This window comes from Schistocerca serialis, chromosome 6 (genome assembly GCF_023864345.2).
Source record: "Schistocerca serialis cubense isolate TAMUIC-IGC-003099 chromosome 6, iqSchSeri2.2, whole genome shotgun sequence".
In the NCBI taxonomy this organism is placed as follows: Eukaryota; Metazoa; Arthropoda; class Insecta; order Orthoptera; family Acrididae; genus Schistocerca; species Schistocerca serialis.
The window spans coordinates 65,744,680-65,816,768 of NC_064643.1; positions in this window are offsets into that span (position 1 = coordinate 65,744,680).

Sequence of the window (72,089 nt, forward strand, 5' to 3'; positions counted from 1 at the left end):
TTTAGTTCTGGGGAACAGCATATTATTTCTAGTTATTCATGTAGATCAATCAAACAGAGAATGATCAGTTAAAAAATTGAATTTCTGGAATGCAAACTGAGGCTTCATTTTCTTGGATGGTATCCTCCTTATGTATCTAACCATCACGTTTCATATTTATTTCCCACAATAGCTTCATGTGCTGTAAGGTTTGCATGCTGACAAAAATTGCTCAACACATAAAAGTTATCCTAACATAAATAATACACCAATGTGTTCTATGCATTTAAAAATATTAACTGTGAAGCCAAGCTGATACGCTCATAATGTTACCTTGTACTCCTTATAAATACATACCTGTATATGTATAATTTAAACTTTTCCTTTCCTTCATCATTGTAAATGAAACACAGCATTCTCTATAATCTGTGTCTATCATAACTCTTCTTTTTTAATCATCCATTATTTAGCATGCTTCCTCTCTGACATGTATGCTTTTTAAAATGCAACAAAAACAACTTTAGTAACCAGTACTTGCTACATCTAAGCACATGCCAGTAGTCAAGGTGCAATCATTGCAGATGGAGAACATCTGAGTGTACCGCATGACTCCAGTCATCTATGTATTTCATGTTGCTTTTATTTCTGTAAACTTGTGTATAGTGGAAAAGTAAGGTTTCCGAAATCTCCTTTTGCCTTCCCTGGTTCACCTGCTTTTTGTATCTTTCATTTCGTCTGTTCTAAGAAAAGCTTGTGTGATTGATGTGATAGTGGTAAGTGAGCACATTAGACGCAGTCTGGGTAAAAAATATGAACGTACGTTTGTGAAGCCAGGGAAAATTAACAAGAGAGATCTGTAGCTAATTCAGTTAACGAAGACCTCCAAAAATACGTGGATAAATAAGCTTAAAAATTTTCACTCAAAGTCCTATGCTCAGCAAGTTTTTCTCACCAGAAATGACTATGTAGTTAAGCATTTCATTTGGAATTTTATTACCAAATGTGGCACACAGCTTCATTGTTGTTTTCTGTGTAGCTAACACATTCATTTGCCTGCCATATATGTGATACAGATAGGACAATTTGTTAAGTGTTGTACATATGAAGAACAACAACACCGTTCAATTGCGTGACTCGCTTATAGAAGTGGAAAAAAGTAATTTAACTGATAGGAATAACTGGTTACCACGAAGTAACAGTTATTGTAATACCCACTCCTCTGATACTAGCAGTTATTTTTATAACTGCCAATGGTGCATCACGCCATTTGTTTACTGAATATCAAATGGTGCTTTCACGTCATCTGAGATCTGGCCACAAATGGGAGGGGCAGACCATCTAAACAGTGTCCTACAGCTCACAGGAATAACTCTGCGACTATGCACCATCTGTTTATAGAAGTGTGTACTACGTTTTAGTGTGCCCTGAATACTAGTGGCATAAATCAGCTGGCGTCAAGATGGCGGCTGACAGGGCAGCCGTAATGGCATTTGACTCATGTAGTCACTGTGCTGTGTGTCAGAGTTACTCTATTTGTACCACGAGTCCAAACTAAGCTAACTAATGCGTTCCTCTATCGATACTTCTATCAGACGTTGATATTTTTACTGGATATTATCATATTTGCTAACAGTTCTTGTTCTCAATAAGTTAATGGGCTACCACTACAAGAAAGCAAGAGATTGGTAAGTATGTTCCAGATTCCAGTTAAAGGTCATAGAAGTTGGTGATATTTCCAGAGAGCTTGGTTATTGTAATGAACAACTATTATCATACTGATGTACGGCAAGGATGGTTGGCCAGATATAACACAGCTGTCCAGTAAGCCCCTGTCGATAGCACTCAATACTTCATGGGTATAAAGAGATAATTTTGTTTCACAAGAATGATCTTTTCCGAATCAGTGATGACTGCGCGTGAATAAATCGTTCCCTTCGAGGTAATTCATAATGGTCGTACACTGAATATGTTCCAAAACAATACTGCAAATCGACGTTAGTGATATGGGCCCGTAATTCAGCGGATTATTCCTATTTCCCTTCTCGGATATTGGTGTGACTTGAGCAATTTTCCATTCCTTAGGTACAGATCTGTGTGTGAGCGAGTGGCTGTATATAATTGCTAAATATGGAGCTATTTTATTAGCATGCTCTGAAGGGAACATGACTGGTACACAATCTGGACTGGAGGCCTGGCCTTTATTAAGTGATTTAAGCTGCTTTGCTACACCGAGATTATCTGCTTCTATGTTTCTCATCTTGGTAGTTGTTCCTAATTGGCATTCAGGAATATTTACTTCGTCTTGTTTGGTGAAGGAGTTTCGGAAAACCGTGTTTAATAACTCTGCATTGTTGGCACTATCTACATCTACATCTACACTCCTGGAAATGGAAAAAAGAACATATTGACACCGGTGTGTCAGACCCACCATACTTGCTCCGGACACTGCGAGAGGGCTGTACAAGCAATGATCACACGCACGGCACAGCGGACACACCAGGAACCGCGGTGTTGGCCGTCGAATGGCGCTAGCTGCGCAGCATTTGTGCACCGCCGCCGTCAGTGTCAGCCAGTTTGCCGTGGCATACGGAGCTCCATCGCAGTCTTTAACACTGGTAGCATGCCGCGACAGCGTGGACGTGAACCGTATGTGCAGTTGACGGACTTTGAGCGAAGGCGTATAGTGGGCATGCGGGAGGCTGGGTGGACGTACCGCCGAATTGCTCAACACGTGGGGCGTGAGGTCTCCACAGTACATCGATGTTGTCGCCAGTGGTCGGCGGAAGGTGCACGTGCCCGTCGACCTGGGACCGGACCGCAGCGACGCACGGATGCACGCCAAGACCGTAGGATCCTACGCAGAGCCGTAGGGGACCGCACCGCCACCTTCCAGCGAATTAGGGACACTGTTGCTCCTGGGGTATCGGCGAGGACCATTCGCAACCGTCTCCATGAAGCTGGGCTACGGTCCCGCACACCGTTAGGCCGTCTTCCGCTCACGCCCCAACATCGTGCAGCCCGCCTCCAGTGGTGTCGCGACAGGCGTGAATGGAGGGACGAATGGAGACGTGTCGTCTTCAGCGATGAGAGTCGCTTCTGCCTTGGTGCCAATGATGGTCGTATGCGTGTTTGGCGCCGTGCAGGTGAGCGCCACAATCAGGACTGCATACGACCGAGGCACACAGGGCCAACACCCGGCATCATGGTCTGGGGAGCGATCTCCTACACTGGCCGTACACCACTGGTGATCGTCGAGGGGACACTGAATAGGGCACGGTACATCCAAACCGTCATCGAACCCATCGTTCTACCATTCCTAGACCGGCAAGGGAACTTGCTGTTCCAACAGGACAATGCACGTCCGCATGTATCCCGTGCCACCCAACGTGCTCTAGAAGGTGTAAGTCAACTACCCTGGCCAGCAAGATCTCCGGATCTGTCCCCTATTGAGCATGTTTGGGACTGGATGAAGCGTCGTCTCACGCGGTCTGCACGTCCAGCACGAACGCTGGTCCAACTGAGGCGCCAGGTGGAAATGGCATGGCAAGCCGTTCCACAGGACTACATCCAGCATCTCTACGATCGTCTCCATGGGAGAATAGCAGCCTGCATTGCTGCGAAAGGTGGATATACACTGTACTGGTGCCGATATTGTGAATGCTCTGTTGCCTGTGTCTATGTGCCTGTGGTTCTGTCAGTGTGATCATGTGATGTATCTGACCCCAGGAATGTGTCAATAAAGTTTCCCCTTCCTGGGACAATGAATTCACGGTGTTCTTATTTCAATTTCCAGGAGTGTATATGGATACTCTGCAAATGACATTTATGTGCCTGGTGGAGGGTTTATCGCACCAAATTCACAATTCTCTATTGTTCGAATCTCCCATCGAAGTTTGCCCTAAACTTCGAGCTTCTGTAAAAGATCGCCTATCTTTGGGATTTTGCATCAGTTTAAATTTGGCATGTTTCTTTCGTTGTTTCTGCAATAGTGTTCTAACCCGTTTTGTGTACACAGGAGTATCAGCTCCGTCGTTTGTTAATTTGTTTGGTATAAATCTCTCAATTGCCACCGATACTATTTCTTTGAATTTAAGCCACATCTAGTCTACACTTACACTTTTGATTTGGAATAGGTGGAGATTGTCTCTCTGAAAGGGGTCAAGTGAATTATTATCTGCCTTTTTACATAGGTATATTATTCGCTTATTTTTGGAGAATGAGGGTATTACAATATTCAACCTCGCTACGGAAACTCTGTGTTCACTAATCCATGTATCGGGTTTGATGCTCGTTATTAACTCAGAATTATATGTTTTTAAGAGGTCAAGTGTCTTTTGACAACCGTTTACTATATAGTGGACACCTGACGTATTCGCGGAAACCGAAACTCGACCAACCTTTGGTGCAAGTCGAGGAATCTGCTGAATACACGGTAGCAGAACCGTCTGAGCCTCTGACTCAGGCCCTTCCCTCGGCTCTCTACCACAGGTCCGCAATCGCTCCTGTCGACTATGTTGCAAATGGTCAGCGCCGCTTTCAACTTGCAAGCAAGACTAGCGGCCTTTACCACTTCTGTTAGCCGCTCGAAACCAGAGAGAATCTCTTCTGACCCAAAGTGACACACATCATTGGTACCGACGTGAGCAACCACCTGCAGTTGGCTGCGCCCTCTGCTCTTCATGGCATCCGGGAGGACCATTTGCACACCTGGAATGACTCCACCCGGTATGCACACGGAGTGCACATTGAATTTTTCCCCCCTATTCCTACGGGGCCACATAACGCTCATAACTTTGGAGATCTAAACTACCAATTATCCCACCCACTATGATTGCCCGGATCTTGCTGACTGAGTGGTTTCAAATTATTAAACAAATTAGCAATAATTAATGACATTCGTAATAAGCGCAAACAGAACAGGTTTGTTTAGAAATTATGTTTTAATTAGCAGATAATTTCATAGTCCATAAGAAGCTGATGCCTTTCGACCACAGACGCCACGATGACCATGACTCGCTGTTGAAAGCTGCTGCTCGCTGCCGTTTCTTACTTAATATGGGGGCGTTATGAAACGCTGTGCCTCATGGTCATTCTTATTTTCTTATTTTATTTTTATTTTTTGCCATATAATTGCTCTTACAGAGCATAGTGATTCAGTTCACTGCGCAACTGGCGAAGATAACAACACAAATCATTTAGCGATACCTTCAATGTAAATGTTGACGTTCCTAGAGAATTCATATAAAAAGTTATGCTGAACGGCTTCAGCGTTCAATAGGGAATTGGCATCAGAATGAAAAACAATCAGAGTCACTCCAGTGTATTTTCCTTACCCAGATTTGCATAATCACGATAGATCTAACAATAAATATGTGAAAGACGTGAATTGGTAGAATGTAAGTCATATCTTGGTAGTGTATGAAAACCGCTACTCATGTGGACAAATGCACAGGTTGCGCACTCAGTAACAGAAGGTGACTGACTGGCCGACAATCGTATCACAGCTATAGTTCACCTGCTTTCATTCGAATTTCCACTTCTTCTGATGCAAGGCGACTGCACAACTTGTTATGAAAATTTTACACTTGGTGTTTTGCCTGTCAACAACAGTGATTTGCCTTTGTATTGTCAAAAAACCTGTGTTTACTTCAACAACACAGCCACGCTTAACCGTTCTGTTGTATACAACCATTCACCTTAATATTTCCGATGTGAAAATTGTAACGGGAATAGCTGTACTTAAAACTATCTTCACTTCTACGTCGTCGTTTGTAGAATGATTAGTAAGAATTTTAGAGTACGGTACGTTTCCAGTGTGAAAGATAAAACGGAATTATTGCTACATTTTACTCAGAACTTGCATTATACATATAATTTATTTACGACCTGTTTCTGGTCATATAGTCTTTTCAGTGATAATCATTTCAAAAACGAAGTCTCATAGCTTTACCTCAAACTATTCCTAAGCCGTGACGTATCTTTCTAGGTGGTGATGTAGACATATAGCATTCTCAAACCGAAAACATCAAATAAGTGATATGAAACATGTGGTTATCACACTAAAAAGTTGATTTTTCCAATGAACAGCTTCAATTATCCAGAAGGTATCTTCATTAAATGTAAAGATGGAATACAAAGCCATTTACATATACGATTCTATTAAATATTACCTGCTGTTTAACGCGTCGCCTAGAAGACAACTAATAATTTCTCAGAGGGTGGTAACAATTTCTGATCGACCCTATTTACGGCAAAATTAAATTCAGTTTTCGACACACATACTATAGTTAGATGTGAATTAAGGACGAAGCTCACATTTTGCTAACGAGTGAGGTTAGTTATTCCCATGAACAACTGAGACAAACAGTGTAGAATAAGCCTTAAATACTTCCTGCGTGGAAGTATGCGGGTTTCGCATGTTACGTACTAGAATCTCCACTCCGGTTTAACACTCTGAATTGATTACAGGCGCTATTCTTGGGCATGCAGTACGTTTGACGGCTCGACTTTAATCCTCCAAAAAGAATAACATCGATTTTGCAAATGACACGACACACGCAACAATGAGTGTCAGTTGACGATTGCTAAGGTCATTTCCGCGGAAACGCGTCCCCTCATTCACTTCAAGATGTCGGAGCGCGTCGGAAGTGTTCCTGTCGCTGTGCCCGAGGCGAAGAGGCCACGGCACGTAGTACGTAAAGGTAAGTGATATGTTGCACACGGTTTCAGGTAAGATACGTAGCAGTGGAAAGTGCACAAATTAGGAGCTACAGAATTCGGATGCAGTGTGCACCGCTCGACTTTCATAAAACGACTTTAACACGGACTCAGCGACTTTGTAAGTTACATCCAACGATATTACTGATTAGGAGAGACAAAGATACTGAAATACAGTGTAGTCGTTATTTCTTTGCTTGAAATGAGGGTCGATTTGCGTAGTTTTGTGTGCTATGCTTTTCGTAAATAGACGGAATGTAAAATTCGTTATGTATAGCTACTAAAGTTCCCTTTTCGTTGATACACATTTCGAAGTGCAAGGATTTAATCACTGTAGCTTCCATTTTGTATCTATTTTGCGTTTCAGTAATAATTTGTTGAACTGGCGTGAACTTACAGCGTGTGCAACTCATCCGTAGTACGTTCCTGTTGGTAATTCGTTGCCGTTCGTCGTAGCCAGTTCAGTGACAGTACACGATAGCAATTGAAAATCAATCACTTCAGTTTTTTCCGATTTTAAGTCCATTTCCGAAACTGTGGCTAACAATTGCTCCGAGTGGAAGAAAATATCCATCAACTTCGATTATTAAGTACAGGAAGCTACGAAGAAGCAGTGTTTTTCCTTTATCCACATCCGATTAATTATTCGCCGTGTTCACTTCCTACCAAGCCCGTAGACATGGTAAGTGCACCTTTACCTTTTGTTGTGCATCTAACATGTCAAACTAGCGTTGCATATGTAGCTGACTTGTAATCGTTGTTCATGTTTGTATCAGGACACACTGGTAGTAATGCCATTTGCCTAACATCAGTAATGTTACAATTTTCGCAACAAGTATGAGTAAGGAGTAAATGAAACACGAAAACTGTCTATCAAACTGAGGTTAAGAAATAGTCAAGAAGATGGTACATCCAAAAATGGGCCATCCGATCAAGTCTGTGCTCATATGTACCCAACCCATTATGTTCAGACTTAACATTAACTTTGAACCATAGTCAGGAATGCGATCTCACCATCCCCTCTACCGAATAACGATTAAACAAAAATGCGTTACGCCAATGGATACACACCACACCATCATCTTCCTTTGTGTTCGTTAAGTCTGGAACGGCCAAGAGCCTAATTCTTCAATCATTTCAGTCTTTTCTGAATACCTCCATTAACTCTTTTCCCATTCGAATTGTATTTCACGGTTATCTGTGGAATATCGAATTCTCATGAGGTTTTGAGCCGATTTTTCTCGATTCATTTGATTTTCATGTTCAAAATATTTAATTTCTGTTCTTTCCATTTCCAATCACGTCTCTGTTCTTTATTTTTGTGGTCTCCAAAGTTTCATTTACATAGTGTAACAAAGTAATCACAATCAACCACCATCATAAATTTCCTTCGGGCCTTTGTCCCATTCCAGCTCCGTGCCAGGTATGTTACATAATATTTGGCGATGTTAGTGTCGGAGGGTGGCCAGATGCCATTCCTCTTACACCTCATACCCCCCAGGATAGAATTAGTGTACCCCACCTGTATGTGTATAGTGTAAACCAGGAAATAGTGCGAATGTTTTCAAATGTCTACGAGTAGTGTATCTGAGGCGTAACGTGGGACGAGCCCATTATCCACATAGTGGGACGTGGAAAACCGCCTAAAAACCATATCCAGTCTGGCCCGCACACCTACCATCTTCGGTAATCTGCCGGGGGGGATTCGATCCAGGGCCGGCCCGCCTACCCGAGTCCAGGAAGCAGCGCATTAACGCCCTCGCCTAACCTGGCAGGTCTAACGAAGTAACCACCATCAGTTCATAAAATTTAGTACTCGTTTCTTTTTGCACCTTAGGAGTCAATTTGCTGTTGCTGGTTCGAAAGACAGTTCGAGAATACATTTTATTTTCAAAATCGTTTTCAGCGTCGTTATGTAAGTTACAGATTTGAAACAATTCTTCTAAAAATGAATTATCTACAAAAGATTTTTTTCTTGCTGGATGTTTTGTTCGGAATGCCATTATTTTCGTTATATAATCTGAAGTCAGGTGGCGGAACATAGTCCTATTCACCTTTTAGAAATAACAGAAAATAATGTTTAACCTCTTTTGTTTTCGGATTTTTGTTTTTCCTGTCAGTATCTGTTCTACATGAACTGGGCGTTGTCTACTTTGCGTGAATTAACTTTCTTAACAGTTACAGCGCTTATGATGTAGACTATGAAAATAAGTCAAAATTCTTTATAAAACAGTTTTTTTTATGTCCAAGGAACAAATCATCACAAAAGATGCATTTCATTCTGTGTTTATAACAGATGTATATTACTTCTGATGTTAATGGGAATTTTTGTCTTTTTTGTTTCATATACGTGAAAATTAATGAGTAATTATCTGCAATACCGCGTATTTAGATATAATAGGCATGATAGTATATGTACAGTTGAAACTCATTACCATCTTAACCCTATCCTATTTTACCTCAGACAGAGCTAATATTTTCATCTAAAATTCGCAAGGCGACTATCTGCGTATGTACGTCTTCTCCTGCTTTCTGTTCTTGCCTAGAAGAGTTCCCATCATTGATATCTCCCTTACATCTATGCAAATATGTTGCAGATTTGTTGCAGATTGGGCTAGGAAGCATTCTTCCTCACTGTAACTTCGTCGTCATTAGCGAATTCCCTGCAATCAGTAAAAATTTGGAATTTTTTCCGTGCATTTCGGGTGTCTAATGTTACTTGTAGTTCCACGATTTCGTGACAATTATTTTGCATTATACAATTCATAGCCTAATGTCGTAGGATAACCGCAACCGCTGTATCATGATGGAAAACACCGTCTGCGTCGCTAAATTTATATATTTATTTAGCGGTTTCAATCATAAATATATGTAGCGCTGAAACACTAATCATTCTAGCAGACACCTTTGTCCCATGCCCCTAAACTTGTGTGTCCACCTTCAAGAAATGTTGATGTTGCTAAGGAAAGCTCAACGATTTAACAAAGTAGTAACATGGAATGATTCGAGTTACCTCGGAAACTAGTTTGGGGGTAGTAAGCGAATACGTAAGGTAGATCCACAAATCACCAACTGCGTTTACAGTGACGTCAACGTGTTTATCGTATTACCGGCTAACAGTTTCGTATCACACAGTATCAATTTTAGTATCTTTCATCGCGTGTGTAATAATGACAGCTAAGGTTTCAGTCAACCTGTGGAGCGATAACTTGCACTCAGCAACATGAACTAAGGTAACTCACAAAATTACAAAGAAATCTTCGTACAGGTGATGCTGTCTAACGAGACATTGTGAATATATTTTACTTTCTTGTCAGGAGTGCTTTGAATTATCTCTGTACAAGGTAAAGCAGTCAAGACATGAGGCACAAAATACAGGGCGAATCCGAACTCTTGAAGTACTTGTGGGCCGTTTATGAGTATTTCAGTATAAGGGTTTCGTGGTCACCAGCCCCTCGTTATAGAATAATAATGTAATGATGATTTATTCAACTTTTTACCACATATACGTATATTTCTTTGAAAGGATCTTCACAACAGTAAAACACCCTGTGATACGCATACAACAAAAGATTCGAAACAAAACAGCGTAGCGCAAAAACCCTCGGACAGTGCTAGAGTAGAGCGATGTGTTTCTCTGTGGCTGCGGGAACAGTCAGCACGGAGTCGTGGCAGTCTGACACCGCACTCAGTCAGCCCAGACACGAGAGGAAAGTCGGCCTGTTCTTCGTCAGTAAACGTATCCGCACTGCTGTCTGTCACTGTGACACGGTCGCGAATCTAAACCCAGGCAGAAACTTAATGAACCCTACTGAGTACAACATTGAGGACGAAGAGTCTAGCGGGCTTGTTATTATCAACAGAAAGTACGATGGATAAATGGTACAAACTTGTTTGCCAACAAGACACACAGCACATACTGTGGACACTTGCAATGTTGCGCATATAATTTCCGTACAATACAGATACTAACAGAAATGGGAATAGGAAACCAAACGAAATGCAATTGCTCGGTAAAAAGCAACCAGAGCCCGTGAGTCACTCATACCAAAATGATGAAAAAATGTCCCTATCAAACCTCCGACGTTTTATCGCTGCAGTTCTACTTCACCTACCACGAAGAATCATGAATTTAGGTAGCAGTCGAGTGTGAAGTATATCAGTGTAATACACCTCTCGTAACTGCTATCCAATAGTTGTGAAAAGAGCCATCATGAAGCCATATTGCTTGCGTTCTTATAAAGACGCCTAGCCTTTCCTAACATCGCTTTAATACAACATGACTTTCATTTGAAAACAGAAATATTATTTTACGGGATTTATTCGCAGTTGCGAACACGAACGTAAATCAGTTGATTACATGTGACGATCGCTAAGAATGTTGCAGCAGAAACAGCTCTCATCCATTGGTTCACACGGGCTCAGCGAACCAGCAGTGTCCTGCTGCTGTTCCAGACGTGAAGTAGCAGGAGTAATATCTGCACTCGCGTCGGGATGGAAAGGTAAAGAACACGACCCATGCAGTATTACATCAAGTGCGTACCTGCAGTAATTAGATGTGTTAGAGGTAACGGAACTACAAAGGTTCGCGTCGTTTCGCACACAATAAAACTCAATTCGGGTTGCTATAGACTTAACGACATTCGCCGTTGTAGGCTGCAATATTATTTATTACAAAACCGATACAATGTTGCTAAAGTGCGCTTGCTACACTAAGCCTCTCTTCTTGTGTTCAAAATCAATGTTGTGTGTCTGGATTGAAAGTGTGTATGGGAGGTAGTGCGAGTTCGTCTTCTCCCTGACCGTCATTCAACAATTTCGTATTTACTATTGAGTTAACCGAACTAAAAAGACAGTAACTCTAAAGGTCTTCCGAGCCAACATTAATGATTTATTTTGCCTCGACGATACCGCTCTCAAGTTCCGCCGCCTTACCGTGATCTGTGCTTTTCTTGCCAGCAAATGATGGGTTTGGGTGTATTATCGTGACACGAATAATGATTCATATTTATGTGCGCAATGACATTCAACTTAAGTGTGTCATTTTCTCACTATAAATTTCAACATAATACGATTCTTTACGTCGACTTGATATTGACAACAGCCATAGTTTGATACAAAGTTTCCACATATTTTTGTAAAAGGTGATTACATTTCCATCAGCATGCAACTTCTATATTCAGCTAGACAGTGAACAACGAATTGTTGGAATCAGATAGTAATTCTCTGTATGATGTATGATAAATATTAAATAGTTTTACGGAATGCTAAGCTAAGTAGTGAAAATGTTTGTTTATTGTAGTTGATGTGGTCTTCCGTCCAAAGACTGTTTTGATGCAGCTCTCCATGCTACCCTATCCTGTGCAAGTCTCTTCATCTCCAAGTAACTACTGCAACCTACATTCTTCTGAATGTGCTTATTGTACTCATGTTTTGGTCTTCCTCTACGATTTTTACTCCTCATGCTTCTCTCCAGTACGAAATTGGTGCTCCCTTGGTGCCTCAGAATTTGTCCTACCAAACACTCCCTTCTTCTGGTCAGGTTGTGCGATAAATTTCTCTTCTCCCAAACTATATTCAGTACCTCCTCAATAGTTAGGTGTTTCACCGTTCTAATCTTCAGCATTCTTCTGTAGCATCACATTTCAAAAGCTTCTATTCTCTTCCTGTCTAAACGGTTTATCGTGCATGTTTTACTTCCATCCATGGCAACACTCCATGCAAATACTTTGATAACAGACTTCCTGTCACTTAAACTTATACTCGTTGTTAACGAATTTCTCATCTTCAGAAACACATTCCTTGTCATTGCCATCTACATTTTATATCCTCTCTACTTCGAATATAATTTTTTATTTTACTCCCCAAATAGCACAACTCATCTACTTTAAGTGTCTCATTTCATAATCTAATTCCGTCACCATCACCTGATGTAATTTGACTACATTCCATTATCTTCGTTTTGCTTTTATTGATGTTCATCATAGATCTTCCTATCAACACACTGTCCATTCCAATCTGGTTTATTGAAAAGAAAATTTCTTTTCAGGTAGCATGGGAGAGAAACTCACAAACTTTGTCACGCACCTTACTACATGGTGCTGATAAATAAATCTCAATTGGAAACGTTGACTTCGTTTGAATTTTGAAATACTTTTGTAGCTTTAAGCGCAAGAAAGTTCAACGAAGGTGACAAGAAATGTCGATTATTGCAAATAACGGCGTATGACACGTTATTTCGTATTATTTCTGTTCTAGCCATTTAACTTGTAACACAGCGAAAGACCAGCACGGCGACTGAGCTTTTCCCTGTGTATCGGCCTCTTCATCTGCAGATCACATTGAGTAAAAAAATTCTCTGTCTTTAATTGCATTGTATGATAATGTTACAAAACAATATGGTTAGAAAAGCAGAAGAATTTAATTCATACGATCAATTATTTTTTGTTGTTGTCATTCTTGTCCGTACAGTAGTTCGAGTAAAGAGAAGCCTCATGCTAGACTTTTGGCTTTGCAAACCGCACTTAAATACGCGACTGCAATTTACGCGTGACTCTTCGCATAGTCTTGTCGTCCTGCTGCGCTTCTTTATATACCTTGGGCACATATACCTAATTTGCAGCTCTGCTGGCACAGAAGTAAAAATTTACAGCGTCACTTCAGACAATGATTTCCGTGTTATTATTTAGTAAACCGATAGGAGGTAGGTACATAACTAGATATATGACTAATAATCATTCATTCGAAATGCTTTATACGTAATTTACAGAGTAATGTTAAAAGTTTTTCTTAGCACATCGGTGCAAGCACGCTTTATCTTGTTCTTATTAATGATGGAACGAGATGAAATACTTTTTTATAATAATTATTGAACTGAACGTTGACAAAAATTTTGATGTTAGTTTTACAATACGTTGACTACTATTGAGAAAATATCGTCACTTTTGATATAGCATAATACTGCACACTCATTGCATTCTGTGTCTCTGTTCCAGGTCATAAGTACTGCTGCCGAATGTAGGTCCATTCCACCACCATGCCCTACGTGGATACTATCGTTATGATATACGAACTGTAGCAAAGATAATTACTTAGTACATTTACGCAAGCTGGCGTTCTTACTTTTTTTACATTAACAACATTACATGTCGTTTTGTCTTAATATCACTTAATTGGAGTAATTATTGAATTGAATATCGATGAAAATATATGCTGAGGGTCTTGCAAACATTTACTTCTATTCAAAAAGTTCCGTGTCTTGCAATTTAGCGTAATACCCATTACTAATTGCATTCTGTATCTCTGTTACAGGTGATGAGCGCTGATGCAGAGTGTAGGGCCGTTCCACCTCTACGGCCTGTACGGGAGCAAGACGTGGAGGTCTTGTTCAAATACCTTGAGTACCTTTTTGTGTTCTGTGGATACGAATAGTAAGGATTCAAGTAGTGTAATGGTTTTGAGGTGGTGGCTTCGTTACAGAGCTTACGTTTGATATCAGCAATTTGTTACCATATCCCAGCTGCGTCTACTATAAACATGAAATAAATGTAGCGTTGCAACGTCATTGTTACTTTGTTGTAGTCTGCTTTCTACGTAACGTGATCTGGGGATTCTGTGACGTTCTAGGGTATGCTCTTATTACACGTCATGTTCTCTTCATTAACCTGATAGCTGAGTACCTAGGACAAAGTCCACGAATTGCGTCTGTCAGTGAGTGCACACCTTCCTGATGGAACTTTCAACTAGATCCATGTGGTAGTAACAGAGTGAGAGAAAACGCTGAGGAGATCTTTATAACTCTCCGTTTTAGAACCACAGTAGTGTCTGTCATATTTTCACTAAATACTGTACTGCTAATGGGCAGTACACAGTCCTCTGAGATGGTCACTGGATTACTCCATAATTATTTAGATCATGTCAAATAAATTACTGTTTACAGATGGTACTAACTTCATTATCATTTTTCCACCAACTGTGTGAACAACGCTGGATAGCAGTAAGTACAAGAAGATGTATTCACCTTTTCCGGCATGCAAGGGCAATATTAATAAGAATTATGGATGTCTATGTACATACTGCAATGGTGACACATTATTAGTCTGTAGTCGTCGATGACTGTGAGCTTTTGCAGGTAGATGTTGTTTAGACTTATTTTACAGGCCACTGCTACCACCACGACGTGCAGTCTGAGCCGTCCCCGAGACCCGCGCTCACGTATGTAGTTTCAAACGTGGCAGCAGGTAAAGTGCAAGAGAGGCAAGGTGGAGGCGAAGCAGCCCGACAGCAGCCGCCGCAGCAGCACCGGGATGTGGTTGAGGCAGAGGGAGGTGAAGAGCAGGGGGAGGCGAGGGAGGCTGAGACCAGCCGCGGCCTGCTGCGGCGGCTGCTGGCCTGCTGCCTCTGCATTAGGCTGCCACGAGGCCGTAGGTCCAGGAGGACCAGCAGGTGAGTCCGGCCTGACGTGCCGTGTGTATAGAATTCTTCAGTGTGGAACTTGCTGTGTAGCGCAGCTGAATTCGTGAATATGCTGTGATTACTGCCCCACACAGTGACCTCTATGATTGGAGGTAGTGGTAAAGGGGTGTTTGGGCTTGTCCAAATTTATGTACTTAATCTGTGTGCAACGACTTTAGTACTACCTCTCATTCTTCAGAATTCTGATTGTAGAGAAATAGCTCAATCAAGTTCAAGTTACTCAAGTATCAATGAGTTAGGGTTATTTAAGTATGATAATCATGTATACGTTTTAATCAAATTAAAGTAAACATAACTATATAACAGTTTCGCATGGCAGCAACATGCGTAATTTCTGGTATGAATAATTTTTCTAAAATGATGTTAAATATATGAATAAATAAAACAAAAAATACTTCATTAATTTCAGAGTTCATCCTGAAGGAGCGCCGACACCTGGCAGTCAGGCTAAGGAACAGAGCCCTGCCAACAAAATCCTGGTATGTATTGAAAGAAACATGTACAAAACTTACTAAATCTTTGTAAAGACATGCAAAATGCTACTACTTGTCCAATAGCCGTTTTATTAGTTTGATTAGTAGTTAACTGAGTTATGATACTTGGTATCCTTTCACCTGAAGGAAAATTGTGATATTCAGTTTATTGTACATATCACAACACAAGCCTAGCGAAGCTTAATTTAAATAAGACTAGCAGTAAATAGTAACTCAGTCTGTGTATGCAGTATAATCCATGAGACCCAATGTAACCTTGGATCTACCCATAAAAGAAATGATACTACGCAATTAAGGGAATGGTACAAAGTGAAAATTTAATATTATTATCCTTTTATACATTTCATTCTTTTCTGCAGAGAGCAATGTGGATAGTTCGATGTAGGATCCACAGCCCAGATCTTGCCAGTCAAATGGCAGCTGACTTGATAGTAATCAGATGATTGCCCATCTGGAAATATTTAGGGACGTTTTCGAGATTGGAATATGTCTGGAATTAAGGTCAGCTTGTGTAAATACTTGTTTGCAACTGGGGAATAGGAGTAAATTTTAATTTATTTCTACCGAATATGACATTTTCTTAGACAAAATATTGATAGCCTTGTTTTTGTAACTCAGTACATTTCACCATTTCACCATCTCACCATTTACAGTTTACCTGCAACACTCGTCAGGAATATCATCGAATCTGTCCTTTTACACATGCTTAAGAATATGACCTGATAATTCCTGCTGGGGCATCTTCGTCTCTAATCAGAAATAAAATGGTTTCAGTTTCCCGGTTCTGTCCTCTGTTTTTGGAGATTTGTCTTGGTGGTAAACTACTGCAATCACCACTACGTTTTTCGAAACCAAGAAACCAGTTGTCTACATTAAACCCTATGGGTAACACACAGGTCAAATTGTAACTTCGTTAGCTGTTGGCTGGTAACATCCAAATTGATGTGTTCTCATAAATATGTCAACCAGAAATGCTACATGTTTAGAACACAAGAAGTTGCGTTATACGTTGGGATTTCCTGCAGATAACGACGGCCTGGGATGTTACATACTAGGATACAATCTGAAACACTCCTGTCTTTATACCTCTATGTCGCACGTTGATACATACAGAACAGTCGTCAAACGATAATGAACGAGTCGTAACGAACATAAAATTTCGCAATTGTCATGCACTTCTCTCTTTACCTGACGTCTTGATACACACATTGTAGATACATTAATGAAAGTGTGTGTGAGTACTGGCCATTTCGATTTGTTACAGATACAAGAAGATGCGTTAAAATAAACATACATTGTTTCTCATTGAAATCTTCATATGTTAGCATTTGGAAGCGCAGATCCTAGTGTATGAATTGTTGAAACACATACACAGTCCATAATTTTGTTGCCAAGCAGTATACAAACTGTACTTATTGGTAGTGTTTTAACTGGAAGATGATAACAGTCTACAGTGTGAATCGATGGTGATACTATAAGTCTCAGGATTGATAGAAAAAGGTGAATGTGTCAACGTAACGAAAGCGGCCATGGTCAGGAAACGGCTTAATAGAAAGTTATAAGCGCAAATTGTTCTGGTGTGTCTGGCAGTCGCCCTCCTACTGCAGGCCCATCGTTGGGGAAGAGCTAGAATTGATCGAAAAAAGCAAAATTGGTTCATTAAATATGGACTCTAACGTGCATACCTGTAGAGCTATGAGCAGTTGTTAACTTTTGCTACTGTGAAATACATTTCTTCTAGTGAACAACAACTGATAGCTCATTAGGTATGCGTTTTAGAGCCGTTGTTTGCTGGATATTTTTGTTGTTTTGGTTCACACTACCTAATCAAAAAAGACAACAAGCAAAGAATTTGCAGTAGAAGTGATATACTGTCAGAGGTATCAAAACTATTTTCGCTTGCAGATTTAGACTCTGTCGCTTCTGGACGAGGGTTTCTTGCGTTGGATTGATATATTTATCGCTCTCCATCACCCTTGAGAGTCTGTAAGATCATCACGGATCAACCCCGTGTAGCTCGCACTCTCTGTCCGTTCTTCGTTCACGCCACCATTTACAACAAAGATCTAACACTCAACACTCTATATAGAGAGAAGTTTCTATTTAAACGAACCTAGCATTTCGTTAACCCTATACTGACTGCAGTGTCTTCATCTGTTGCAGGACGGAATTGTAGACGAGATGAATAACAGAAGATCGGAAAATCGGTTTTCGTTTGGAATATAAATATTGACTATTCTTTGTTTTAATAGGTATATGTTTCATTGACGCGGAAAGTAATCCTGAATTAATCTAACCGTGTTTTCCTGTTGCAGGTGACGTACTCGAAGGAGAAGCATGAGATGGTGTCGGCGTGGGTGCTGAAGCACTTCGGGAGCGCCCAGGACCGCTGCAGGTGGACGGAGGGGCTGCACGGAAGAGCCGTCAACACACCAGTGGCAGAGGTAACCTACTGCAGGAGCTTTAGCTATGCAACCAGCGGTGAGTAGAACAATGATATAAATGAAAATTCATATATACTAGGCGCAGTAATGTTGTTACATATCAAAGACTAAATTGTTGTGTCTCAATCTGATGTGCAATTGAAATTTTGATGTGTGTGTTTACACCCTTAATTTACAAAATCAGAATATTTGATCAACAACTAAACGATTCTAAATAAGTGTGTCTACAAATTCTGTTCCATCTGTTGTGTAGATATGCTTACTCATTTTAGTTTTTAAATGTCAGCCATGTCCCTGTAATACGAAACAACCAAAACAGAAACAGCACTTATTAACCCTCCCCCACTAACGCCCCAAAATACATATAACTGTCCTAACAGGCCTCACATTTAAACAATGTAACAAGGGTTCTGAAGACTGGATATTGTTATCAGTGAAACTGTTGTGGAGCCAAAGCGTTTCAAAAATGAAGACTGTGGAAAGTCATAAATTACCATTAAATGTAATCGGAAAAGTATTTTTCATACAAGAGAATAGAGTATTTTGAGTTACAGATGTGCGCCTGTAATAGCAGAACCGCAACAGTTGTTCATGATTCAGGTCCTTGGATCAAAAATACAAATTTAATGCAAGTTATTGTCCGTGACTGCCAAACCCCTTCCTTTGAATATTATTCCAAACTTTCTTTAACAGATTTGTTCTGTGAGAAAAGCCCATTTAAGTAAATTTTTATTTATTACTAGCAAAAGCGGATTTTTAAGTGCCTCGTTAAATGCTGTGGATTTTAGTCAATTTGTCACGAAAAGTTTGCAGGTGTTTAGGGGACAGTGTCAAATGACCCCTACTGTGGTTTCAGGAGAGAAAGCTGTGTCAGGTGTCATACGTTTGGTGGGTCGGCTCTGCCTGTCGTCGTAAACGTTGACAAATTCAAATTTTTTCAACGGAATGCAGTAGCAAAATGACGCCTTCTGAGTGTTACATACGAGTTGTCTGTGTATTCCATTAAACACGGATTCCTTCAGAAGTACAGTGAGATAGGAAAATGTAGTATAGTTATCTGGCTTGAAGGACAAAACATTAGTCACCAGAATGGTAGGGAAAACCTTTGAGTTAAAGCCTGAATTATCCGTTGCTTGCCAGCCTGACTTTGAATTCCATAGATGTAATTGTAGTGTTGCGCTTAATAAATAATGCGTAGTACAAAATAACGTAAACAAATAACATATTAGTATGCAAGATATTTCCTCTCATAAAGCGTACCACTTCAAAGATAATGTTTTAATATCATACGTAGTAGGAAGCAAGAAAAATCTTGGAATGTAATCATCGCAGTTGAGTTATAGGTACTGGAACACAAGAAAGAGAAGTATGTGAAATGGTGAATACATTCTGATGTAAAATGTAAAAACAAATCCGTAGAACTATTACTTCTTTGTGAATCTGCATCAGCAGAGGATGAATATATTAAGGATCTAGATCCTTTGAGGCTTTTCAGTATTATTCTATCGTGAATTTTCTTTTGTTTGATATTTTCTTGAATCTCTGCCAGATTTAAAAATGCTGAGGGTCTCTTTAACACAGGATTGGTGACGACTCAAGTGTCAAACTAACTGATACCCTAAAGCAAATTAAAATAGCATTTTGACGTTGTTTGCATCATAAGAAGAATAGAGGCAGACACTAAATAATTTTTTTTTATCACTGATCTAAGAAATCATAGCATACTGTAAAAACAGAATCTGAATAACAATGTCGGAAAGAAATAGTGGTCTGGCACTAATCATACGTGAGTGTAATGAGAAATCAGCATTAGCAGGGTTACAGACATGCTCCTATAGACTAACGTGCTGTGAGCTATATGGCGAGGCATGGAGGTTGACCAGACACGAATGTAGTGCAAATATTGGACTCACGACTGCTTGTCTGGTTCACCAGTAAGGCTAAGTGTCGCTTTTATGCCGTTTTTCACGCTCGTTTTGGCGAATGCTGGGCTGATCTCCAATCTACAGCTCATAAAAGACACCATTCACAAACAGCTGCAAAACAAAGGTACACAGATCAGCGTTTGCAACATTCGAAGACAGGCGACAAACACAGATTTCAACCGTTACGTTTAACTCATGGCTGCAGCCACAGGAAGGGTATCCAGCCAGAAAGTAAAAAAATAAAAACAAAAAAATGACAGGTCACGAGAACCATGATATTCGACCACGCTATAAACGATAGGAGAGAGAAGTTATACGTAGCAAGTGACATTCGTAGCAAGGATCGGAAAATTTATTTTGTATACATGTAAAATTAGACTTTACTCACGTTCGTTTAGGACTTAAGCCCGTTAGCGTTAGTTTGTTTCTCTTACCGTTTTTAACGGTAACCGCTGCAATCGTATCGTATGTGATGTAACTGTTCAGTAGGCGAAAGTGTTTCAGTAAGAAAACCGAAAGTTGTCAAAGACACAGAGTTCCCTTCATCCTTGAAGCGTAAATACCTCAAGTTAGTGGAGTGGCACAGCTTTCTCGCTGGGAAAATTGTGTTATTCAATGGCTCTGAGGTAAGATGAAGCACTTTTACAGAAAATATTAGGTTATCGATTATCAACTGATCGTCGTGTCATTCACCTTCAAACGCGGGCGTTGCAATTGACCAGAAAAGTAAAGTTAATGTATTTCAAGGCAAGCCCGAAATCACTATTCAATATTAAACAGAGAATAACAGAGCTTATAACTAGAATCTATGTAAACGACAGAAATTATCTGGAAAAATTATAAAATGAATTTTAGGTATATGTTATTGTTGTTGTTGTGGTCTTCAGTCCTGAGACTGGTTTGATGCAGCTCTCCATGCTACTCTATCCTGTGCAAGCTTCTTCATCTCCCAGTACCTACTGCAACCTACATCCTTCTGAATCTGATTAGTGGATTCATCTCTCGGTCTCCCTCTACGATTTTTACCCTCCACGCTGCCCTCCGATACTAAATTGGTGATCCCTTGATGCCTCAGAACATGTCCTACCAACCGATCCCTTCTTCTAGTAAAGTTGTGCCACAAACACCTCTTCTCCCCAATCCTATTCAATACCTCCGCATTAGTTACGTGATCTACCCACCTTATCTTCAGCATACTTCTGTAGCACCACATTTTGAAAGCTTATATTTTCTTCTTGTCCAAACTAGTTATCGTCCATGTTTCACTTCCATACATGGCTACACTCCATACAAATACTTTCAGATACGACTTCCTGACACTTAAATCTATACTCGATGTTAACAAACTTCTCTTCTTCAGAAACGATTTCCTTGCCATTGCCATTCTACATTTTATATCCTCTCTACTTCGTCCATCATCAGTTATTTTACTCCCTAAACAGCAAACCTCCTTTACTACTTTAAGTGTCTCGTTTCCTAATATAATTCCCTCAGCATCACCCGATTTAATTTGACTACATTCCACTATCCTCGTTTTGCTGTTGATCATGTTCATCTTATATCCTCCTTTCAAGACACTGTCCATTCCATTCAACTGCTCTTCCAAGTCCTTTGCTGTCTGACAGAATTACAATGTCATCGGCGAACCTCAAAGTTTTTACTTCTTCCCCATGAATTTTAATACCTACTCCGAATTTTTCTTTTGTTTCCTTTACTGCTTGCTCAATATACAGATTGAATAACATCGGGGAGAGGCTACAACACTGTCTCACTCCTTTCCCAACCACTGCTTCCCTTTCATGCCCCTCGACTCTTATAACTGCCATCTGATTTCTGTACAAATTGTAAATAGCCTTTCGCTCCCTGTATTTTATACCTGCCACCTTCAGATCTTGAAAGAGAGTATTCCAGTTAACATTGTAAAAAGCTTTCTCTAAGTCTACAAATGCTAGAAACGTAGGTTTGCCTTTTCTTAATCTTTGTTCTAAGATAAGTCGTAAGGTTAGTATTTCCTCACGTGTTCCAACATTTCTACGGAATCCAAACTGATCTTCCCCTAGGTCCGCTTCTACCAGTTTTTCCATTCGTCTGTAAAGAATTCGCGTTAGTATTTTGCAGCTGTGACTTATTAAACTGATAGTTCGGTAATTTTCACATCTGTCAACACCTTCTTTCTTTGGATTGGAATATTTATATTCTTCTTGAAGTCTGAGGGTATTTCGCCTGTCTCATACATCTTGCTCACCAGATGATAGAGTTCTGTCATGACTAGCTCTCCCAAGGCCATCAGTAGTTCTAATGGAATGTTGTCTACTCCCGGGACCTTGTTTTGACTCAGGTCTTTCAGTGCTCTGTCAAACTCTTCACGCAGTATCTTATCTCCCATTTCGTCTTCAACTACATCCTCTTCCATTTCCGTAATATTGTCCTCAAGCACATCGCCCTTGTATAAACCCTCTATATACTCCTTCCACCTTTCTGCCTTCCCTTCTTTGCTTAGAACTGGGTTGCCATCTGAGCTCTTGATATTCATACAAGTGGTTTTCTTCTCTCCAAAGGTCTCTTTCATTTTCCTGTACGCAGTATCTATCTACCCCTAGTGAGACAAGCCTCTACATCCTTACATTTGTCCTCTAGCCATCCCTGCTTAGCCATTTTGCACTTCCTGTCGATCTCATTTTTGAGACGTTTGTATTCCTTTTTGCCTGCTTCATTTACTGCATTTTTGTATTGTCTCCTTTCATCAATTAAATTCAATATTTCTTCTGCTACCCAGGGATTTGTATTAGCCCTCGCCTTTTTACCTACTTGATCGTCTGCTGCCTTCACTACTTCATCTCTCAGAGCTACCCATTCTTCTTCTACTGTATTTCTTTCCCCCATTCCTGTCATTTGTTCCCTTATGCTCTCCCTGAAACTCTCTACAACCCCAGGTTGTTTCAGTTTATCCAGGTCCGATCTCCTTAGATTCCCACCTTTTTGCAGTTTCTTCAGTTTCAATCTGCAGTTCATAACCAATAGATTGTGGTCAGAATCCACATCTGCCCCTGGAAATGTCTTACAATTTAAAACCTGGTTCCTAAATCTCTGTCTTACCATTATATAATCTATCTGATAACTTTTAGTATCTCCAGGATTCTTCCAGGTATACAACCTTCTTTTATGATTCTTGAACCAAGTGTTACCTATGATTAAGTTATGCTCTGTGCAAAATTCTACAAGGCGGCTTCCTCTTTCATTTCTTCCCCCAACCCATATTCACCTACTATGTTTCCTTCTCTCCCTTTTCCTACTGACGAATTACAGTCATCCATGACTATTAAATTTTCGTCTCCCTTCACTACCAGAATAATTTCTTTTATCTCGTCATACATTTCAACTATTTCTTCATCATCTGCTGAGCTAGTTGGCATATAAACTTGTACTACTGTAGTAGGCATGGGCTTTTTGTCTATCTTGGCCACAATAAAGCGTTCACTATGCTGTTTGTAGTAGCTAACCCGTACTATTATTTTTTTATTCAGTATTAAACCGACTCCTGCATTACCCCTATCTGATTATGTATTTATAACCCTGTAATCACCTGACCAAAAGTCTTGTTCCTCCTGCCACCGAACTTCACTAATTCCCACTATATCTAACTTTAACTTATCCATTTCCCTTTTTAAATTTTCTAACCTACCTGCCCGATTAAGGGATCTGACATTCCACGCTCCGATCTGTAGAACGCGAGTTTTCTTTCTCCTGATAACGACGTCTTCTTGAGTTGTCCCCGCCCGGAGATCCGAATGGGGGACTATTTTACCTCCGGAATATTTTCCCCAAGAGGACGCCATCATCATTTAATCATACAGTAAAGCTGCATGTCCTCGGGAAAAATTACGGCTGTAGTTTCCCCTTGCTGTCAGCCGTTCGCAGTACCAGCACAGCAAGGCCGTTTTCGTTAATGTTACAAGGCCAGATCAGTCAATCATCCAGACTGTTGCCCCTGCAACTACTGAAAAGGCTGCTGCCCCTATTCAGGGACCACATGTTTGTCTGGCCTCTCAACAGATACCCCTCCGTTGTGGTTGCACCCACGGTACGGCCATCTGTATCGCTGAGGCACGCAAGCCTCCCCAACAACGGCAAGGTCCATGGTTCATTGTGGGGTTTAGGTATATACTGTGATAAACAGGTTAAAAAAACATCCATTTTGCAATCATTGTCATCAGTTACTCAAAATTTTACGATTCATCTTAGAGCCTTTGCGGTCTGATAACGGATTATCCTCTGTCCATTCCTTTAAATGAACTTAATGGAGAGTTTGCAGCGAAGATTCGAGAACCTCTTGCATGAAGCCCCAAATGTTTTCGTTACACCATCGAAATTTGATAAACCAACGTCTCATCACATCAAAAGTTATCTGACAAAAGAAATATTGTGTCAAGCTTTTCCTTGCACGTTATCATTACTGTAATGATTTGGCATTATCAGAAGGAGTTACCAATTAGTTTCAATTGATATCTTACACATGTGTGGAATGGTAGACAAAGACTAAAAATCATGAATTTTTAAAGTAAAAGATCATATGGAAACATAAAGAGAGGCTACATAAAGCAAAGATTTAGAAGCATAATGAACATGAACGTATTTCAATTAGATATGTTGAAAATACTCCTACAGCACTTTTGTGTAACATATTTCATAAAATGGCGTTCCAGGATGCAACTTTATTATATATGGATGGATAAGGAAAGAGAATGTCTCTGATAGACGATGTAACGGAAATTTTAATTTCTCCAAATTTATTGATAGTGGTGGGATATTTTGTAGAAATATTAAGTTTATACCAGATTAAAGTTAATACAGTTTATGTGGCCACAAATTTTTTTTTTCACCATGCACCATGTTACATTTGGGTTGTGTTTTTACTCCTAAGTGAAAATGGGCAAAAACCGAAAAAACATGTTTTGCAATATCTGGGCCAATTTACATACCCACCAAATATCATCAAGAGCATTTATTTACATCTGGGATATTTACCTTGTTAGGCAGCGAGTAAATATTTTCGCAATCTCCAAACATGTCATATATTGTCAACTGGACAAAAATACACGTGTCGTCACCTCACACCACCTGAGGCTTGTAAAATACAGAGTCATCAATGTTGGTTTTCTGTCCACTCTGTGACGCCTGAGAGCAATTAGATGTGAGAAGCAATTAAGTTGAGGATTCTTTTGGTCTCTGCACGTACAGAAACGCTGATTTATGTTATATTTTGGTAAATATGCTGCTGGGTGTTTCATATTTTTGCACCCCTTTAAAATACTACAAAACGCAGCAAGTTACGATCTTTATGTAATTTATGGACAAATTTTATTGTTCGTGAGCATGAGTGCGCGCGCGCGTGCGTGCGTGCGTGCGTGCGTGCGTGTGTGTGTGTGTGTGTGTGTGTGTGTGTGTGTGTGTGTGTGTGTGTGTGTGTGTGTGTGTGTGCACGAGCTTTTGTTTCGAAAACGAAATGAACCTTCTCCAGAAAATTAGGTGCCTACTTTGTAAAAGAGATACCACATACAAGGAGTACGTTTTAAATATACTTCCCTTATTCATTGAAACTACGAGTACTTTCAGACTGGTTGCCTCATTTTCGCACTACACGATAAGAGAGTAGTATAAGTCAGCATGTGACGTATTTGTAAGGGGCGTCAAGACTCGCTGCTGTGTGATATTAATTTCTGTTTTCTTCCCCTTCTCTACAGATCTATTGCGACTTACTCTGCTACTACAACAAAAAAATGTATAATGATATAACAAATGGATGACGTTACTGAGACAGAATACCTGTGAGAATTATTTTTTATAAAAGTAACTCCATTGATCACGACGGATCAGTAATCAATAAATGTGGTGTACACGAAACTCGCAGACTTACCCCTCCACATCAGGACTTCCAATACTATGGAAGGCTTTTGGACAATTCCTCGACTTAGCGAGATCCTAGGAGTTTAACGAAAATCTTTAAGCTCTCAGCCAGTTAACCACAGGAAAAGAGTGTAAGCACATTCGTGACTGTGTCCTGCCCTCAACAAACAGCAGTCTTTAGCAAAATGACACTCCTGTCCAGGAATCCTGAGAATGTCTTCTAAAAGATCTGCTGTTACAGGAAAGCCATCAGCCATTAATTTAGTACGGTATCCCCGATTACAACCCCTTTAGAAGGATTATATGAAGAACAGCCCATCATCCCCAGTCTGCACGAATTCACCCTCCCCAGACGCCATAAACTTGATCCTGCCTTCATAGTATGCATCCAGACACACATTGTAGAGTCCTCCTCTCTTGGCGACAGTTAATTATTCAGCTGAGTAAAGAAAACATTGGGCTGAAAAAGTCACAACACGTTAGTGGGAAGACTAACATAAAAGCAAGTAATGATTTAACAATGAACAGAGTGATAAAATATTATGATGGCACACTTTAATGAAAAGCTCAGTTAAATTCTCAGGAATGTTCAATGTACAACATGATGATAATGTGAAATTAAGATAAAGAAAGATGCCTCTGGTAGCATAATCAGGGAAATAAAATACTTATAACTTTCAACGCCCTTAAATATCACTAAAGAACAACTGTAAATATGTCTATATAAGGTAGCTAAATCAGAATAAATTGTAGATATTACTAATAAGAAACATATTACCATCTAATAATACAAACAATCAATCCCACAATTTGCCCCAAGACTAGGGATCCAGGGTCTGCCTGTCACCAAAAAAAAAAAAAAAAAATGAAAAAGAAGAAAGAAATTAGTTCAGCTGCAAGGTCAGGTAGCACCTCGAAAGCATACATTTCTAGAATTACAGATGTAAAAAGTCAACGGGTTTTAAAGCTGAAGAGGACCATTCGTACCAAAGGTGTACAGAGCAAACAAACTCCAAGCTTCATGGCTTAATACTTTGAATCTATTACCAGGAAGGAACAAATCCGACCCACATATCTCTAACAATCGGACATCATCGAAAGTCGTCAAAAAGATACCACTGAACCCGGTGGCAACTGTAGGCAAAAACCCATCACTGTTAGGAGTGCAAGCATATCATTGGATCCTTTAGGCCTGCAGCTACATTTTTAGAGAAGTCAGAGGGACTTGGATGCTCCGCAGACAAGAATCAATTGTTTCAGAGTTCCTGAAGCTGGCGAATGAAGATATTCTGAAGATAGCAGCTGAACTGTTTGAGGAGATACAGAGATCTGGTCGGGTATCCTCTGTTTGGCTGCGGCCCTAGTCCGCCAACTCCATAAAACGGTGGCTAGAAAGGTGATCAGCCGTTGAAGGCATATTACATTAGTATCTGGTCTATGGGAGATGCTCTCGTAAACACTACAGAACTGAATTGAAGACTATCATAATAAACAGACTAATGAGTAACCGGCTAACATCAGGAAAGGACGTTCTTGCCTAGAGGAGATCTTCGACTTCACAAACATTATCAGGCATAAAATGTCTGTTAGGTACTACTGTGGGGTCGTATGCATTGATAAAAAAACGTGCACGGCTCAGTTGACAGTGAGTCACTGTTTAATGTTATGGAAGGATTTGGAGTGGATGATTCAACAGGTTCTGATCGATACAGGGGCAAAAGTGAATTTCGTTGACAATAACTCGGATAGCTTCCAAAACTGAAACTAGTATCAAACAACTCGATGAAGTGTCTCCACTCCTTTTTATCTGTATGTTGGAAACGGTCATTCGAGAATGGAGCTAAAAGGATGGGAATGAATAATTATTCGGACTAGGGCCCAAATTCAGCCATTTTTTTCAACAACATTAACGCACCAATCACGAAGATTCATCAACTAACAGAGATAGCTGAGAAAGTAAGATTACAGGTTTCCTTTGAGAAGACAAAATACATTACAAATATCAGTGATAGAGGATTTTAAATAAAGGGGAGATTAATGTCGTATAGAAATTTAAATAACTGGTCGGAATAACTGAGCAGAAAATCTTGGAGCAAGAAGCGATTAATCTTAAGATCTGCAAATCTCATCTACCTTACGAAATGACGGAAAGGATCTATAAGAGATGTCAGATAATATTGGAGACAAGTTAAAACTGTATGGTACGGTTGTGTAACCAGAAGAGATATATGCCTTGAAGAAAATGAATTATTTTTAAAAATATTAACTTATTTATTCACTCATTTATTTAACCTGTCATACGCATGGGGACATTAGGCTCTCTCTCAAATCTAACCAGGTGATTCACTAACTTTACACGACACATATCTGAATAATCACGTAATACTGCATTTGGAATCTGAAAACTATAATAGTGCACGTAAAAAAGACACATTTACAAAGTTAATATTCGCACATGATAAATAGCATAAAAGAAATTATGGGATGTGGGTTTTTAATTGTCAGTGCTAGCAGCAGTAGGCATGAGAGAAAGGAACGCAGAAGGGAGGGAAAGGAGAGAGTAATAACACATATTTAAAGAATATGAAGGAAGCGGTTGGCGTGACTCATAGAGAAATGCAATGAAATATGGTCATGACTGGCAGAAGACAGGAGCATTGGCTATGCTTTTTGAAAGACGGGATATTGGCATTATACTTTACTACTGGGGATGTAAAAAGGGAGTGCGCAATCTTCCCCTTGAAATCAGGAAGACTTTGAATTTTTCTCATTATGCAGCGAAGCGCCTTCCAGAAGCGGACAGTGGCAAAAGCAAAGGATATTGCGAGATGGCAGAGCTAGGATACTAGATAAATGGACCTGGTGTTTCGATTGCGACGTCGTGTTTATTCTCTAATGGAAGGCAGTGGGCAGCCTGCACACTGCGGAACCTGTAAAGTAGACACTTCGTGCGGTAGACCTGTAACTTGTTTGGCCACAACGATCCTAACTGAGCTAATGAAGAGCCGACAGGCTGTACTGATGGATGTTGCAGATGTAACGCACATAGGCATTCATGAATATGTCTGATAATCATGTGTTTCTACCACTCGTGGGTCGTTGAACTTCATCTCAATACTAGAGGTTCGGCAGAACGAGTGCTTGCTTAAGTTTACGTTCACATCCTGTGGAAAACGTTTCGAAACTATTTGTAATCAGGGACTCAATTGAAGGTGTTCTGCTACATTGTAATAGTATTTTTTACCCAGTTGAGATGATCTTCCAACGTCACACCAAGTTCTTCACTTGTTTCTGATGTGATGTCGGAATATTTTCAAGCTGGACAGGAGCCAAGTGTTTGCGAAGTTTTGACGAGTGTACTGAGGTTGGCGCAAAGAGAGGAGCTGAAAAATTTGGGTCCTTAGATTGAGACTCCAGTCAGATGAGGATATTCTAGTCGCAACTCTCGTTATGAGTGACTTGCCTTTGGGACACTCGTCCTGAGCGTGACTTTGCACTGGTATTGGTTTTAATTGCATCAGCAGTCTGGACCTTAGTTATCTCAGACAACTCGCTGTGCCGAGGACAATCTTATAATCTTATTCGTATTAGCTCTGCCGCCTTGACTTTCGATTTCCCTGTGTGTACTGCCGTGTGCGTGAATGAAATTGGTCAGTGGTATGACTGGGGAATGCGAGTGTCACATGCTGGCACCTACCGATATTTCAGGGCTCCATGAGAGATTAATTGCAATCCATCCAACACATATCCAGCCCACGACTTTGCTTATTTCGGGCCAGTGATAACGAATTACAGGTGCCGCACGTCAGAGCTCTGCTGACGCTTGCAGCACGACTGTAACCTCATACAGTGCTACGCATAGAGAAAGGGGTGTAGTATTGCCGTACCCGCTGGTTTTGGCAAACAGAATCCCAGTCTTCTCAGTTGCTCTCAGCTGCACCAACGTAGTACAATTTCTGTGCAGAATAAATCCATCGATGTTTATTCAGCATTAGATAAATTTAGATTGCGTTATGCTTGTTTTCAGCTGGAGTAAACAGGCTGAATAGACAAACCTTATTTTTGGCCATTCAGTCTTTACCCAGTGTACTGATAATTATTTGTTACATCTATTTGTGTAGCCAGGAAGTTATGATTTATTGACACTTCCCTTTACTGCTCACGCTGAGAACGAGGCCTGTTTGATTTCCAAACATTTAGAGTCCAAAGTACATCTGGGTATTCGAAAACATTTGCTACAAAAATTGCTTCCCTGAAAATAAAATCACAGTCATGTGTACAAGGCCGAACACTTGATTTGTCCTGGTTGAGTAATACACGGCTAAAAGGTCCTGAAGAATGTAAACCTGATTGGAGTGGCTGCATGGGAATGCATTAACAAGTGAAAACTTCCTAGTAGAATGAAGACTGACTTCAATAGGCTTGATCAGCCTTTGTACGCTAAATGTCGTGTAATAGTAGCAAAGGCACCTGATGATAGAGTCACTGGTGTTATGCTTCATCCATTGCTGGTCCCTTTTGTGGCAGCTTGAAGAAGAGCCGTATAAATTGGTGACGGATTTGAGGAAGCCAAGTTGATGAATGGAAGAAGAACTATAGAGGACGTTTGGAACTCTCTCATTACCGCTAAATCTGCATGTGTTTACCTGCAAGACTCTCTGGAACTTCACAACAAAATGAGACCAGAAAACGACTTGTTCGTTAACTGTGAGTCTTTCAGCATCCGACGTACTTGAATATTTTGATTAGGAGTCTGGAGTGACATAACCATTGAACCGGTTTCAATGAGATCCTCGAATAGCATTTGTGGATTGGCCGGAGGCAGAGGAATAACAGCGGAAACTATTGCAACTTGAATTAAGTCCATGCCAGCTTGTTCTCTGGTGTGAGAAACAATGGTAGAATGTGCAGGTTTGTGCAGCATCTCTTCAGAGCTCAACGTGGAGCTACAGGAGACAAGGCAGAAAAGAAACTGTAATGACTTGCAAACTTTTATTTCTTGGACTGAGGAACACAATCCGTTTTCTAAAACACCCAAACTCACTCCGTTATCGACAGAGGTTGTAGCAGTTGAGAACGTGAACTCTGATAAAGCGCTTCATGTTGAAACACTAGCATTGAAAGAGATTGAGAACCAAACATTCAATGAGATACACTGGAAAAGAAAGTTAGCTGTTAAATCACTGTCCTCTATAGCCAAGTTTACAATAATTAACAACAACACAATGTGTAAACCATAACACTCTCTTATGTCAGATGGTGTGCACAGTAAGGAATGATGAGAGACTTGAAGAAATATTTAGATCCGTATTATGTGCTTATCCTCCATCCTTCTACGACTGATCTGGCTAATGAGGAAGGGAAGCAAGTCTTCAATAATGGCTGGCTTGATTCCAGATCCAAATGAATCATCAATCACACCGCATTCAGAGTAAGTGTGCACCAAAATTAGTTCGGGTCACCTCCTTCATTGTGATGTCTGGCGACACTCAGCTACCTACAGACAGTTTTCAAGCAGTACGCAGATTACATAATTATTCATTATGTGCCAGCAACTGTTTTATTTTATGGATACAAGCAAGGAAACACAGTGGATGACGTGATCGGCGTAAGTGTCTTCATCTATTAAGATTGATGTGAAAGTAGAAGATCCATCCATGTCAATGCCATTCAAAGAAAAAGACACTGCATCAACTATATACAAGAAGGTGAAAATTGCATTGTACAGAAAAGTGAAAGTCAACAACACTCTTCGTAAGAAACTTCTGATCTAGATTGTTTTCACCACCAGTGTTACTTGCAGGCTATTGTTGAAGTTAGCTGCCCTTTCTCCTCCCACCCTCCCCCTCCTCCTTCAGCAGCTTTCAGGCAGCATTGCAGGCTGCTATTCTCCCATGGAGACGATCGTAGAGATGCTGGATGTAGTCCTGTGGAACGGCTTGCCATGCCATTTCCACCTGGCGCCTCAGTTGGACCAGCGTTCATGCTGGACGTGCAGTCCGCGTGAGACGACGCTTCAGCCAGTCCCAAACATGCTCAATGGGGGACAGATCCGGAGATCTTGCTGGCCAGGGTAGTTGACTTACACCTTCTAGCGCACGTTGGGTGGCACGGGATACATGCGGACGTGCATTGTCCTGTTGGAACAGCAAGTTCCCTTGCCGGTCTAGGAATGGTAGTACGTCCTGCAGCTGGATATACACTGTACTACTGCCGACATTGTGCATGCTCTGTTGCCTGTGTCTATGTGTCTGTGGTTCTGTCAGTGTGATCATGTGATGTATCTGACCCCAGGAATGTGTCAATAAAGTTTCCCCTTCCTGGGACAATGAATTCACGATGTTCTTATTTCAATTTCCAAGAGTGTTTAACCAAAGATGCCTGTTTTCTAAAGAAAGCCTCCAAACGCCTCAGTTTTAAAAACGTTATGATTAAAAGTGTTATAATTATATAACATAATTATTATACACATCATATATTCATAATTTAAAATCATTTATTCTGAACAGATACTCATACTTAATGTGGCTTTGTCCAGAGAGTGTTTAGAATGGGTTTCTCCGTACCACAGGTTATATGGCCTAGGCCTGTGGAAGCCTCTTTTCCCTTAAAAAGAAGCGCCCCTTGAGATGGTGGTAAGGTTGTCGTTCCTACAAGGGCTTATCACTAACATACCACCGGCCACTAAAATCACAATTTGCTTTGGGAAAGCACAAGACTATTTGAAAAATAGTCATATATATATACAAAAACATGTAGAAATTGCGAAACATTTTTAATTTTGGTACCTTATGTAACTCTGGAACCGTCCAGTTTAGCAAGATTGTGCACATGGCTATTATTGCTCACAATTTAATGCAGATTAAATTGCGAAATATTTATGAAAGACTGATAAAACCAAATAATTTACCAACTTCTCCGCCCATTCCCCCAAACACGTCGCTTAAAATGATGTAACATTTTACCAAACAATATGTAGACTCTATGAAACACTCTGTAGCTGGAAGGAGACTCTCACTTCGGATGTTGAGGTTTTGGGGCTAATTGCACCGTACTATTTCCTCGCTTAGCCCTGGGTCATTATTGGGCCTACTACGAACATCTACATGCAGTAAATACTCCGCAAGCCACGATATCGTGAGTAGCGAAGGGTACCTTGTATACCTCTATTTGCCGTATCCTTTCCCTTTCAACTTGCAAATAGGACGACACGTAAAAGGCGATCTATTATATGTGTGCATAAGAGCCCTGCTTGATCTTGTGTTTATAAGCCTTACGTGTAATGTACGTTGGCGGCAGTAGAATCGATCTGCAGTCAGTTTGAAAATCCGGTTCGCTAAATTTTCTCAGTCGCGTTCCAATTTGAGTTCGAGAACTACTTCAGTTAATGAAACCCACCAGCAATAAACGAAGCGGCTCGTCTCTAAAATGCTTCGATGTCTTTCTCTAATCCGACCTGTTGCGAATTCCAAACACTTGAGCAATACTGAAGTATGGATGGCACTTGTGTTCTGTACGCAGTACCATTTACAAATGAACCACTCTTTCCTAAAATCCTCCCAATAAACCTATTTCGATCGTTAGCCTTCCCTTTTATTGTCCTTCCGTTCTCGTTCCATTTCGTATTTACAATGTTACTTTTATATATTTATTCGGCGCGACTATGTGAGGCAATCCACTACTAATACTGTATTCTAACACTACAGGATTGTTTTCCTAGTCACCTGGATTTCCTTACAATTTCCTATACTTAGAGCAAGCTGCCGTTCATGGAACCTGTTGTAACTGCGACTGGGACGGTCGCGGAGTTGAAATGACGGAAAGCGCGGCGGGACCTGCGGAGAGGCCCGTGAACAACAACACAACGGGAGAAGACGGTCACGACCAACGAACGGCAGAACGAACAACAAGATCGAACAACGGAGTCACAGGGAACCTATCAAACACCTCGACTTGTACACAGAATAATTAAGTAATCTGTCTAACGTGAGGCGATGTGTCCAAAGACGTACGCCAGATTAGACTGACTGGCTGCGCTCTTTTTTCTTTTTCTTTATTGATTTTCAATTCCCCTGAAGGGGGCGGGCTGGCAGCAGCTTAGTACGCCGCTCTATAGCCTACAGATATTTTTAAAAACGGAAGAAGAGAGAAACCAGAAAAACAGGCGATAAAACGGTGACTTAAAGTGTAAAATGGCGGAAAGGTTAAAACCGAAAGCAAAAGGGGTTGGCAATGTTAATAAAATACACAGGAATCAGACAAGTAACATAGGAGACACACAATTAAAAAAACATGGCGACAGTCTGGTTTCTGTTTGCAAGAGATAAAAAAATCACACCCAGCGACAGTATGATGGCCGTTCGCAACACTTCCCAAAAGACACAATGCGGAACACTCACTGTAAAAACACTCACTGTAAAACACTGCACGAAAATGGCGGCACAGTGATGACACTCCCGAGCCAAAGGCAGAGGGTGGGGGGGGGGGGGGGAACCTGGAGGAGGGGCAAAAACAAGGAGGGAGGAGAGGAAAAAACGGAAAGGGGGGGAACCAAGGGGGGTGATGTCTCATAAGGGGGGAGAGGGGCACTGCGGACGCGAGAGGGAATGAGAAGAGGCAGAGGAGCGAAATGCAAAAGGACTCAGGGGAGGGAGGGGAGGTGGGGCAAAAAGAGTTTGGAAGGGGGGGGGGGAAGAGGGAGCCGGGAAAAGAACACAGGAAACGAGGGGAACTGAGGATCAGAGTTGATAGGAGGGATAAATGAAGGGAGAGAGGGCATCATTCGGGAGGGGGAGTTGATGGAAGCCACCCTGGGAAAGGAGATGAAGGGTGTAAAGATAGAGGGTAGGGGGGACGCAACAGTGAAGATGTGACAGGGCCTGGGGATGGGAGAGGAGAGGGGCAACCAGGGGTTGAGGGGGATCAAGGCCGCAGGAGGTGCAGGGGATGCGGATATGTTCGTGGAGTAGGAGCAGATGGGGGAAAGGAATGAGGTCATAGAGGATCCGTGTGGGGGGCGGGAGGCGTATACTGAAGGCGAGGCGGAGTGCATGATGCTCAAGGATCTGGAGGGACTTATAGAACTTCGTGGGGGCCAGATATCCAGGTGGGACTGGCATAACAAAGGCTGGGACGGGTTAAGGATTTGTAGGTGTGGAGGATGGTAGAGGGGTGCAACCCCCATGTCCAGCCAGTGAAGGATTGATTTTCAGGAGCCACTGGTTACACCATGCAGCAAAAAGGTCAAGGTGATTCTGGAGAAGTCGTTGGGATCGTTGGAGGGTAGGAGCGAGGGCGAGGAATGCGGTGTCATCAGCATATTGCAAGAGGTGTACTTGTGGGGGGGGGGGGGGGGTAGAGGTAGAGGAGAGGGGAGAGAACAGAGCCCTGGGGCACACCTGCAGAGGGGTAGAAATTGTGGTAATTAGCATTATGGATGGTAACATAGGAGGGGCGGTGGGAGAGGAAGGAGGCCATCAGATGGATGTAGTTGATAGGAAGGGCGTAGGTTTGGAGTTTAAACAGTAGACTGGGATGCCAGACACGGTCGTATGCGTTTTCGAGGTCGAGGGGGACAAGAATGGCAGAGTGACAGGAGTTAAGCTGGAGGGAGAGGAGACGAGTGAGGCGGAGGAGTTGGTTATCGGCAGAGAAGGAAGGTTGAAAGCCACATTGGGTGATGGGGAGGAGGGGTTTATGGCGGAGGTGGTGATGGATGCGCCGGGATAGGATGGATTGAGAGCTTGCTGAACACCGATGTGAGACAGATAGAAGGATAGGAAGTGGCATCAGGTGGAGGCTTGTTGGGTTTGGAGAACATCAGGATACAGGAGGTTTTCCACAGGTAAGGATAGAAGCCAGTGGCAAGGATGACATTGTAGAGGGTGGCAATGACTGAGAGGAAGGAGGGAGGGCAGTGTTTGAGGTGGTGGTAGGTAATGCAGTCGTGGCCAGGATCAGTGTTGCGTTTAGTGCGGAGTGTGAGGCTGATGTTCTGTGTAGTGATGGGGGTGTTGAGTTCAGATGGTTCTGCGTGGCCCAAGTACTGGAAGCTAGGAGCCAGGGAAGGAACATAGGTATTCGTACGGTCCATGACGTCAGGCAAGAGGGAACAATCAAAGTGGAGAACATCTGGGATGGAAAAAACATTTGAGAGGTGAGAGGCAAAGTGGTTGGCCTTACCTAGGTTGTCAGGAAAGGGACGGTCATCAAGGAGGAGAGGGTACTGGGGGTGGGGTGGTTCCCAGCAACGCAGAGCAAAGTAGACCAATACTTTGAAGAGTTTATGGGGATCGTGGTGTTGAGTTGTGTACATGTCTGGCGCCAGGCACGGCGTTTCTTCACAGAAAGCAGGTTGCGGATGTGTCGTCGTATTAGCCGGTGGCGGGTAAGTGTATCCCGGTGACGAGTGCGGAGAAAAGAGCTGTAGAGGCGGCGGGACTCTCGAAGGAGATGGACAGCTTGTGGAGGCAGGATGGGGCGGTGAGGGTGGATGGCTTTGGTGGGGATATGAGTGGCGACGGCGTCAGACAAGTTCTGGTGCAGGAAGGCAGCAGTGCGAGAGACGTCATCAGGAGATTGGGGGGTAAGGTCATGGCCGTCAACCGGGGTGTGAATGGAATTCCTGTAGGCATCCCAGTTGGCACTGGAGTAATCATGGACGAGTTTAGGAGGGACGTCACTGGCTGCGCGAGAGGCAGGCGCTTAAGTACTATAACGAGGGGCGCCGCTATTGGCCGCTGGAGCCACGTGTTCCACTGTGGCGCCCTCACACTAAAAGCGGGCAAGGATGCGCGCGCCGGAACAGCTTGCGGCGCTGTGGTGCACAGACCTTTAGGGGTCTACGACGTCCATGACGTCGGTAGCGGATTCGAATTCCGCGGCGCGCGGTACCAGAGCACCAACTGGAAACTTTGTCCAAGTCGTCTTGTACCTTCATACAATCACTAAACGACGACAGCTTATCGTACAACACAGCATCGTCAGCAAACAACCAAAGAATGATACCCAACCTGTCCGCCAAATCATTTATTTATTTAATTATTTATTTATTGATTGATTTATTTATTTAACCTGGCAAGATTAGGGCCATCAGGCCCTCTCTTACATCTAACCAGGCATTCTACTTATTTTACATTCATACGTTTTAGTAGGCATGTCAAACTACATCTAGTACAAAAAGTGAAATAAACAATTAGAAAGGTACACCTGGAAAAATATGATCTACGAATATAAACTCTATATGTATATAAGTACTGTCATAATTAGACATTATTGAAGAGAGAAATTTTAGATAGGAGTGCTGGCAGCAGGGAGTATGAGGGAGACTCATGGTGAAGGGAGGAGAAGAATAGACATGATGAAACATAATTAAGGAAATATAAAGGAAAAGAAGATTGCCTGGCTAATAGAGATAGATGAAGGGGAAGGCATCTCAGGAGCAAGATAGGAGATGCTAGCTTTGCTATTTGACAGATGAGAGGATTGGCCTGGTACATTAATTTTGTGGAGAGCTTTATGAGGATGACAGTAGGAAATGCTTCAACTTCTTAAAAGCAGCAGGAGATTGAATTTTGCGCAAGGTAAGGGGCAGTTTGTTCCAGAGGCGGACAGCGCCAACTGAGAAGGACTTTGCAAAAGTTTTTGTTTTGTGAGTGGGCACAGTTAGGATACCAAATAAGAGTGACCTCGTGTTTCGATTATGATGGCATGACAGGTTTTTAATCTCTGAAGCAAGGTACTGGGGTGCTTGCGCGACGAGGAGTCGGTGAAGTAGACATAGAGTGTGGTAGTCACGCAATTTGTCCGGCCGCAGCCACCCTAGCTCGGAGTATGAAGCACTAACATGATCATATCGGCGAATGTTGCAGGTGTAACGCACACAGGCATTCATTGTTAGCTCTAGCCGTCTTTCGTTTTCCCTACTTGTGCCTTGTTGAATCACATCACAATAGTGGAGGTTCGGTAGAACGAGTGCTTGCACGAGCTGGCGTTTCAAGTCCTGTGGAAATATGTTCCGAAACTTTTTGAGAGCATAGAGACAAGCAGACGTCTTTTGTCACACTGCGACTGTATTCTCCGCCCAGTTGAGATGCTCATCCAAAGTTACACCGAAGTTCTTAGCTGTTTTCTGATATGGTATTGGAATACCGTCGAGCAGAATAGGAGGTAGCCGTTCGCGGAAATCTGAACTTATTAATTTCTGATGGGCTATTAAGATTACTTGCGTCTTTTTTGCATTTAGTTTTAGCCCCAGGCTTTTCGCCCATGTCACTACCGAAGACAGATCATCATTCATCTGAGCGATTGCAATGTTTACATCTTCAGGTCTGACGCTTAGGTAGAGCTGGAGGTCGTCGGCATAGAAATTATATTTACAGGAGGACAGAACCGACGAAATATCGTTGACATATGAAGAAAACAAAAGTGGTCCTCAGGCTGATCCTTGTGGCACTCCCGAGGAAACATGTTTCCAGGAAGATTTTTCATTTACGCAGACAACACATTGCTGTCTGTCTTTTAAGTAGCTTTCAAACCATCTCATTGCACTATCAGAGAAATTAAGCTGTTGCATTTTTTCTGAGCAATATGTCAAAGTTAACAGTGTCAAAAGCTTTGCTGAAGTCCAGTAGCGTCAATATTGTTGCCTTTCGATTGTCGATGGCGCATTTCAGGTCATCTGTTACTTTAATTAGAGCAGTGTTTGTGCTGTGATGTTTACGGAAACCGGATTGAAATTTGTCATATAGGCTGAATTCATGCAAGTGTTCAGTGATTTGGTCATGAACAATATATTCGAGTGCTTTGGAAACAGCAGGCAGTATGCTAATTGGTCGGTAATCACTGGGCAGTTGCGGGTTTTCGATCTTAGGGATGGGTCGAATTACGCTTCTTTTCCATGCAGTGGGGTATATTCCGTTCACGAGGGAAAAATTAAATATGTCAGCTTAGACAGGTACCAAGGTATCGGCAACATTCTTAATCATGGTTATACCGATACTGTCGTTGCCTATTGCATCAGAAGAGATTCATTATTGCTTTTCTTGCCGTATTTGTTGTTACATGTCTTAGAAGGAAGCTATCGTTGTTAGTTATCATGTTTTGGCATTCTTGTGGATGGTAATTATCAGCTGTGCTAGTATTCAGACGTGCAGAGAAGAATTCATTTAATTCGTTAGCCGACACATGAAAAGTAGTTTCCGATTTTGCCTTTCCGACCCCCAAGCTACGGAGATTCTTCCATAGAGTCGTGGGCGTCAGATCGCTGCATACAAGGGAGCGAGCGTGCCTGATTTTAGCATTGCGAATGCATTGTTTCACTCTGTTCCGTAGCTTTCTGTATTCTTCGAAACGCTCGGGTTTCGGATCTGCTTTGAAACGCCTGTGGGCAGCATCCCTATTAGTCATCATTTGACGTAATTCAGCTGTCAGCCATGGAGCAGGAGATTTTCTTACACGGATTGTGCGCACAGGTGCATGTTTGTCATAGAGGGCAGTGAGTTTATCACCAAGTTCATTAATTTTGCCGTCGATTGTAGGTTCTCTGATTATTTGATGCCATGAGATTTCTGAGCAATCGGCTGTTAGAGCGTCAAGGTCAATACTTTTCATGTTCCTACAAGTTATGTAACGCGATTTGATCCTTGGGGGCTGCACAGAGTAGGCCAGGAATATTACATCATGTGCTGAGAGGCCAGGGGCCGATGTTTGACCAACATCTCTTACTTTGTCAGTCTGTTTCGTTGCGATTACGTCTATAAGAGTATGACTGTGCGCCGTATGGTGTGTAGGTTGTAATGGAAGAATGTTCATGCTATTGCAACTGAACAATCTTCTTAGGTTTATTGCGGAGGGAGTGTCTCTTAGCAGGTCTACGTTCAAGTCACCCATTACGATGACATGTTCGTATTGACACTGGAGTGAATGTAATTCCGACTGGAAGGAACTCATCAAGTTTATTTTTGGCGGCTTGTTCACGACGCCAGTCAAGAATTTCAGACTTTGTATATTTATTTCAATGAACATGAATTCAGCCTCTTTTTCTTCAGCAGGATTTGACGTACATAAGACTTTCGCTTTGAGATCTGTTCGTATATACGCGCCGACCCCGCCACCTCGCTTTTTTGATCTGTCTGCCCTAAGAAATGTGTACCCTGGGAGATGAATAGATGCAGAGGATATGTGTGGTTTCAACCACGTTTTGGATAAGAGGATTACGTGGTAGTTTAGTTGGTTGAAGAGGAGGCTAAGTTCTTCGTAATGTGCAGTTAAAGACTGGATGTTGCACTGAGCTGCTAAAAGCTCTGACGCGTTCCGCTGAGCAGCCTGGAGTTGGGTGGCAGACTGGTTTGTCCCTTTGTTAGGCACTACCTGCCGCAAGGGGCACTGGCCGGTGCTTCCGCCAAGTGACATAACACGGGGGTGTCCGAGATTTTGCGCGCCCTGTTTGTGACTCCGCGAGTGCCGAAAGAAAGGCGATTGCAAGTGATTTCCCGAGGTTGCGGGAGTATAGAAAATGGATTAGTGGTATTCGGTGCAAGGAGAATATGACCAATAATAGTGACGGCTGTGTGTCACTGTGTATGCTACGTCGTAAGAGGAGAAATGTAATTAGCGTATTTGAAACAGGTTAGGGTGGAAATAAGGGAAAGGGAAGTGATTTAAGAGGCCGATGCTGCCAGCAGAGAGAAGTAAGCTTAATAATCAATAGATTATCGTAGGAAGCTAGAATTAAATTGAAATTTACTAAAGTGATACTGGTAGTGATTATCGTAGGAAGCTACAATTAGATTGAAATTTGCTAAAGTGATACTGATGGTGATTTTTGTTGTGAACAATTTAAACCGAAGAGATGGGTCATTAATGAACTAAAGGAGAGACTAATAATTGCAATATAACTATTTCAGAACGGAAGAGAATAAACTGAGAAAATGAAAAAAGTATTAGCAGTAACTAAAATTAAGTAATGGTTAGAGCTACAGACACAAAAAATAGTGAACAGTTAATAAAGTTACAAAAACAATTAGTCGAAGGTATAAATATGGGTATAATTGAAAAGTTAATACAGTTACAAGACTATATCTGAGTATAGGGCTGTTACAATTTGCAAATGGTGTTTAGTTTGCACTTTTGGATCGAGTAGCTTCACTTAATACTATTCAGTTCTGTCATGTTTGTGACTGTCTTCTTTCCAGCTGCTGTCTTAATGATTACTCTGCCATCCTGAGTCCACACATTCTGAAGACCGAAATGGGATATGGCACAGTTTAAAATCTTTAGCCGTTCGTGTGTCAGATCTTCCCTTATTGTAAGCCCTGTCCTTGCTAACTACTTCTTCTGGGTAAAGATCTCTGCCCTTTTCCGGTACGAGAGAAATTTAATTATTATTGGACGAGGTATGGTAGCACCTGGTAGTTTTCGTCCCACCCGATGGCTCCTGTCAATGTCTGCCTTGGTCTCTTCAACACCTAATTTTTCACGCGCAACCTGTATAAGCAGGTTGTCCGTGTCTTCGTCCTTATTTTCTACTACTCCAAACAGTCGTAGACTATTTCGCCTTTGGTACTGTTCTAGCTCGTCTGTTGCGGCAGATAGTTTCACTTCTAACTCTCGTGTCTTTTTCTCGTATTCAGACACCGACTTTTTTAGTGCTGTAATTTCGGCAGTAATGGCCTCAACGGTTTCACGCATTTTGGCCAATACTGCTGCCGTTACAGTATCTGATATAGTGCCTGCTATCAGATCGAGATTGTTTTTATGGCGAAGCGCAGCGTTTACCTCGGAGCGGACCAGCTTCGCTATACCGGGAGCCGCGGCCGCACCTTCCGCCAAGAGCGGGCCCGCCGCACCTGCTGCTTCCCCGCTGCTGGACGCGCTGCTGTTCACTCTTCTGTTTACCATTTTCTCTAAGATATTGGCGGAGCACAGAAACAAATAGCACTACTGCACAGAACACTGTAGTTTACACGATTTCCACTTGTACTAGACAGCACCACCTGCGAGAACACCTTCGAAATCAACTAAATTTCGCGAGCCGAACTTAACACGTGTTACACTGCAGCCGCCATGATATTGCAGCATTTATGTATATAGATAACAACAGAGGTCCTGTCACGCTTCCCTCGAGCACTCCAAACGGTGCCCTGGTCTGTGGTGAGCACTCGCCGTCGAGGACAACGTACTGAGCTCTGTTATTTAAGAAGCCTTCGAGCCATTCTCAAACAGTTTGCAATGGGGCACTGTGTCAAATTGTTTCCGGAAATCTACGAATATGGAATCTGTCTGTCGCCCCTCATCCATGGTTTGCAGTGCATCACGTGAGAAAAGGACGACGTGAGCTTTGCACTTGCGATGCTTTGTAAATTCGAGCACATTTGTGAACAGAAGACGCTCCGTTTCAAGTAATATTATTATATTCGACTGAGAATACGTTCAAGAATCCTGTAGCAAAAGGATGTTACGTATATTGATTTGTAATTTTATGGGTCCGTTCTTTCACCCTTCTTATATAAAGGAGTCCCCTCCGCTTGTTTCCAGTCGCTTGGGACTTTGCACTGGGTGAGAAATTCGAGATAAATGCATGTTAAGTAATGGGCAAATGCCGTAGGTAGTCTCTGTAAAATCGAACTGGGACTCCTTTCAAACCTTGTGACTTCCTTGTTTTCAAACCTTGCAGTTGCTTCTGTACATCAGTGAAGCCTATTACTCTGTCCTCTACACGGTAACTTGTGCGACGGTCAGACGACGGTATGCTTGGACGATCGTCATGGGCGAATGATTTCTAAAAACCAAGTTTAAAACATCGGCTTTACTTTCATTGACTTACGTGGCAACGTTGCCGCACTAGACTGGTCACAAAGTGAATGGGTAGATGTCTTAGACCCGTCGAGAGATTTTAGGTGCGACTAGAATTTTCTCGGCCTCTCGGAGAGATCTTTCGCTAAGTGATGGTGGTAGTTGTATGTTTTGCGCATCGGTCTTATTACAGATGAGAAAGCAGACAGCCAGGTGTGTCTTGACAATAACGTTGGTTTTTAATTATTTCCTATTCAATTAACGAAACGGTCGTTATAATTGTGCATTCCTTACATTATTCAATTACCTAAAGGCATGAATTGTCGTGAAACATGTCCGAAACCAAACGAATTACGTTAATTCAATAGCATAAGCTACAACTTATTTGTGAAGATATACGTTTAAGTTCGTACATATTTGCAACTTACTCCGCAAAACGCAAGGGAATATAAACGTGTATTTCGAGCATGTGAAGCCCATATTTCTCTTGTTGTCTGTTGTTATTATCGTAATTACTTTCCTTGACACTTACGCAATTCTATGAATTCAAACGATTCGCGTATTCTTAAACTTCACTCGTCTCTCTAACGCACGAATAATTTTGTAAACCTAGTTAATTTTGCTTCAAAAACGAACTTCTTGACGTTCCTTGCCGTCTGTGGTTCAAATTTAGCAACATTTGTAGAACTGGTTCCTTCTGTATTGGGAAACAGACGCGATAATAAATCATCAAAAGCAATAGAACTGAGGCATTTTATCTCAAGCTACAGCGGTGGTGGCGTATTTCGTACATTAAGTAATGTAGGTGAAATCATGTTCCAAATTCACTGATTTGGCCTGAAGTGTAGGGCACAAAATTCGACTTTGTTAAACTGATAATTATTAATGCTGCTAAATGTCAATCCAGGTGAAGTTTCGTTACTCCCAAAATAAAATTTCATCCAGTTCGTATAGTTAGAAAGTATCCAGATAACTTTCGTTTCTTTTAATTTGGAAAGTGTAATGGTACCTCTATTATATCGGAAACAGCGTCATATTGAGACTACAGTTCAGTGAGCTAGAGTCCTCTGATGATATTTTTCATTAACGGGTTTCTTCATAAAAACTAGAATGAGGAAAAGTCATTTCAAAAGTAATTAACTTATTGTCTCTCAAACAATATTTTTCAAGTTGAAGTTGGATTGATTTACAATTACTATCGTCAAAAAATTTAAACCGAAATATGCGTAGAAGTTTAAGATTTTTCTGAAGCACCAGCGTAATAACACGTAAATCGCCTCGCAAAAACTGCTCAACTCACAACAGCGACATATACTGGATGGCTTCGAGTTCTGATCCCAGTATGAGAGAAAACTAACGACAGAAATCAGTCACAAAGTCACGAAAAAGACTCGCAAAGCGTTAGCTACGCAGTGCACAGACGACTCAAACGCGAGTTTCACTCAGAAACAGTGAAAGGAGCGTGACGGTGCAGCACTGCGCCGCAGAGCGACTTTCGAACCAGACACGAACCGCCGCCGTCTGCTCGCCCCAAAATGCACTACTGACAACCTGCTCTGACATACTTCTCCAAATTACGGCAAGAGGGGAGGAAAATTACAGGGTTACCACTGTGACAACTGAAAATCTCTCTCTTTAGTGCTGCATGTAGCGAAAGCTTGCAGAATTTTCTTCCCCAGTACTTGTTCTGTTTTTTGTCAACAGACTAAAAGTAGCCCGTGTCAAGGCCCTCACCTTACGATTGGCGGCATGATGTCTGGGCGTGTAAATGCAGTTCGCTGAGAGAAACAGGAGCTAAAATACTAGAATTTACAGACCCTGCTCTTCCATATATATATATATATATATATATATATATATGACAAACTAGTGTTGCAACACTATTTAAAAAGATTGTAATACTAATTACATAGTTTTTCACGTACTAGCATTGGCCCTTGGCTCAATATGGTGAAAGCTACACCTTCTGAAAGGAATTTATCTATGTCATTGTCCTCAGCTAGCCCATCCACTACACACACACTTCGTGTTTTATACCATTAATCTATGAGAGTAAAATTCAGATATATACTTAAAATATGCTTAAATATCACATGAAAAACCTCCGAGTTGTAGATAGTTTCGCAATAAACTACAACAGGCTTCATTATTCACTTGGCAGCAGCTAAACGAACTAATTGAAAACGCCACAATAACTACGGATATGACCAATATATTGCTGTAAAGCCTACACTCTGGTGTTATTATTACTATTATTACTAAACACTGTCAGCCTGAATCCTGCTAATCGCTTTCATTTCCGAAGTAAAAGAGTCCAGCAGTGAAGTGATTTACTGTGTATAGTTGATTTGAAATGGGGTTGCAGTATGTGGGTGAAGCCATGTGCTGCTAGGGAGAGGACTGGTGCAGAGGAACCATGTCTTGTAACAAGTGACTACCCTCAACGCGAGTAGTTAGCTTTCATTCCTGAGAAGGTCTTTAGGCAGCACTCGTGACGCTCTGGCAGCTGCTCCACCACTCCATTAAAAAATGTAATACCAGTTATCTCATTGACTCAGTAGTTTGTGGTTTAATGGAACACATACAAAATTCTAAATATTGACTTTCATCATTTTAAAAATAAAACCGTCTAAGAAAATTTTGTTTTACTTTAAAATTTCGTTAGTTGCTAAAGTTGATGGGTAGTAGCAGATACGTGATTGCTCTCAGGGGGTAATGCTACAAGGAAACCACTGCACTAACTAGAAGCTCTATTGTAAAAACTGTGTAACAGAGAAGCACAAACGTTAGTATCCACACTCATCCGGTGTCCTATCTAGAGTGTTGCTTACAGGCCGCTTGGTGCGCTGCTAACGGTGTGGGTCACGAAAACGAGACGGAGTCTGTTCCTCCAATGCGATTGTGGGCCTTTAGTATGAATATTTGGGTGCCTTGTTGGCCGTTCCTGCTAAGTCTAAATTAATTACACGTGTTCCTGATAGCCTACACTGAAGTTACGATTACGAGGTGTTCAAAGAGCGAGATTTAAATGTCAGTGAGTTGTTTAAAAGGCCCATTTACAGAAGTAAATACCTAGCTCACCAGCATTGGTTTGGAGCATTTACCAGTGATTAATTCAATCACACCATGCAAGGGCAAATTACTGTCAATTAAGTAATATCATTAAATCAAATGTCATTTAATTTTATATCATCCGAATGAGTTAATCGTGTTGGCCACCAAGTTTATTTCGACCACGACTGATTCACTACAACCGTTAAGTGGCCGACCGCTGTATCGTTTAGACGGACTGCCATTGTCTCTAGACAGACACAGTCGATAAGGTCAAGTTTGTTAATAGCTACAAGATTTGAAACACTCCCATTACGTATATACTCTCGAACTAGTTGCTCGACATATTTTCGGAAAACTTGTTCAAAAGTACTTTACAAGACTTCCTGTCTGTGAAACAACAACGAATCCGTAGGTTCTGCCTGGGTTGATGGTTGTTTCCCTAGAATCTCGTGGAATCCCCATGGAACGCCCTCATCAAACTACTGCTACTGACAGGACAGATGTACCATCAGGTAGTACCTACACCCACTCATCACAGAGAACCCAGTTGGTCAGTTCTCCCGAAAAGTATCAGAATCGTAGTAACAGGGCATTAGTGTGTCATCACACTTCGATTGTAATCAAGGAAACTGGGGGAACAGTTGCTATGTTCACAAGGCACTGGTAGATAATGCTGGGTCTCTAAAATGTGTCAAACAACACTGTAATGGAACACTTCTAGTTGAAACTACTAATTCAACCAATAATCCAAGTTCCTGGAATGTAAGGTATTAGGTCACTACCCAATCGAGTGTGAGTTGCATAATACTCTTAACTTTAGTACGGGCTTGGTTACCTGCTCCGATCTAATGGAGGTAAACAATGCAGAGTTACGTGAAGAGTGAATGTTGCCGCTTTTTCCCGTTCCGTGACGCCCATATTTTTCCTATTTAACGATTTGTATTACGAAACTAACTGAACAAATCCTTGCAGGCTATATCCGTCTTAGGACTCGCCTGTTTGTTTCTAGTTTAATATAACCCTACAGATGTCAACCTCACAAACCAACAAAGCTGTCTCCGCAACCCAGGTAACCACCTCTTCCGATGAGTAAGGAGAAACATCTTTCGAAAAGTAGTTCCAAGTCCAAGAAACCGGTAGTTAAACCTTCTGATCGTCGAGCTCTCTCCTTCTCTGATGGGACTATTCTCTTGAGGAGTAGAACCAGAGAGCAGGGAAACGGCTAGCATTCTCCCTGAGCTCTGCGGTAAATAAGCGCCTCTGAGGGAGAAAGGAAAGAACAACCACAGCTAAACACTGGCCTTCCAGGGACGTCATCCATTCTGCAAAAAAATGGTTCAAATGGCTCTGAGCACTACGGGACTTAACATCTTAGGTCATCAGTCCCCTAAAACTTAGAACTACTTAAACCTAGCTAACCTAAGGACATCACACACATCTATGCCCGAGGCAGGATTCGAACCTGCGACCGTAGCGGTCACGCTGTTCCAAACTGACGCGCTTAGAACCGCACGGCCACCCCGGCCGGCCTCCATTCTGCATGTGGGAACTGGAATAAGGTTTGTCTGCAGCTAGAAACACTGCTCCAGGACCTGATGAGATTGCTGCAGGGGAATCATTGATGGAACAAATGAATCTCATTATCGCCTAGGTAGGGATAAGCCAAAAAATATGCTAATTCCCCAATTTATCAGTCAAGATGGCATGGTAGGCTGACAGCAGTTAACATGGAAGGCAGAGACTCCCGATGATTCAGTGATTTCTGGTCGAATGTTGATCAAAAGGAAAACTCGCACTAGCAGGTTTTGCATCTGTTATTAAATAATGGTTAGCTTGACGCTGGATCTTCGGAGCGGTGAGTGATAGAAGTGCTCCGTACAAGTCGCTAGTCTCCTTCCTCTAGGTGGTCAACCAGTAACTTACATCTTCGTTCTACCATTCTCTATAGAGAACTCACGTGTCTCTCTCTCTCTCTCTCTGGGACCAATGAGGTACTCTTCGTTTTCACGGACCTGTGTCTCTAACTTGCAGTTTATTTACTTTAGCCATTACTGATGCATTTTATATTGCATAAAAATTTACTGAGTGCTGAGACAGGCCGACCTCAGTGGCCGAGCGGTTCTAGGCGCTTCAGTGTGGAATCGCACGATCGCTCCGGTCGCAGGTTCGAATTCTGCCTCGGGCATGGATGTGTACGATGTCCTTGGGTTAGTTTGGTTTAAGTAGTTCTAGGTTCTAGGGGACTGATGATCTCAGAAGTTAAGTCCCTTAGTGTTCAGAGCCATTTGTGCCAATTGCAGAGACAAAATGTTCAGTGCTGTCGCAAGTTCTCAGAGACTCAGGACCGCGGATGGCCAACAATCTTGAGAAGCTTACCTGTAGCTTTGAGTATTTTCAGGAAAAGCTGCTAGTTTTCTAGATTTTCAGCACACTTATCTTCCACATCACCCCCTCCTTCCGGTTTTAAATTTTTGCCAATGCAGCTGTGCCCAAAACTTGTTAAAGCTCCAGTGCATGAAAGACATTTTGGTGCTGTGTGACATTGGAATTATGTGCTCAGTTGAAACTATTGACGATAAGCACCCATCAATTTTGCTGGTGTACTAAATCCGTACTTTGCATTATTGTCCCAGATTAAACTCATTTATGTATCTTGAAAATTTCCTTTACAACTAATTCTTACTTACCTTATATGAAATCATATTCTCTATTCATACATACTGATCGCTTGTAGCATGCACTCATTCCATTATTTTAAAGAATAATTAATTTCCTTTTACTCTTCAGACAGTTTCATATTTACTCGATTCCCACTCTCACAAAACCTATAACATCCAATACCATGACAAACTTTAATACTTCACAATAATATATAAGAAAAATATTGACATCACGAGATGAAACTGGGAGTACAAAGTGCCTAAAACTGCAAAAATAAATCTTCATTGAACACATCACAAAATTAAGTGGGCGTACAAGGTATTTGTAAACCGTATAATTTGTATCGAGTAGTAACGAACGAAAACTACTGCTCATTCACACTCAAGGTAAAACCATCATTCTATATGACAAATTCAATTGACATTGGGTAAGGGGTGGCGAAAAAGTCTAGAGATGTAAAATACATATTTTTCGAATTTTGCTTGTTAGTGCATTCACAACTCAGTTCTCCAGGAAACAGAACTGCCCAATTAAAATTACTGTACAATTAACAAATCAGAACCAACATTACCATCCCTGAAAAATCATCACACCATAAAAAAAAAATTTACGTCAATTTGACGCACAATTAATGCGTCACATCAGAAGCAGAGTATCGCTGTCTGGGTAAAAGCGGGTACCGTTAGGGTAGGTAATCATTTTTCAGTGGAAGTCTGTTCATTTTAAAGTAGCAAATGCTGATCAGTTTGACATAAGGCAACGTGTTTGCGATACATGATGATCCACAACATAGTTTTTTTCCTTACTCTGTTGCACATGCACACATACTAATCAAAACTCTTTTACTCAATACGTAGGTGACCTAGATATGGCCGGAGAAATTCAAGTCTCTGATCAGATCACAACTGAGTGCATTGAAAATTTTACTTGCAGGTATTAAATGATATGACTAGTGTCTTTTGACGTTGAATTACGTAGCGTCGTTTAAATAGTGAAGGGTTGCTGTCCTGCAGGATTTGATATTATGGGACAAAGACAGTGTTTATGCAAGGAAAGTGGTCAGAATTCTTTTCTTACACAGTTACAGTCTGTATTTCATGTTGCATGGAAAATAGACCACTAATGTCACACGAAGGAACTGAGTCTCCCATGGTGTGTGAAACATACAATAAATAGTCAACTGCGTACTTTAAGTGTTTTCTGGCAATGTAGACATAAATATATTATTCATAAAATTTCCAAACGTGATGTACGTCTCCGTTGCCTAGGTTCCGCTGAATTTGGCAGGTCTCCATTACATGCAGCAGGCAACTACTCAAGTATCTGGGACTGTGTAATGTGAGCTGCTCCGTTTTTTAGGTTATGAGTCTCGGCGAAACAGAAATGTGGTTCAGTCTCTAAGGGTGCAGGTTGAACACAGGTTGAATGTAGATCTAGGTACTATCGATATAACTGTTGTCAGTTACGTAGCTTCGGTCGGAACGTACGAAAGCTCCAAGCAATGTTAGAACTGATGCTCAAATGGTTGTAGGCGCTGACAGCTGGCTAAAACCGGAGGTAAGTTCATCCGAAATATTTGTGAAGAACCTAACGGTGTTCAGAAAGGATAGGCTAAACACAGCTAGCAGAGGCGTGTTGGTGCTGTTGGAAGTAGTTTATCTTGTAGGGAAATTGAAGTACATAGTTCCCGTGAGTTCGTAAGGGTAGAGGTCATCCTTGCCAACATGCATAAAATAATAACTGGATCCTTTTACAGGTCTCCCCACTCAGATTATGGAATTGCAGTAAGGTTCAAAGAAAACTTGAGTGTAATTTCAAATACGTACTCGACTCTACAACCGTAATTGATGACGACTTGAATTTACCCGCGATATGTTGGGCAAATAATTGTTTAAATCCAGAGATCCGCATAAAAGAATCTACAGAAATTGTGCTAAACGCATTCTCTGAAAGCTATTTCGAGAAATTAGTTCATAAGCCCACTCGAATAGTAAACGGTTGTGAAAACACATTTGACCTCTTAGTAACAAATCAGCTAATAATGAGCATCCAAAATGATACAGGTACTAGTGAGCGCGGGATTTACTTGGAGAGACTAAATATTGTAATTCCCAAATCCTCCAAAAATAAACGAAACATACATCTATTGAAAAAACCAGATAAAAGTTCGCTTGACACCTTCCTCAGAGACAATCTCTGCTCCTTCCAGATTAACAATGTAAGTGTAGACCAGATATGGCTTGAATTCAAAGAAATAGCATCGATAGCAGTTGATACATTTATACGAAGTAAACAAACGACGGAGCTGATCCCTCCCATGATATACAGAACAGTTTGGGACACAGTTGCAGTAACAACGAAAAAAGCATGCAAACTTTACACGAGCGCAAAATCCCCAATATAGGCGATCTTTTACAGAAACTCGAAATTTAGCGCGAACTTCAATGCGAGATGCTTATAGTTTCCACAACGAAACCTTGTGTCGAAACTTGGCAGAAAACCCAAAGAGATTCTGGTCGTATGTGAAGTACACTGGCGGCAAGGCACAATCAATGCTATCTCAGGGCAATAGCAATGGATATACTATCGATGGCAGTGCTCCTAAAGCAGAGCTACTAAAGAAAACCTTTCGGTATTCCCTCACCAAGGAAAAAAATACGGCCGGCCGATGTGGCCGAGGGGTTGTAGGTGCTTAAGTCCGGAAGCGCGCTGCCGCTACGTTTGCAGGTTCGAATCCTGCCTTGGGCATGGATGTGTATGATGTCCATACTTTAGTCAGGTTTAAGTAGTTCTGAATGAGGTGACTGACGACCTCAGATGTTAAGTCCCATAGTGCATAGAACCATTTGAGCCATTTTTTAAAAACAATACGTACAAATAACTGTCAGCACATACTCTTCCACCTCTGGGTAGGAAGTCAATGTGTAGAATGCCCTTCCCGTCTCGGAACACCCTGCACATCACGTTCGTGGCCGACACAGTCTGTCTGAATTTCGTTTTCACCGGAGGTTCCCCGTGATGCCAGTGCGTTGACTGCTACCTGGTTTCCGGGATCAGGTGAGGAATCCACGTCTTACCGCCCGTGATGATCCTCTGGAGGAACTAGTCGCCGTCCTCGTGATAACCCTGCAGAAATGTTAGTACCGCTCTGGAGCTGGGAATTGTCTGCTCGGGAGTCAGGTTTTTTGGCAGCCACCTGACACACAGTTTCTCGAACAGCTGGTAATTAGTGACAATTTGTTCTCCCGTATGCGCTGCTGCATCAGCTCAACCAGGTGATCATGATTAAGAGTGCAGTGGGCGACCGCCCCTCATCAGTGGACACTTTGACGACCATCGGAGAAAAGCCTGTAGACCTGACAAAGCATGGTGATGGATTTAGACGAACGCTGTGCTTTGTGCATTGAGTAGCCTTATCACTGACCGAACCTCGCAGGCGGCGGCACAATGAGTAGGAGACGCCATTCCGGCGCACTGCTGCTCCGTACTGAAACCTATCTGGCCGACATTTGATTGTCACGTCGTAGATCTGTTGCGCATGCAAAATTTTCCCGTTCCAAATTGTCTACTTTAAAGGAAACATCGGGAAACTCACTTTGTGGATACGCCCTGTATTATGATTCAGCAGAGATCTACCAATCTTTTAAAGTTATCTCCCAAATACCCTCACTTGCCATACATTACTTCACCTCAAAACTATTGTGACGACGCATAGCTTTTAATTTTACCCCCACTTTTGTTCGTTCTATTCGTCATTTATCATTTCGGCTCTAAAATTCGTCATTCAGCCTTCTACCACTTCAGTTCCCCCTTTACTCATTGTGGGTTTCCTTCAGATTGGAGATCAGCCTGCAACAAGATCACAAGCGTAATTTGGCTCTCAGCACATACAAAATTTATTCCACACCAGTTCATTTTAATTTTTACATCTTTACACTACCTATTCGTTTTGCTTATAGCTATTTATGTATTCATTTCACCTTTTGTACCCTATCGCACTGTTATTTGTCTGTCTCCATATTCAGTGGCAAACCCAACATCTGTGAGCACACGTACTTCTAATAGGGATGTCCTCGTTTATTTCCTCCACTGTTTGAACTCTATATTACATCGACATCCTCTTTGTTCAGTTTTTTATGAGATTAACAATTCCTGCAGATACAGTAAATCTACATACATCATACTCTCAAACTCATAAAAAACTCGTTTCAGCGTGCTGAACTCACATACATCCATACAAAATCATTCTCAAATGGCAGCGTCTCCCTGTGCCTGCTAAAACTCACTTTACAGCGTCTCTACGCATCTGCTGAAACCTAACTTCGCAACGTCCCTTTGAGTCTGCATAACCTTACTCACTGAGCACCCTGGCTTCTTGCTCAGCGCATCGTTACATCTGGTGTGCCTACAAAAATTAACCTTCCATATGCATTTCTCCATCAGGGCACCTATGGCCAACGATCTGTCTGATGTTCCCCTTTTTCATGTCCCTCTCCTGCATCATCGCCTTGACTCTTACTAATGATGTCGCTTATCACATGCAAAACTGTTCCTTGCCCATATATTTTACTTCGTAGGATTTCTTGATGTTAATTCTATTACTTCTTCCTTACGACAAAATGGAGACTACATACTATTTCGTGGTTCAGTTTCCTATTACTTCTTGTTACTTAAATGCTCTGATGTACGACATATGGTTATTCCCTATTGCTTTGTGACTCCGTAAAGTTTCCAATTCGTCGACGTTGTCGTGGGCAATTCTCCGAATTTGGTAAGGCCCGCAAAATGCATGGAAAAAACTTCTGTGTGGATACTGGCTTATTTTTTATCTTTTCCTGGATCTCAAAGCAGCTCATTTCTCTTAGTGATTCCTTATGATTTATTGTTCTCTGTTTTTTCATTGATCCTGTCCAATGCTACTCTTACCATTTCTTGACGCCTATTGCGTCGAGATGGTGGGAAGGCCACGATTTGTCTTACTCTCTAATGGCGCTGTCGGTCCATTAAAACTAATCTGGTTTCCAATACTGTCACTTTGTGTTGCAAGTCGTTTAACACTTTCTGGAAGTCTATTACATGCATATCACACGTTCAAGGCTGGTTGTGGCACAATGGTCAGCACATTTTGGAGATCTCATGCATCATCTTCGCCGAATGATTCGAGTCATGGTGACAGTGTGATGTGTACATGGTCTTGGTCTTCTTTCGCTTCATAGAGTTTCTCTAAATTTTCTGTCTGAACTGTGTCCCGATGCCCAACAAAATTCGCCTCACCTTTCCTAATATGCAACGGGAGTGAATATGGAATACTCTCGCCACTCTCATTCACGTAACATTCCTTAGCATAGCAGATGTCACAAATTATGAGGTCAGCTGTGCCGTCACGAGTTTATACCGATAGCGCCTGGTCGTGGCCAGAATAGGTCGGAAAATATCCGTAACGGCAATTTGTTTTAATCCCTCTGGTACTGTTAGAGAACACATGCATTAGGGCTCAATGTTTCCACGTTCGCTACTCTACTGTCCATGTTCTTCAAGTAGACGGATTCTCTCATTTTTGCGTAACATTTGCGGGGTCCCAAATGCGCCTGTCTTAATTTGGTATCAGTATTTATTTTATTTATGGTCTCTGCTGAAATACATAGTACTCAGTTACTATCCGCCGGGTTGGTGCATCTAAACAAAATACTCATATGGATGGTAAGTAAAACTTCTTGATATCTGCAGCAAATCGATCTTCCCACTTCTCTTTCAGTGCGCATGGGGCTGGATCTTTGTCCTGTTCCTTCCATTACTTACAAGCACGTTCCCCAGAAGGTTTTTGAACATTACGTTCATGTAGAGGCCGTTGAAATTACGATATTGCAGGGCGTGTGATATTCCGAATTACGACGCAATGCTCCCGGTTGACGACATATTTTGGTTCGGGTCTGGCCGTGACCCATATCCAGGTGGTAAGGCGACCCCTCGCTATAAGCGGGAAATACGGTTTCGAGTTCTGGTCCGGAAAAGATTTCCAGTGTCGTCGTTGCATTATTCAGTTGATGCTGAAAACCCTCACAATGGTGAGAACTTCCAGCTTAGTCACGAGCAGTTCTGCTTTGCTTTACCCAGGACATATTTCCAAATGAGATGATTCCAACCGTCCATCCCATTCTGCTTCTTCAAACAGATGTATGGTGAGACCTGCTCTTGATGCATATGTTAACATACAAATCTCTCATTTTAGGATTCGACAATATCGGTGATATCATTAGTGCTGCCTTTGAACGTACGAATTCCCTCGTTCTACTTCAGTCCACGTCAACGCATTACTTTTCCTATCAAACATCAAAGATGTGGCGTGATTAGTGTCTAGTATTTTTTTTTTCAGGAAACTTTGAGTCCAAGGAAAGCTTTTATTTGTTTCGTCTCAGGTACTAAATATTTTCCTGTGGCCTCTAGGTTCTTCAGATCAGACCGGATTCTGTTTGTCGGTATTACGTATCCCAGGTAGCATTTTGTCATCGTTCCTCCATTTATTTATGCCATCGTAGGGTCAATATTGCTGCTTCCGATAAGGATTGTCATTCCTTGTTCGTCATTCATTTCCATACTTTCTTGGTGGATGGGGCCTTCCCCACTTCTGGTTGTTGCTGGTTGTTGTACTGGTGAGAAATTCTCTCTATGAAATTTAGTGACGCCCTGTCTTCCTTGCTCCTGTGATATCCAAGCTCACACAGTAGCTGCTGGAATTCTTTGACGCCGTGTAGCGATTCGTACTTCTTTTTGATTCTGACGTGAAAGTTTCGTCACCCAAAGTTGTATGTAAGATTTCGAATGGGTCATATGTCGCTTCATACCACATCTTTGGAAAATGGCACTGGATCTTGCCTTCTCGATTCTACATAGCTTTGCCGTCATGATTTCTAATTTCAGTTGTTCTTGTTTTCCCTTGCACCTATGTTCTTCTAAAAATATGGGTGTAAATTTTTCATATGTTCTACATTGTCCTGCAATATTGCGAGCACGGAGAAATCAAATTGTCAAAAGAGGCGGCCAAAAGTTTGATAACGTCTCGCGGAATTGTTTGTTCCACAACTACGGGTGTTGACGGTTCGGGATATCCGGAAACGGTGAAAATTTCTGAACTAACACAAACTGCTTCCTCAGCTCCTCTTCGTCCATGCCACAAGATACCGTACCGGCAGTCGCAGTGGAAATTGATGGCTCAGAGCGTCGTGGCTCTTCTTTGACTTGGCATAACCTTTCGGTTAGATATCTACCCGGTGGCGTTATTCTTCGCTCTGAATCGCTACATTATCTCGTCGCTTGTCTTTTGTCAAAAACTTAATCTTCTCTATTTCTATCGGTAGTGCTCCAATCAATGTCTCCTTGCTCTGGCGGTTTGTGGTTTCCTGCACATTCGCATCAAGTGCTCGGTGACAGTCTTTCTCGTTTGCGTTGCTGGCCTCTGCTGCCTGCCTGCTTGGTCGTTTGGTGCTCGCACACTAGTATGCACAGTTTTCTTATCTTGCCTACTACATGCTCTGGTTGAATGTGCGTGATAATATTTCGTGTGAGTACGACCCTAATTTTAAAGTTATTGATAAAACACTAGTGGGCGCAACGGATAACAAGACACATACACACAACCAACGCACCCAGTAACGGAGCGATAACCGCTAGTATTTTTTAAGGACCACGCCCGTATTCCTACTGGTTTATCAAAAGGGGAAAAGGGGACTGCTAGTTGATTTGGCATTAGCTAACAAGGAAAACCTCCGAAAAGGGGAGGGGCGCAGACTGTGAAGAGACGCCCCGGACCGCACGGCTGCCCCGCGCGCATTTAACAAGAGGTTTCTGGCTCTTACAATTCTCGAGTTGATCTGGAGGACGAGAGGTAATTTTCTGAAATTTCTAACCCTTTTTCTTAAGGTGACTGAAATTTTATTAGAAGTTTAGATGTTATGATTGAACATAATCTCGAGTCACTGGTCCATACTACTGCCAGTGCTGATAAGTATTGAAATAGCTAATTGGTGTCGTATTATCAGCCTATTATTGGTCACACCATGGCGAGGCTGAGAAGAATTTATTATCACACACCAGGGCACAACCCTTACATGCGTCGTGTCTTTCCATGCTTCGACCCGCCGAAATACACAGAGAAGCACTGCGCGAAAGGCGCTACTACGTAAATTAATATCAGAAGTGCGACCGCACAGAGCTGAGAATCTGACCACAGTGGTGGTGGTGGTGGTGGTGGTGGTGGTGGTGATGTGGGCTCGCAGTCAGCGTCAGTCTGTGCTGCCCCTTTCACGGCCAGCAATTCCCACGTTTTCTGCCTCGGGTGAAGTTTGGTGATCCACTGTTCCTCTAATTTCTCCCTCAGATATTTCATCGCTGTCTCGTCCCTGATCTTTATTTATCGTGTTGGTTTCATCCTGAGACACTACTTCGTACAGTTCATTGTTAACTATTCCCTGAAGTGCTAAACTTCTCAACCTCGCTCTCGCAAACCGTGGCGTACCCTAACAAAGATATTAAATTCTAAACGTACCTGACTTTTAAAGCAAACCTGATCACTTTTGCACTACATTTGTCAACCATCACACACACTCAGAAATTTGATACTCTACTAACATGCAGCAGACAGGTACACAAAACCAATGATAAAATAGTTCAAATGGCTATGAGCACTATGGGACTTAACATCTGTGGTCGCCAGTCCCCTAGAACTTAGAACTAATTAAACCTAACCAACCTAAGGACATCACACACATCCATGCCCGAGGCAGGATTTGAACCTGCGACCGTAGCAGTCGCGCGATTCCGGACTGAGCGCCTAGAACCGCTAGACAACCGCGGCCGGCAAAACCAATAATAGCCACTCCTAAATTTCAACGACAACTCTCCCTCTCGACAACACAGACACTACAAACCGAACAATCTCATTGAAAAAGTACACAAATGGCTACGTACCAGCACCCAAAACTACTATACATTTTGTGAATTTAATTGTTTTTAAGATAGTGACACGTATCCTTTTGTTGTGCATCCTAACTGCTGCATCATAACGTCGCACATCAATGAATCCTAGGGAGGTGTGGGCACAATATGCCTGGTGACGTTCTAAAATCTGCATGTTGACACTCCAGGTTAGTGAACTGGAATCCGCGGAGGCGTCCCAAAGAAGTGCAAGGGTACCCACCAAAATGAAATGGCAAGGAAACTTACGGCTATTAAATCAAGCGCTAATTACAGTTACTCGATTTATTCCAATAAAATAATTGGTAGACAAATTACATCCTGTTGCAAAGTTATTATTCCCACACACTTATAAACAAAACAAATTGCAACCTGTGGCAACATTAATAACAAGACCTTGGCATACCTGGTGACAAAACTGGTAGGGAGGAAATATCATAATAATGATTAATTGTAATCATGAAGTACCGAATGATTGTCAACATTTTAATTGCAAACAGATCCTACGACAGAACGGTGTGTCGCACCTGTGATCAGAGGTGAACGAAACTGTTCTTTGGGGTTAAAATACAAGTCCCGACACTGAAGCTCGAAGCAACCAGATTACTATAAGATGACTTTAATGTCTTTGAAGAAAGACGTAAAACTGCCCACCAAACACAGGTTTCGAACTAGTCGCCTAATATAAATACTTCAACTGCAGACACAATCACTAATAAACGTTTTAAGATATCCATGAACTTTCTGGTTTCTGCTAACAAAATATTGAATCTGAAAAACGGTATTTATTGCGTGTTGCTGCTCGTGTACTTTAAATACGATCAGAATTTCTTTGGATTTTCTGATTTCGAGACAATCTCATTGCCGATGCAGTTTAAACATCTCGCACTAAAGTCTGCACTAAGTTTGGAGCTTAAGTAGGAATCGAAGATCTTTTATTAATTTATTCTGTGTATGTCTCTCAGTTGCCTCAGATACTATTTCTTTGAATTTAAGCCGCATATCATCTAAGTATACATTGTTGGTTGGTAAGGTTCAAAAATGGTTCAAATGGCTCTGAGCACTGTGGGACTCAACTGCTGTGGTCATAAGTCCCCTAGAACTTAGAACTACTTAAACCTAACTAACCTAAGGACATCACACACATCCATGCCCGAGGCAGGATTCGAACCTCCACCGGTACCAGCTGCACAGTCCACAGCATTGGTGATGAGGTGGTCAACGGATTCCATAGCGACAACCCAGGGCCTAGCTGCAAGAGAATTCGTTGTGTGTTTTGCTGGCGCCATAATTCTTTGTATTTCTCGTTCGTAGGGGTGTGTTTACTTGCATCGTCAGTATGCCTTATAGTGTTTTTACTAATTAGCGTCTTCAGGTTGGCGTCGCGGACATTTTGTTTGCTTTTGTACTTATTTTTATTGCTTGCCTTGTCTGTTTATTGCATTTCTCTCTCCTGATATGAGCAACACAACTAATCCACTCCCTGCACAAGCGCTTTAGCTGCTAGCGTTAGATGCAGCCCTGCGTGTGCAGATTTTTCAGTTTCAGAACCAACAAATATCAACCCTGCTAAACACGGTGTAGCACCTACTGGTGAGTGCTGCGTACCCAGTGGAACAGAAAACTACATCTACAGCAGCCCGAAGTGCTATACCGCCTTTTCGCCAGTTTCATTAACAAGAGGAAGTATGGCTGAAGTTGTTGCAACAGTTTGAAGTCCATGTAAATGCTCTCAACATAGCAGGTACTGTGAAAGTCCATTATTTTTTGTCCACAGTAGGAAGTGCAGTGTTCCGCCACCTTCAGAAACTCTTCCCTAACGCCACTCCGTGTGCACTCTCGTATGTACATGTTGTAAACTCGCTAACCAACTATTATGACCAACAAGTGAATGTGATAGCAACCAGGTACCAATTCTTTCATTGCAAGAAACGGTCGGAACAAAGACATCGCGAGCGGATAACAGAATTGCAAGGAATGATGAGGAAATGCAAATTCAAATGTGCTTGTGGTGCTTTATATTCAGATGTTATGTTTCGTGATGCCATCGTGTACAATGCAACAGATGTCAGACAAACAGAACAAATTTTGAAATAGTCTGAGAGATAATTTCAGCACTTAGTGCAGATACTAGATTAGTACAACTCAGGGGCCGTGTAGACTGATGTTTGAGCAGCCAGTAATTTGTCAGGTTGAGTCGCCCCTTGCTCGCGACCGGCCCATTAGGCAGTGGCAGCTAGCGCGCTCCATGCCGCATCAACAGTTCTGCACAACAGCTATCTACACAGGCGATCAGAATTAAGTCGTGCCATTGGTGCCATTCACGGCACAAACGCCAAGACTGCCCATCCTGACAAGCACAGTGTTAGGTTTGTGGCAAGGAAGGTCACGTACAATCCGTATGTTTGCAGCAGAACAAACATAAGGATTCTACCCACTCACGAAAATGAAGACACAAAGCCAATGTAATGAATGCCGTGTATTCAAAGTCTGTTGCAAGCATTAGCAAAACCAGTAAGCGGACTGTTTCTTCAGTGGTACGACAGTCCAACAAGCTTTTTGCTCATTTGCATATTAGTGGAAAACATGCGAAATTTCAGTTGGACCTTGTCCTCTGTTACATTGGCGAATCATAACACGTTTGAACTGTTCGGCTCCCCACGCCTATCTGAAACTAGTATGCACCTAAAGACATTTTCGTTCTCAGAAAATATACTTTGCCTGTCATGTATCGCTCGCATATGCAAACTGTGACTTTCGCTGTGCTACAATCACACGATTGTGGCCTTGATTCGTTTGATTTGTTTGGCTTTAAAATTCAGGACAATGTGCTATCAGTGTCTACATTCAGCGCAAATGACAGTACAGCTAACTTGCAGAAAGAAATCCCTGAACTCTTTTCTGATATTTTAGGCAAGGCTAACAATTTTGTTACAGACATTACGATGAAAGGCAATGCTGAGCTGAAATTTTGCCAGGCGAGAACTGTTTCTATTGCATTACGGGGCAAAGTCAATGCTGAATTCAAAGAATTGCAAGATAACGGAGCTACTGCGCCCATACTGGTTTTGCTGCCTAAACCTCCAGATCGCATTCGCCTCTATGTTGACTTTAGGTCTACCGTCAACTCACATTCTGTGAGTGACACTTATCTATTGTCACGTCCAGAGAATGTCATGGACAGATTAGACGCTGGTCGCTACTTTTGAAAAACTGATTTGCGCGACACATATCTTCAAATACCTCTAGATGAAGAATATCAAAAAGTGTGTGTTGTCAACGCTCAGTTGGACTTTTTTAAATATTTGTGTTTTCCTTAGGTAGTCTTCCGCATCCGCCATTTTCCAGTGATATATGGAACAGCTGACTGCTCAAGTACCAAACTGTTCGAACTATTTGGACGATATTGTCGTAGCAGGTCGTACACCTGAAGAACACACTGTAAATTTGCATGCTTTGTTTCGTGCGTTATGTGATGCGGGACTAAAGAGTAAACTGGAGAAGTGTGATATTTTTCTAAACATGAGTTACAGTATCTTGGTCATGTCATAAACAGCCAAAGGTGTACATCGTCTTCAGTCGCATTTGTTGGTCATACGTGACTTGCCAGTTCCTCGGAATATCACAGGCTTGCAGTCGGTCTCAGGGAAAATTAACTATTATATTCAGTTCTTACCGACAAATCACTGCTCCATTGCATCGCTTGCGTCGCAAGAATGTTCCCTTTGTTTGGCCAGATGAGTGCCAAGTAGTTTTTCAAAACCTTAAAGATGGATTGCTCGGTGATCGCTGCTTAGTTCACTTTGATCCTGACAGGCCAGTTGTATTGCAAGTTGACGCTTCCTCTTACGGAGTCTGTGCAGAGCTTTCTACCAGAATTGGTGATAAAGACAGGCCTACTGCTTTCGCATCACAATTGTAGTCCAATGCTCGGTGTAACTATTCATGAATGGAGAAAGAGGATTTGGCTATTTTGTATGGAGACACCAAATGCCAACACTATTTGCATGGCACAAAATTCTACTTTGTAACGCATCACACGACTTTGCAGTCCTTGTTTCAACCAATGAAGCCGGTTCCTGTACGAACCGACCAAAAATTGCACAGATGGGTTTTGTTGTCAATACCGGTACGAGATTGTCCGCATTACCATCTTGAGCTGTCGGACGATACACAGACTCTCACGTCAACCGATTGGGCGTGGTCCAGATTGTCACGCTTCTGGTGCATCTTGTTCTCACATCGATGCTGAGGATTCTGAATTGCTTCAATCCTTTCCTCTGAACTACAGGAAAATTGCTCAGGCCACGAAAGATGATTCACATTTGAACATTTTCTAAAATACATTCTCAAATCTTGGCCTCGCTCTTTACAAAACAAAGAACCCTGTTGTCCGCCTATACTTTGCCCGTCTGCGTAGCCTGTCTATGCAGAAATGTGTGATTCTTGTTCAAACTGACAATGGACAGCCACGTGTGTTGATCCCTAAAGAACAGACAACGTCACAGTGCCACACATGTGCGGAAAATCAGTCCGCTCAAATGGTTCAAATGGCTCTTTTCCTTTTGTAATAACCTTCGTTAATACGATTTGCTTAAATTATTGTCTAGCGATCCGAGAAAGCAGGTTTCCTATTCGACGAGTGGGGAGGATGCAACAAAGATTCATTCCTGAAACGCCTCTGTGCGCACTATAATCAGTGTAATATTGTCTTGTCAGTTACTGTGGTAATAACACACAGGGGGGGGGGGGTAGAATTATATTCCCAAAATCCTCATTTTGAAAACAGTTTGTTAAAAACGCAGCTTTCAAGCTATTCGTATTTACAGTAGCAAAGCTGTTACAAAGTATTTCTGTGGCACAGGTTATCGATTGCTGGACGTATTACAGTCTTAGCACACGTAGCGTAATTTTACCAAGCAAAGTGATGCTTTGGACGTAGGGATTCCGTTTTTATCAGGTTTCAGTTTCTGAGACGGTTATCATCAGCATACGTATCGACAGAGTGTGTGTGCTGAAGCCAGTCAGGATGGGCAAATAAGCGGGAAGCGGGGTGTCCAATGGTGTTAGGAGCAGACCTTCGAAAGATAAGACTGTTTCCAGTCGCCTGTGGAGGTATCATTTCTCCAAAACACTACGCCTAAGCGGTGCACTAAACTCAAACTCGGTACTGTAACAGCAGGCTGCTGCAGTTAAACTGAGAAACGTCGCGTCCCCAAAGGGAGGAACCAGTGGACACGTGCGGTCGCGGACCCAGCTGGCAGGCGAGAGCAGGGTTCTGAAGGCCGACGCGTCATCACCGACCCGTCCGCCTCGCCCCACGTGACCGCTTCCCAGTCGTCCCATTGGTGGACAGAGGGTGCTTCAGTGGGCGTCCCCCGTCAGAGGTGTTCAGACGTATTGTCCCCAGTCAGCGGTACTACCGTGGGACGATGTTCACGTGGACTGAGCGTGGGTGTTACGCGAAACATCCCGTACTATGGTAGCCCAGGCCCAGCCACTGCGTTACGAAAGGATAGCTAAAATGAAAAATTAAAAGAAAAATTGGAAACCCGTGTCTCCTCTGATCATAATTGCTCACAACGCACAAGGTTTCAAGATAATGCAAGTTTCAAGCTAGAGAATCTAACAGATGAGCGAAATGCAATGAATGATAGTTCCATTGTATTGTTGCTTTTATATACAAATGTATACCACAAAGCTTGTACTAATTTGTAGTTTACAACACGAAGTCCTTAAGCCAACACAGTCTGTATTAATTCACTGACACAGCGTAAGCACTTTTTAGTAGCCATTTTAAGTTTTTCACCCAGACCTCATACTGAAACTACACACGAATTTAATGGTTCTAATGCTTCCTCTTATAGTTCGCTAGTCAACACTTCAACCCCCCAACGGAATCCTACTCCCAGCATTAAATTGCGTGAAACCTCTCCCTCCTGATAAGCCAAATCCCAGATTTTGACTTTGATCCATGCAACTCTCTGTTTTCTCGCTATGGGCCAGTTCCGTTCCCAAATTAAATAATAAAATGTGAGGCAATTTGATAAAAGCAAATGAACCATATTCTTAAATGCCTGAAATCCTAAAATACGCTTTAAGATTCCAAAGTACCATACACTTGCCTCTTTACAATTCGCAGTTCGTCCCCACTCACTCAAGCATACTCAGGTTTACACACTCACATGCACTTCGTTACTTGGAATTGCGAAGAGCGTTCAATAAGTATCACAAGATTTCTTTTCCGGGTAATTTCGGTTGATAAAAATGCGGAATTTGTTGTGGGACATAGCAGAATATTCGCGCTTCAGCTCCTACATTTTCATGAAGTTCCGCAGGTGGTGGTGTTATATGTAGATTTCAAAATGTGTATGTGTGTGTGTGTGTGTGTGTGTGTGTGTGTGTGTGTGTGTGTGTGTGTGTGTGTGTGTGTGTGTGTACGTACATAGTTTTCTTCGAGGTATACTGCTACAAATCACTCTTGGCAATATGTTCAAAAATGTTCGAATGTGTGTGAATTCCTAAGAACCCAAACTGCTGAGGTAATCGGTCCCTATACTTACACACTACTTAAACTAACTTCTGCTAAGAACAACACACACACCCATTCCCAAAGGAAGACTCGAACCTCGACGGGATGGGCGGCGCAATCCGTAACATGGCGTCTCAAACCACGCGGCCACTACGCGCAGCTGGTCAGTTAATAGGACACATTCTGACACGTCGAGGGATCGTCAGTTTAGTATAGGAGGGAAGTGTGGAGAGTAAAAATGCAGAAGGAGACCAAGGGATTAATACAGTCCGCAGGTGTAAATGGATGTGAGTATCAGTAGTTATTCGGAGATGAAGAAGCTTGCACGGGATAGAGTAGCACAGAGAACTGCATCTAACCAGTCTTCAAACTGAAGGTTACACAACAGCGCAACACAACGTGTTCCATAGCTGCAGTCTCTGAAATAAACAGTGAAAATGATCCTGCAAACATTTACAATGCTTCGAATGTTACCCAATAAACAATGTTGTCAATCTTTATTATTATTATGGAATGATATTTTCGTGCTTCTTTATATATTAGTTAGAATTATTAATACATTTCTTGTGTTAAAAATTCATAAATTTCTAATTCTGCAGCGACAATACAAATTTGTGATCACAAGCTGTTGTACAGCACTGCTTACCAATGTATCGCTCTTCTGTGTCTTTTAGTGAGGTCTTATACGCATCCTAACAATTCAGGTGTCAGCCTCTCTTCTGTTCACTTATGCTAGTAGACAACTCCGTAAAAAACAACTGTTTGCGTGTTTGGCCTGTAGCTCTCGATATCCACACATTGTACAACTGTATTCTAACTATTTGACCAATCTTTAAAGCTGCGATTGAGGTTTCCCATCTTGTTAAAGGGGCTGAGGAGGGAGGCAGCATGGAGTCAATTTCTGCATGACGCCGAAAGTACATCTAAAACAGTATTATCAACATACCGAATACTAGTGACCCAGTGAATGTATTTTCCAAAAAAGAAGAAATATACGTGCATTCCTGGTTCTGTAATCAACTGCAGCCGCGCGGGATTAGGCGAGCGGTCTCAGGCGCTGCAGTCATTGACTGTGTGTGGCCGGTCCCGGCGGAGGTTCGAGGCCTCCCTCAGGCATGGGTGTCTGTGTTGTTCTTGGCGTAAGTTAGTTTAAGTAGCATGTAAGACTAGGGACCGATGACCTCGGCAGTCTGATCCCTTAAGAATTCACACACATTTGAACATTTTGGCCACCTATTATAACATCCTCGCCCTTCCTTCTTTGCGGTAAAAGTATCTGCAATGGCAAATGAGGATAATTCTCTGGCGATCGGTGTTTCAGCCTGCAGGGGTGATCGTATTCAAGCGTAACTATTTACGAATTTGTTGTTGTGTTCTCGCATGTATTCCAAGAGGGGAACCGCAGAACTAATCTAACTTTTCTTTACAGGGCTGTGCTTGCTTTTTGATGCCCCGGCGCCTCTGACGCAGAAAACCAATGTGATGGATCTAACCCAAGTTTCTCAGTTTCAGAGCCAAGAAACTGCTACCGTACCGACGACGGTACAATAATTGCTTGCTGCACGATCTGCGTCGGACGCCCAACTACAACCGACCGACCGACCAATGAGCCCCCACAAGCGCCGCAGACCAGTATACCACCGTTACGGCCATTTAAGGAAACAGAGGAGGAACTGATAGAATACTTGACTCAGTTCCAAGAACATTGTCAAGTATATCTTCTTCAAGAGACTGTAGAGTTATGACACTTCTTTTCGATTACAGTGTCTCCAATGTTAAGGCTAATACAAAAACCGTTCCCAACCGCATCTCCCAACGAACTCGTGTATGACTAAAAATGGTTCAAATGCCCCTAATCACAATGAGACTTAACATCTGAGGTTATCAGCCCATAGAGCTTGAACTACTTAAACCCAACTCACGTAAGGACATCACACACATCCATGCCCTTGGCAAGATTCGAACCTGCGACCGTAGCATCAGCGCGGTTCCAGACTGAAGCGCCTACAAACGTTCGGCCACAGCGGCCGCCCGTGTATGACTACGTTATCGCTGCATTAACTCAGTACTATGACCAGAAAGTTCAAGTAGCTGCAACTGGATATCAGTCTTTCCGCTTGCAGAAAAAGCGGAAACAGATGCACCGCCAATGGTACACGGCATGAACGGGCATGACTAGGAAGTGTATATTTAAATGCAGCTTTGGCTACTTTTACAGTCATTTAATGATACGTGATGCAATAAAATTGTGTCCCAGACAGTAGAATACGGGAACAGATCTTAATGTATTCTGATCCATCACTTCCCTAAGTATTGTAAATCTTAGAGCAATATGATTCGGGTGCTATAGCGGCCGGTATGTTTGACCAGGCCCCGATTTGTCGAGTCGAGTCTCCCCTTGTCGCGACCGCCCAGAGCAGGCACAACAACGAGCACGTAGACAGCCTGGCGGACAGCCACGTAGACATGTAGACATGTAGACAGGCTCATGAATTTAGTGAAGTCTTGCCCTTGATGTTCTTCTCGCCATAAAATATACGATTGCCCATCACGTAATGCAACGTGTTGTGGAAAAAAGGCCATTTTCAAACAGTTTGTGTGCAACTGCACAAAAAGGCCAATTTTGTTGGCACCCAGAGAAAACAGGCTCGTGCACAGGAAGTGAATCCCGTGCGTTCGAAACCTACAACAATTTGATTTTTGTCAGGACCTAAGGTTGTGGTTCATTCTCGCCTTACAACGATGTTCTCAAAATATATGTCTCGTTACCAATTGCTGACCGTCGTGTGAACTTTCAGTTTGACACAGGTGCCTCAGTAAATTTGCTAAATCGTGCCACTTACCAACAGTTAGGCTCACCACGCCTTTCTATATCTAGCAAGCTCCTCACTGCTTACAACTTACAGGAAGTTGTAATGCTCTGATATTGTAGTTTGCTGGCCGAAGTGGCCGAACGGTTCTAGGCGCTACAGTCTGGAACCGCGCGACCGCTACGGTCGCAGGTTCGAATCCTGCCTCGGGAATGGATGTGTGTGAAGTCCTTAGGTTAGTTAGGTTAAAGTAGTTCTAAGTTCTAGAGGACTGATGACCTCAGCGGTTAAGTCCCATATTGCTCAGACCCATTTGAACCATTTGAACCATTGTAGTTTGCGTGGCACTCACACGAGGAGAGTGACTTTCACCGTGTTGAAATCAAGAGACAGCGTGAACTTATTCATATTAGATGCCTTTAATTTTTTTGGACTTAGTATCCAATGCAATGTACTTTCATTGCCTGCTTTTGAACGAAAAGACAGTGTAGCTAGCTTGCTTAAGGAATTTCCTAAACTATTTTCAGAAGGAATGGGGAAAGCTAATAGCTCTGCAGTGCAGGTTATATTGAAAAACAACGCACAGCCAAAGTTTATCCCGCGCTGCCCCGTTCCAATTGCTTGAAGAGACAAAGGATCCAGTGAATTGAAAGAATTTTAATATAATGGCGTAATTGCTCCAATTCCAGCTAGTCAGTGCGCAAGTCCAATCGTTTTGTCGCCCATGCCTTCTGGTCGCAATCGCATTTAAGTCTACAGTCAACCCACAGACAACAGTTGACACGTACCCGTTGCTCGCCTTGAGGAACTATGGCTTGGTGCAGGACGTTACTTTTGTAAGACACACTTAGGACTGTGCAAGTATTTGCATTTTCCCTTCAGCAGTGATTACGAACCCGCCATTATTCACGTTACTTGGAACAGCTGACTACAAATGTGTCAAATGTGTCATTTTGTGCAAACTACTTGACGATATTGTCGTGTCAGGTGGTACTCTAGAGGAACAAATTGCCAATTTGCGTACTCTTTTTCGATTTTTTCAGAAGCTTGACTCGAGTGTGAATTTTTTCAAACTGAACTACAATACTGAGGACACGTGCTAAACATTCAGGGTGTGCACCCCCTGCAATGTCATTTGCTTGCAATCCGTGACCTGCCCCTGTACCCCGCAATGTGTTAGAATTCCAGTCAGTGCTAGGCAAGATGACATACTACATTCGGGTCATACCGAACGCCGCTCAGATCGCGGCTCCATTTCACCGCTTGCGCCGCGAAAATGTACCTTTTGTGCGCACTAAAGACTGTCCCGACACACCTCAATAAGCCAAAAACGCTTTGCTCAGTGACAGATGATTAGTACTTTCTGACTCTGCAAAGTCGGCAGTTTTTCTAGTAGACGCTTCCTGTTATGGAATCGCGCTGTGCTTTGGCAGAGAATTGGTTCACAAGACAGACCTATTGCTTTCGGTTCAAAGTTGTTTCCTCAAGCCCAGTGTAATTATTCTCAAATAGAAAAAGGGGCTCTCGCTATTGCGTACGGTGTGACCAAATTCCATCGCAAGTTCTTTTTAGTGACAGACCAGAAGCCTTTGCAGTCCTTGTTTCGTCCGTCATAACCGGTTCCTACACGCACTGCTCAAAAATTACAACGTTGGGCTTTGTTGCTTTTGAAGCATCAGCATGAAATTGGGTACAGACCCACGGCAAAGCATGGCAGTGTGGAACCTCCCATCTCTCCTTCAAATTGACCCAGATTATGGTTTTGATGCATCTGCCGCATCTTGTTGCCAAATCTATGTGCAGGACTCTTAATTGCTGGAATATTTTTCGTTACACTACAGAAAAATAGCACACACCACGGAAGCAGACCCAGATTTTGTTGCATTGCGAACGCTCGTCTTGGCGTCATTGATTGTACAGTGTCCAGAACTCAGTTGTGCGCCGATGTTTTGCACGTCGGCGTAACCTTTCAGTACAACAAGGCATGAACTTAGAACACGCGACTGTCCACTATTAGATTGCACTCTTTCCGAAAGTGTTGCAAAAATGTGTGTTTCGAAAGGTAAACCAAGTACGTTGGTGAATTGTCGCACTAAACAGTTATGGCGCTGGCGCTGTACTTGGCAGGGTATGGACGGCCACATAGAAAGGATAAAGCCACAGTGTCGGGCATGCGCGGAAAGCCAAACCACCTCACGACGGACATTCGCAATTTTTCCTACAACTCAATCCCATGGCAAAGAGTGCACATAGGCTTTGCAGGATCATTTCAGAACACTCATTGTCTGATAGTGGTAAATTCTTGTACAAAGTTCCCATTTGTTGTGCCTGTGGCTTCTACCACATCACGTAGCACCTTTCAAGAGTAGTCATACATATTTTGCATATAAGGTTTCCCAGAAGCACATGTGTTGAAAACGGATCACAGTTCACTCCACTTTCAATGGTGTTGTGATCGAAACGGCATTCGTCATCTAACAAGTGCTCCATTTCACCCCCAGTCCAATGGAGAAGCAGCTTCATGCTCACATTTAAACCACAGAAGGCTAAGCTTAGCACCACCCACACACGGGACCAGACGCTGCAATTCTTTCTCGCCTCCTATCGCTCCACCCACGAGGCGGATCATCACTGTCGGAACTTCTGCATGTACTTGCTACACCCACTGCAGCGTCTTGCGCCGCATTACTGTTCGCACGTATTGCTTTGCACCATGCGATCTTGTTATTTTCAGGGATTATGGCAACCGAGTGCGCTGGGAATGAGGTGTGACCCAGGAACACATTAGCTCTTATGTATTTCATTGGAGGAGCCGATGGTTTCTTAGCAGTGCCAACAGAACCAAATCTGGTGCGTATCATTTGCCCCACGATTATGCTGCTTTCTTCCCCCAGATTCACGGCCTCTCCGGACCTCACGGCCTTCGCAGCCGCCTACATGTGCCACCAGGGCACCCCAGGAGGGGCAGATGGACGATTCGTCCTCGCTCCTTCCGTCCCCTCTTGCTGAGTCCAATGCACGTGGACCAATCGCCGTTGGTGCTGTCTCCGTCATCGCCCCAGGACACGCCCTCAGGCCTGGACATGCGGCCTGGCAGCAGCTTTACTGAGGATGTTTCTGTTGCCTCACAAGCCTGAAAGCGGGGTACAGTGGGGGGTACGCCGTGCTACACAGCCGTGGCTCCCAGCCAATCTGTATGCCCCGCGTCCCGCGTCCTGTCCCTCCCACCCCCCCCCCCCCCTGGCCAACTCACTGCTGTCTGCATCTTCTCTACAGGACAATAATGCAGCATTTTGGGGTAAGGAATGTGCTGGCGTAATTTGAAGTGCGAAGATCGATTAGTAGGTGCTGGATCAAGTGTGTCTTCCACAAGAGAGGCCAGAGACACACCCACAAGCAACATGCCGCACATGCCCGTATTAACTGTGCTGCATGGTTAGGTGCATACTAAAACAAGATATTGACAATAGTTGACTTCTGGTTACAGTTTGTAGTTGAACACAACTTAAGTTGGCTATAATGTTGTTTGCTGACAAATGGCCATCAGCCAAGCAGCGATTTCACCGCGCCGACAGCAGGAACAGCACTTTATGACTCTTAAATCGAGCCCACATTGGTTTGAGGTGGCTTGCAGAACCCTGCGCCATGTCACTTTCCAACAGACAGGCGGCTGCTGCAAGGTGTGGAGAGAGTAGTTTGCGGCCGACGCTCGGTTTGCGAGGCCCTTGATAGGGGGCGCCTCTGGACCGCCAAAGAGTGAAGCTGAGCATGCGGTCGATCAAAACTCAAAAATCTCTTTAGTAAGATCACAGTCAAAATTACTTTATAAAACTAAATCTGTGACTCTGCCATTCATCAGGTGTGGTTCCCTGTTCATTCATTTCACTCAGGTTCAGGATTTGTGATAGGGTTTCGAGTCATATGACATACCTAAAAATACCTATAATAGTTCAAATACAATACATGTCATCTGCAAAATATACAGATATTAATCACATTCTGGAAGTACTGAAACATGTTATAGATGTCATGAACACACAAATTCACAAGAGCTGTTTATAAAAATGGAGCATTCTTATACACAGTGAAGCATAGAAAAAGTTGAAAGACATTGAAAAGACAAAGTATCAACCGTACAACACTATGCGTGGGCAGTTGCTTTGAACCTAAATGACATTTTGCACACAACAGCATGTTTCAACTTCCTAAATACTTTGCGTGTGAAAATATGGTAGGACTGCTATATCTAATGTGACAACGCCAATCAAATTTAAAACGAATCTATGTGTGAGCATAGCATTCTTAAGAACAAGCATGTGTAAACTTGTCAGATCAACAATTAATTCGTAAGACATGTGACAGCAAAGAAATAGGACAAAATGCATGACAATTAACACACATACAGCAGGAATTATGCGAAAACAAAATTTATTTGGAAACTAGACTGTAACATGAATGTGTGTTGCTAACCAGCTTGCTAGAGCTGAACAATTCACAGTTGCAGAGGCTTGGACAGTCGCTCCTCGCTATCAAAGGGTTTACTTGGGAACATTGTGCTGATCAATACATAGTGCAATGGCAGATAGAATCAGGATTATCTTGCTGTGACAACAGCAATATTTTAGCAGGTAATAGTTATGTAGCACACTAATATTTTGTGGTACAGACTGGCTAATGGATAAAAATCACCAACATGAGAAAAAGTCCGTTTCATTATGGCTATGAAGGCTCTTTCTGTCATGAATTCTCAAAGTTAATGTATGTTTTGGTACAGCGCCGGCATTACTACTCCTTAGTAGGGATGGGAAAAACCGACCGATTAAAACCAATATCGTTATTTTAGTTCTGGGAAACAGGTGTTTTTCGGTATTTCGTTGGTATGACAAAGCATGGTATTTTTTTCGTGTTTTAGTAATATCCGGTAGAAAGCGGCATATCAGTTTGCCGTAGCAGCCCTGCTAAAGCTTTTGGTATTTAGTATTTTTATAGAGTAATGTTTATTCGTAAAATATCGACTGATCTGAAATGTTTTATTATTATAGAAACCGGCAAAAGCGACGAGCACCAAGTTTCTAACTATAGGCGTCGTTATTAAAAAACATCATAGAGATGACATAAAAATAGGTGCAGCATTGCAGAGAAAATAACGCACCTGTTGCAATGTGGCAAGGCCTATTAGATGGCCTGTGTGTACGTGCAGTATGCCACCACCTGTGGAAAGGAAATCTTCACGAAGTGCTGTAGCAATGATATACATGCCCTTAATTTTGAGACTGCTTCAGGTTGAAAAATTGACACCATCCAAAAGTGACGATGCTTTCTTACTTTCG